Here is a 60,786-nt window from a genome sequence, read left to right on the forward strand (position 1 = left end):
GATTAAAAATAAAAAATAAAATAAAAATATAGGACAAAACACACATCACGACAAGAGAGACACCACAACACTACATAAAGAGAGACCTAAGAGAACAACATAGCATGGCAGCAACACATGGTAACTGAACTAAATGACTATTGCCCTGTAGCACTCACTTCTGTCATCATGAAGTGCTTTGAGAGGCTAGTTAAGGATCATATCACCTCTACCCTACCTGACACCCTAGACCCACTTCAATTTGCTTACCTCCCCAATAGATCCACAAACAATGGGTCTGAACCCCGCCCTGTTTAACTGGGTCCTGGACTTCCTGACAGGCTGCCCCCAGGTGGTGAAGGTAGGAAACAACACCTCCACTTCGCTGATCCTCAACACAGGGGCCCCACAAGGGTGCATGCTCAGCCCCCTCCTGTACTCTCTGTTCACCCATGATTGTGTGGCCACGCACGCCTCCTACTCAATCAACAAGTTTGCAGACGACACAACAGTAGTAGGCCTGATTACCAACAATGACGAGACAACTTACAGAGAGGAGGTGAGGGCCTGGGAGTGTGGTGCCAGGAAAATAACCTCTCACTCAATTTCAACAAAACAAAGGAGCTGATCGTGGACTTCAGGAAACAGCAGAGGGAGCATGCTCCTATCCGCATCGACGGGACAGCAGTGGAGCAGGTGAAAAGCTTCAGTAATGACCTGAAATGGTCCACCCACACAGATAGTGTGGGGAAGAAGGTGCAACAACGCCTCTTCATCCTTAGGAGGCTAAAGAAATTTGGCTTGGCACCTAAAACCCTCGCAAACTTTTACAGATACACAATTGAGAGCATCCTGTCGGGCTGTATCACCGCCTGGTACGGCAACTGCACCGCCCTAAACTGCAGGGCTCTCCAGATGGTGGTGTGGTCTGCCCAACGCATCACCGGGGGCAAACTACCTACCCTCCATGACAACTACAGCACCCAATGTCCCAGGAAGGCTAAAAAGATATCAAGGACAACAACCACCCAAACCACTGCCTGTTCACTCCACTATCATCCAGAAGGCGAGGTCAGTAACAGTGCATCAAAGCTTGGACCGAGAGACTGAAAAACAGCTTCTATCTCAAGGCCATCAGACTGTTAAATAGCCATCACTGTCACGCCCTGGCCATAGAGAGGTTTTTGTTCTCTATTTTGGTTAGGCCAGGGTGTGACTAGGGTGGGCATTCTATGTCCTTTTTTCTATGTTTTGTATTTCTTTTTTTTGGCTGGGTATGGTTCTCAATCAGGGACAGCTGTATATCGTTGTCTCTGATTGGGAGCCATACTTAGGCAGCCGGTTTTCCTTTGGGTTTTGTGGGTGGTTCATTTCTGTTTAGAGTTGATGTTCCTGACAGAACTGTTTGGCTGTCGTTCGTTTTCTTGTTTTGTTTAAAGTGTTCTATTAAAATTAAATGATGAGCACTCTTCACGCTGCGCCTTGGTCTACTCCCTTCGACGGCAGTTACAATCACTAGGCGGCTTCCACCCTATTACGTAACCCTGCACCTGAGAGGCTGCTGCCCCATATACATAGACTTGAAATCACTGGCCACTTTAATAATGGAACACTAGTCACTCTAATGTTTACATATTTTTGCTTTACTCTTCTATTCCACTGTATTTTAGTCTATGCCACTCCGACGTTGCTCATCCTAAGATTTATATATTCCTTAATAATTCCATTATTTTACTTTTAGGTATTGTGTGTATTGTTGTGAATTGTTAGATATTACTGCACTGTTTGAAACACAAGCATTTCGCTACACCCACAATAACATCTGCTAACATGTATATGTGACAAATACGATTTAATTTGATTTGAAATGTCAAATATGACGTTAATTTGACAACAGCTGAATCCCTTCTAGCCTTGATCAGGAAAAGGGGAGACGCAAATTGTACAATATGACCTCCATGTAGCCTGGAGGAGATTATTGTCCAGAAAAACTCCAGTGGTAATCATATATTCATATTCATATAACAACCCAATGATAATTTGAAACTGTATTCATAAGAGGGAAAATGTATGGACATTACAGCATAGGACAAAAGCCTCAATGGGATAGAGCAACCTGATGTGTTGACTATTGGTTGTTCCAGCCCAACAATGGAGTAATTATTTATATGACACTAAAACACCTGAATGAATTAAACACAACCAAACATTACAGAGCCATTATGGTACAGGTTACCTGAAGAAGTGATATTCTAACATCAGGTGTGCTTCTCATTGGTTTATGTACTGTAGGTTTACCAGCTGACCTATATTAATATCCCCATGTCAACTTGTCCACTAATCATCAGGCCCTCAATGAGATGAATCAGGTGAGTTTGTCTAGGGCTACAACCAAAATGTGTGCTGTTGGCGGTACTCAAGGACTGGAGTTGGGAACCACTGCTGTAGGTGTTTGGCTGCATTGGTGTGGCATGCCAAGAACAGCTGCAAAATGGGTCCACATGTCTGATATCCTGAAAAAAATTTGACAATCAAATACAACTCATTGGAGAGTTATTGAACAAAAAGGTCATGTTTATTTGAGAATACATGACAGAAACACAGACAAATTAGAGACAGATTCCCTTCCCCTCTTTATTGCAGGATTGGGATCTGTGATTAATCAACATTGACACTAGTTCATCTTGAATAATAGTCAAGTTAACAATTAAAAAAGTTTCAACACTTAACTTCAAAGAATCAACACTATTTCATATAATTTATATAATATAAAGTGTACAAGTAAGCTAACTCATATGTAAAGGTTAGACATTTTAGTAACACGTTGGCTATTTGTAGTAAACCATAATTTCAGGTGAACAAAAAAAAGTCAATACCAGATGTGGCCAACCTCAGTCCACTGATCCCTGATCTACTGAGTGAGCAGACAGACTTACGTTCCAGTCTAGCAATGGCACACTTTATTAACTCATTAGTTTTGATACATTGAATAAGGTGTGTTAGTACTGGGCTGGAACAGAAGCCTGCACACTCAGCAGGGTTGGCCTGCTCCAGTTGTAATACGTTTATACATATTCACAAATTTGCCAACATATGTACACATAGAATCAATGGTAGACAAGCATGTACCCTTATTCTCTAGGGACATTCATTGTGACCTCTTCATTTGCAGACTGGGTTTCATGGCTCTCTACGGTCCCTGGGGTTTGGGGAGAAGAGGCCCTTCTGTATGGGGCTAACCTGTCCTGGTGCAGTGCCACCTTTGTCCCCCTGGGAGAAAGCTGCACTTGGTAAACAACCACCCCTACCCTCTCCAGGATGCTGCAGGGCCCCACCCAGTGGCTGTCCAACTTGGGACATCTGCCTTTCTTTCTTAGGGGGCTGTAGACCCAGACCAGCTCCCTAGCCACAAAGTGCCTTCCCCGGGTGTGCACGTCATAGTTCATCTTCTGCCTCACACCTGCATTCACCAGCTGCTCTCTGGCGAAGGTGTGGGATGGCTCCAGGCGGAGACAGGCATACTCTCTGGGCATACTCCGGCCCCTAGGGGAACTGGAGGGCTATCCAGGGGCCGACCAAACGCCATCTCCGCAGGGGTGCGGATCTCTCTCCCCAGCAGGATTAGGGCAGGCGTGCAGGAGGTGGAGCCTTGGACAGCGGCACGGCATGCCATTAGGACCATAGGCAGGTGCTTGTCCCAGTCACGCTGGTGTTTTAAAGAGACGATGGCCAGCTGCTGTCCAAGCGTTTTGTTGAAGCGCTCCACAAGGCCATCACTTTGAGGATGGAGAGGAGTAGTGCGGGGCATACCCAGCCTCTCACACATGGTGGCGAACACACGGATTCAAAGTTTCTGCCTTGGTCGCTGTGGATGCACTCCGCAGCTCCAAACCTGCTGAACATCCCCGCTGTCAGGGCATCGACGATGGTCTCTGCCTCTTGGTCAGGCAGAACATAGGCCTCGAGCCATTTTGTGAAATAGTCCATGGCCGTGAGCATCCAGCGGTTTCCACTGTCTTTGGTGGGGAACAGCCCAAATACATCCACTCCCACCCTCTCCATGGGAGCCCCAACTGGGAACTATTGGAGCTGAGCATGAGAGCGGCCTGGAGGGCCCTTTCTCGCTGTGCAGTTGTCACAGCGGCTGCAAAATTCCTCCACATTTCTCTTGTGCTGCCCCCAGTAAAAGCCCTGACGGAGGCGGCAGAGTGTATTTGTCACCCCAAAGTGTCCAGTCCCCAACCCCCCATGAGTGCTCTGGAGCACAGCCTCCCGCAATGCTTTAAGGACAACCACCTGCCACCTATCCTCTCCTGTAGCTGACTCCTTCCATGCACGCAGTAATACACCATCAGCCAGCCGCAGTCTCTCAAACTTTGACCACAACCCTTTGGTCGCGAGTGAGAGCGCTGCCACCTCTTCCTACGATGCCCTCAGCTGCGCCTCTACCCACTGTAGCACCGGCTGTAGGTCTGTGTCCCATCCCTGCTGCTACGTCCATTCAGCCACGTCGACAGTCTGCAGCTCACAGCAGACAGGCCCGCTCGCCCAACACACTGTGGCACAGACCCCCTCCTCTGCACACAGCTCTCTCACACAGCTCTCTCTCACGGCCAGGATAAAGGGAAAGGTGAGGTCAGGGGGGTGAGCACAGGGGCCTCGATCAGTGCGCGTTTGAGGGTTGAAGGCCTCTTTGCACTCCACTGTCCAAGTGAAGGCCTTGTCCTTTGTCAGCAGGTGGTTCAGGAGAGCAGGGACGCTTGAGGAGCCCTGTACAAACCTCCTGTAGTACGAGGCCAGACCCAGGAAGCTCTTCAACTGATCCTGGTCGGTGGGGGTGGGCCAGTCTCGGACAGCCCCCACCTTGTCCTTCATGGTGCTGATACCCTCCTTCCCCACTCGGTGCCCAAAGAAGGACACCTCTCTCCTCATGAAGTGACACTTACTTCTCGGAGTGGAGCTTTAGGCCTGCAGCAACCACCCTCTCCAGCACATGCCGTAGCGTCCCCAGCGCTGACTGGAAAGAGCTGCCATGGGCCAGGACGTCGTTGAGGTAAACCAGACACTGCCATCCAGCACCCTGTCCATCAAACGCACAAAAGTAGCTGCAGCGATGCACAGGCCAAAGCACAGGACCTTGATCTGCCAGTGTCCTCTGTTAGTGGAGAATGCCGTTTTGGCTCTGGCCTCTGGGGAGAGGGGCACCTGCCAGTAGCCACTGTGGAGGTCTAGTGATGAGAACCAGGAGGACCCCCTAACCAGGTCCAGCAACTCATATATATGTGGTATGAGGTATGAGTCCTTCCTGGTTACCTCATTCAGCCACCTGTATTCCGCACAGAACCTCAGCTTGCCCCCCTTCTTAGGAACCATGACGACTGGCGCTGCCCAGGGGATGTCTGAAGGCTCGATGAAGTCTGCCTGATGCATCTCCAACACAGCCTTGTCTGCCGCCTCCTGGCGTGCCAGCAGGATACGGCGGGGACGCATCTTAATGCCGAGCATCATCTGTGTTGATCTCATGCTGCACCAGATGAGTCTGATCCACCTCTTCCTCACTCAGCTCAAAGCTGTCTTTGAATTCAAACAGCAACTACCACAACAACTGCTGCTCGGGGTCAAGACCAACACAGTTCCTCCCCCATATCTCCCTCACTGCAGACAGTGTCCTCTCCTCTCCTATCTGGGGTAGCTGGGCTGGGGGGAAGCGGCCCGGGCTCACGGAGGGATGTGTCGTGGAAGTATCTGGGGGAATGTAACACACAGCCGTAGGTGACAGAGGGGCTGGGGAAAAGTCACACACAGATGTGGGGGAGGGGGGGCAGCCATGAGTCTCTGCTGCTTTAACTGTTGGAGTAAAGGGATTGTTGGGCTGTGTGAATGTGACATTAGGGGGGGGGGGGGCATGGTGACTGTTGGCCCTCCCTGGGAGCTCAGTGTGCCCCCATTTAGGTCTAACTGGCAGCCTGTGCTCCCAAGAAAGTCCAACCCCAGGATACAAGGGTCCTGCACAGCCGCCACCCACACAGGATGATGCACAGTCCTGCCCCCTACTGTCAGAGTCATTATTCCCTTCCCTTTCATGGGTGCCAGCTCACCTGTGACTGTGCGGAGCTGCACAGTTATGGGCTCAAACTGGTCCAACCTGGCACAATATCCGGCCTCACCAGGGTTACTGTGGACCCAGTGTCCACCCCCTCCACAGGAACAGGGACATGACAAAAGTCCCCAACACAAGTCCGGCCCACCACAAGAACAGGCTCCATCCGCTGGCCCTCTTCTGTTTCTGGAGGACGTGGAGCCTTGCTCCCCCATCCATGTCAGTGGGCTCCTGAAGATGGTGGTGGTTGGGAAAGAAAGCCCGATCCGTTCCCTGAGCTCTGGGGAACATAGGGCAATAACGGTGCAGATGGCCTGGCTGGCCACACCCCTAGCAGACCCTGGGACCAGGATGTGTGTTTTGTGCCGCCTGTAGCGACACAGCACGAATGAGTTCTGTCATTTCAGCCACCCATGCATGCTTTTCCGGCTCTGGGCTGCTCTGCCCCCCAGCCTGCACAGTGGGTCTGTCTCCCTGCACCCCCACCAAAGCCCCAGCTGAAGCACCAGCCCACACAAACTCCTTCTCTAAAGCCATCTCCAAGGCTATCTGCAATGACTCAGGATGAGCCAGCTGGGTCTGTATCCGCAGCTCCGTAGGAGAGAGCGCCTGTATGAACTGGTCCCGTGCTAGCTCGCTCTGCACGGAGGGGTGCATGTGAGCATATGCCCGCCAAGAGAGGCTCTCAATGTCATTAGCTAGCACCCGTAATGGCTCTCCAGGCTTCCTGCGTCTATTACTCAGTTCGGAGTGCAGCAGCTTGGGCTGTACACACTGTCCAAAGCGCCTCCTCAGTGCTCCCACTAAAGCCCCATAATCACGTCTGTCCTCGGAGCTAATCAATATCAAACAGGACAGAGCATCATCCATGAGGCACATTCCTGGCATTCCCGTGATTGGCAGATAGCAGGTTGATTAACATGTCAGACCCCACGTACACTGGGTACTGGTAAATAAAACACAACCAACTAATAGCATTACACATAACACACAGCTGTCTGTGCGGGTCGCTACAGTAGCATAACATAACATGTACAATGACCTTATAACAGCTGTAGTTAACTCTTCAATTACAAAATAGGATTTACAGTAATACTTGTTAATAACTCGTGACTGCTTCATTACATGTTTTTAGTTGTCTTTACAAAGGTTATTTGTAAAGACAAATAGAAAATACAAAAGATCCATTGAAGTACAGCAGTCCAAATGATCATCCATCAACAAAATGGATTCCCTGTAGGAAACAAATAATTACTGTTGAATGAGCTTACAGCAAAGGCTTACATTATGTACATGTTATAAGCAATTCAATGGTATCTTAGTGACATGTGAAAGGTTTTCTGAGATGGTAGATGTTTGCTTTGTTTGTTTCTTTGTTTCCTCTCCACATCTTTAGTCTCTGTCCAATCCAATAGATCTATGGCACTGATACAATAAACGCACAACCAATGGCGTAACGCAACACTGACAGCACAAGAGGTCCCAACCACCCCCCTCTTTCAATTGAAACCAGGATTTGTAACCGCTTTATGTCAAGAACTGGACGTCTCCCCGTTTGTTGTGCAGATACAGTGGGTATCCTCTGTTAAGCCATTGTGTAATAACTAACTTCATAACTCATGCAGATAGAAACCTCCCGCGAAGCTGAATTAGCACGTTTTATGTGAAGTACATGGATCTCAGTGTGGTCGACTGTACCCCTGTCAAAAAAAACATGTTTTATGTCCATGTCGGTGCTGAAGTGTTTCCAGGATATTTGGCTGCCTATGAGCGTATCAGTGGAACAGATGGTTTACATATTGGAGACCAAAGATGGAAGTATGGAAGGTAACCCATCCTTTCAATATTACACTCATTAGGCTGAGTAGGATTTGGTTTTCTTTTATTAGATACAACATTTTCTGTACTGCAACACTAATATATTCACTTTCCGCAGTTCAGACAAACCAACAGCATTATTCACAGATCTATGCCGTCAATGGGCTCATTGATCGATGTGAATAATGTGTATGTTCCCCAAATCCAGGAATACATTTGATTAAATTCAACTGTTAATTGGCTTATCGTATGTGGTTATGACGACATGTCACAGTTACAAGCTCAAAGTATTTTCAGAAGTCATTAGCTAGATTCAATAAGTAAAGACTGAAGTGTCATGTGTGACTACAACAGTGGTCTGCTGTTTCACTGAACATCCTGATTACAACCTGATGCAATGAAAATCCTCATATACCAAAACATTTCAAGAGAAGTGTAAATGATGATGAAAGAAGCAAAAAACTAAAGGACTGTGAGATAATGAAGAGAACTGATACACTGTTCTGTACTCTGCAGAATTACTATAACCTCTGGGCCTTGACTTTTGCACATTGGAAAATGTTATTTTATGTTGAATCCAGAGAGTTGCTAAGACCCGGCCACCTGGCTCATACAGCCCTCTATCTGTCTCTGACAGTCTCTCTCCACATTGCGCTGCAGTTTCTATACAGGAAATGAACATGCACGTAGATTTGTTTAACTGACACATTGGTCATATAAACAGAAAAACGTCAGTGAACCCCAACTCTGGGTTTAGAAGTTATTGGAGAGCAACACATTAGACGATGCTGGAAACGCAGGTTCTCCTCTGGTGGGTAACTACACTACATGGCCAAAAGTCGAACATCTTATTCCAAAATCATAGGCATTAATATAGAGTTGGTCCCCCCTTTACTGCTATAATAGCCTCCACTCTTCTGGGAAGGCTTTCCACTAGATGTTGGAACATTGCTAGATTTCTAAATGTATTTTGCAACGCTCGCGCACACGACGCGAGCGTTGCAAAATACATTTAGAAATCTATGTTATTCAATTATTGCACCCACACTGCTCGCGCGCGTCAACGAGCGTCTGCGTTGCCAAGGGCTAAAATAGAACTCCTTTCTATTTCTGACACAGATCGCGCTGCAAGTCCTGCCTCTCCCATCTCCTCATTGGTTTATAGAAGCAGATACCCACGTGCCATCTCCTCATTGGTTATACCCACGTGGGCGATTGAATGAAGAACTGTGTTGCCGGTTGGTGTAGTAATACTATGAAAGTTAAGATGCCAATCACCATATAAGTTCAAAGATGAAAAAGCCTGGAAGGAGGAGAGATGACTAGAAACGATTCGGTTGACCGTTTTATGTGTGGATTAATTGTCGGAGTAGAGGACCTTGTGCATTTCAGGTAAAATAACAACTCAATGTTTATATCCCAGGACAAATTAGCTAGCAACAGCAAGCTAGCTAAATAGGACAAATTAGCTAGCAAGTGCAAACTAACTAGCTAAATTGCCATAAATGTTTAATGCTTTTCGACCCGTTCCCTAATTAATGTAATTGGTTCAGAGTTTGTTTTGATATTTTAACCAGCGTGTCGTGATCGTGTTTGGTGTAGGGGGACAAAATAAATGTATGCACGATGGCGCATGATGGCGCACGCACGCATCCGGTTTGGGTTCCGTGTTAGTCTTGTGTTTGGCTGCTCGGCCATGGAAACCCATTTCATGAAGTATCCAAAGAACAGATCTTGAGCTGACGTTGCTTCCAGAGGCAGTTTGAAACTCGGTAGTGAGTGTTGCAACTGAGGACAAACGATTTTTACGCGCTACGCCATTCAGCACCTGGCGGTCCCGTTCTGTGAGCTTGTGTGGCTGAGCCGTTGTTGCTCCTAGACGTTTCCACTTCACAATAACTGCACTTACCGTTGACCGGGTTAGCTCTATCAGGGCAGAAATATGATGAACTGCCTTGTTGGAAAGGTGGCATCCTATCATGGTGCTACCTTAGTCCTGGCCATTCTACTGCCAGTGTTTGGCTATGGAGATTGCATGGCTGTGTGCTCGATTTTATACACCTGTCAGCAACGAGTGTGGCTGAAATAGCTGAATCTACTCATGTGAGTGTATGTCCACATACTTTTGGCTATGTAGTGTATCTCCAAAACAGCACTAGTTATTAATGAAAAATACAGTCCCACTTTGACTCATCTAATAAGTCTGTCAGAGAACGAGCATCATTATGACATCACATCTTTTCTTTCCATTTAGATACAAAAACATTAATTATCTTTTCTATTTGTGATTATAAACTGGGTGGTTTGAGCCCTGAATACTGATTGGCTGACAGCTGTGGTATATCAGACCGTATACCATGGGTATGACAAAACATGTATTTTTACTGCTCTAATTACATTTGCAACCAGTTTATAAAAGCAATAAGGCACCTTGGGGGTTTGTGGTATATGGCCAATACACCACAGCTAATGGTTGAATCCAAGCACTCCGCATTGAGTCGTGCCGAAGAACAGTTCTTAGCCGTGGTAGTTGGCCATATATCACACCCCTCAAGCCTTATTGCTTAAATAGGCCCTAGGAAGACTGATCATTGAAAGGAAAGTGAAGACATAAGCACAAACAAAACACATTCAAGAAGTTCCTACACTGCCTTTTGCACCACCCATGAAGAAAGGATTGTTTGTATTAAAACCCTCTGAGAGTCCACAGGAAACCCACTCTGTCTCACACCCCTGACCTCTCTCTAAGTATCGGTCACATTGCTTTGAATGACCCTAAAATCCCCCCAAAAGAAGATCTAGTTATTTATTTATTTCATTTTGGTGATGACCTGTTTCTCCAACTACCACCGGAGAGGATGACCTCTCTCTGATGGACAAACAAACTCTCTGGTCAGGATTCAGATGTCAAATCGGTTGAGATCACAAGGTCATGCCACACGTGGATGTGTGTGTGTGTGGATGGTGTGTGTGTGTGTTTGTGTGTCATTCATGTGTGGTTGCCATGGACACTGGCTCCTGGACCCTCAGTGTCAGCTGTGCACCATGTAGTCTCCCAGTGAGAGGTGGAAGTCCAGAGGAGCCCCCCCCCTGGTCCAGTCTAGAGTGGTTTGATGACTCACCTATCTCCAATCATATACATTTTGACCCACAAAGGAGACCAAGCAAATTGCTGCATAGTTTAGCTCTAGATTATTCAGCTCTACACATGATGAATGAACGGCAGTGAGATGCAAAGGTAAAGGCTGAAAGCCTTGTCCCTAAATGTGTACATGGGATATTCTGGGATCGCATGTCACAGGTCAGACATGGAGGGATGCCAGTTCCCAGGCAGTTACAGACCAATTAAACCCTATCAACAAAGCTCAGGACACCCTGGGAAAATAGGTGGGGAATAAGGAATGTTTTCCTGTGTCTGAGAACAGTAAAGTCTTTGAGTTAGTGTAGTGCGATGCCTCCTTTACTTTGCCCATAAGAAACCAGGGAATTTCCACTGTGATAGCATGATTGATTGGGATGGTTGTGCTTGTATTGAAGAGTAATTCGCTGATATGGTTTGACCTTTGAGCCTCTTCAACACTAATTTGGTGGTTTAGTATCACGTTGTCACCCGCTGTTAATTCAACTAAATGTTGTTTGTCAACATGAAGCATCTGCATCTTTATTGCTTCATTGAAACCCACAAACCACCGTTAATTCCCCCATGCCCATGGGTGGGACTGGTATGTGACATGGTGACCAGAGAGTGGTTCAGGAGGAATTCCAGATTTAGGAGGAGATTCCCCACCAGCATCATTGACGGCTACATGGAGTCAAAATGTTCTGCCTGAAACAAGACCAAGTTAATGACAAGCCACAAGAGGAGGCTCTACTGACACAGCTTACATGTACTCCATCTGATGGGATATAGGTTTGTACTATGGGTGCAGATCTAGGACCAGCTTACCAGTACCCTTCCCAAATCTTACAACCTGCTCTGCCGACGAGTATTTTGCTCCACTTATACAGGAGTAATAAAGGCATAGTACACTAATTTGGTCAGGGAAAAAAATAATTATATATATATATATATATATATATATTTGTGTGTGTGTGATTTATCAGAAGCCTCAGCACCCTACTCCCCGCAGCTATGGTTCCTGATGTTTGAGGAGTGCTTTTCTCAGATTTGGCAGAGTATACTATTTGCAGGCTCACTGAAGTACAAAAGCTCCTCTGTTCCCTCCCAGCCGCTCAGACATGACTCAGAGTGAGACGTCTCTTACTGAAGGTGCTCCCTCTCGCCACGTCTCATACTGAAGGACATCTCTCCAAGACTCACTCTCAATGTGCTGGGTTCAGATTGTAACCGCCTACCTCTACTGCAACCGACTACTTTTGAACACTATTAGCAACTTTTCAGTTTTGACAGGTGAAGTGAAGAATGATGTCCCTTTTCTGTACAAATTGACTACCGGGGCAATGTTTCACATGAAATTGAAATAGGAAAATTCTTAATTTAAATGATTGTATTTGTACATATGGGGCATTGTAACATCGTATTTTGGTTGTATTGCCAGGTGTGCACTGTCTGTGTGGTCATCCCCATCTGCTGTCTGTGACCTCTGACCCCAGAGTACATTCCTGAGAGAGTGACGTAACACCTACCCCCAGAGAGAGGCATCACTACGTGGAACAATCATATTCTGTATACAGGATAAAATACATCAAACTAATTAATATATACTACCGTTCAAAAGTTTGGCGTCACTTACAAATGTCCTTGTTTTTTAAAGAAAAGCTATATTTTTGTCCATTTAAACAACATCAAATTGATCAGAAATACAGTGTAGACAATGTTAATGTTGTAAATGACTATTGTAACTGGAAACGGCAGATTTTTTAATGGGAAATCTACATAGGCATACAGAGGCCCATTATCAGCAACCATCACTCCTGTGTTCCAATGGCACGTTGTGTTAGCTAATCCAAGTTTATCATTTTAAAAGGCTAATTGATCATTAGAAAGCCCTTTTGCAATTATGTTAGCACAACTGAAAGTGTTGTGCTGATTAAAGAAGCAATAAAACTCCGGGATGCTGGCCTTCTAGGCAGAGTTCCTCTGTCCAGTGTCTGTGTTCTTTTCCAAATCTTAATATTTTCGCTTTTATTGGCCAGTCTGAGATACGGCCTTTTCTTTGCAACTCTGCCTAGAAGGCCAGCATCCCGAGTCGCCTCTTCACTGTTGACGTTGAGACTGGTGTTTTGCGGGTACTATTTTATGAAGCTGCCTGTTGAGGACTTGTGAGGCATCTGTTTCTCAAACTAGACACTCTAATGTACTTGTCCTCTTGCTCAGTTGTGCCCTGGGGCCTCCTACTCCTCTTTCCATTCTGGTTAGAGCCAGTTTGCGCTGTTCTGTGAAGGGAGTACTAGCGTTGTACGAGAACTTCAGTTTCTTGGCAATTTCTCGCATGGAACAGCTTTCATTTCTCAGAACAAGAATAGACTGATGAGTTTCAGAAGAAAGATCTTTGTTTCTGGCCATTTTGAGCCTGTAATCGAAGCCATAAATGCTGATGCTCCAGATACTCAACTAGTCTAAAGAAGGCCAGATTTATTGCTTATTTAATCAGCACAACACTTTCAGCTGTGCTAACATAATTGAAAAATGGGTTTCTAATGATCAATTAGCTTTTTAAAATTAATATATTCCCTTTCCGCAGTTCAGACAAACCAACAGCATTATTCACAGATCTATATATCAATGGGCTCATTGATCGATGTGAATTATGTGTATGTTCCCCAAATCCAACCATACATTTTATTTAATTCAACTGTTAATTGGCTTGTCGTATGTGGTTATGACGACATGTCACAGTTAGAAGCTCAAATTTTCAGAAGTCATTAGCTAGATTCAATAAGTAAAGACTGAAGTGTCATGTGTGACTACAACAGTGGTCTGCTGTTTCACTGAACATCCTGATTACAACCTGATGCAATGAAAATCCTCATATACCAAAACATTTCAAGAGAAGTGTAAATGATGATGAAAGAAGCAAAAAACTAAAGGACTGTGAGATAATGAAGAGACCTGATATACCGTTCTGTACTCTGCAGAATTACTATAACCTCTGGGCCTTGACTTTTGCACATTGGAAAATGTTATTTTATGTTGAATCCAGAGAGTTGCTAAGACCCGACCACCTGGCTCATACAGCCCTCTATCTGTCTCTGACAGTCTCTCTCTCCACATCACGCTGCAGTTTCTATACAGGAAATGAACAATGAACATGCACGTAGATTTGTTTAACTGCCACATTGGTCATATAAACAGAAAAACGTCAGTGAACCCCAACTCTGGGTTTATAAGTTAAACTTGGATTAGCTAACACAACGTGCCATTGGAACACAGGAGTGGTGGTTGCTGATAATGGGCCTCTGTACACCTATGTAGATATTCCATTAAAAATCAGCCGTTTCCAGCTACAATAGACATCTACAAGATTAACAATGTCTACACTGTATTTCTGATCAATTTGATGTTATTTTAATGGACAAAAAAATTAGCTTTCTTTCAAAAACAAGGAAATTTCGAAGTGACCCCAAACTTTTGAACGGTAGTGTATGTGCCGTAAACCGAAGATAACTTAATTTACTTCTCAAAATCTTTTTATGTTTCCTTTACGGACTATCGGTTTCAAACACTTTTGTTCTCTCCCCTGTGTTTTTTTTCATCATTATCAGGATTCTAGGAGGTCTTATGTGTCAAGTACTATAAACACACTCTTAAAATGGTCTTATTTCTATGTGCAGCAAGGTCCGGTAATGGATCTGTACACCAGAACGTGAAAGGCTAGATTCACTGTGGTAGCTTAAGTGTAAACTTCAACAAGAGTTAATGTAGGGCAAACCGTATGATGCAATTTTTCCATCAACCCAATGTCAGCAAGGAAATGATTGCACAGGACGACCAATGAACTGTCTATATCCCCATACTCTGCCTTAAGTCATTTGAGAAGTTTTGCACAACAGCTGACTTTTTGACCTGGTGCATATACAGATATAGGATCTTAGTTTGATCACCCTGTTTCAGGAAATGTTAAACTTGTAGTGTATTTGAGCTTTAAAAAAGCTTCAGAAGTTTGTAATTTCCACTTTGAAATTTCAGATTTGATTTTCACTTACAAACATTTTTATCAACCCATAGAAAAATAGCCATTAATTATTATCCACATAGTAATTCACATTTCCTGTTGCTGCAGGATTATTTTCCTGCTGTAGCAAACTGGCTCAAAATTAAGTTCCTACATCTGCATAGGATATGTATAATTTGATATCCATCAAGGCTTTAAAGAAAACAAACTTAGGTGACACACTTCTAAATCTCTCCTACAGCATAGCCCAGAATATAAAGCCTGTATTTTCCCACGAGGAAACCCTCACCTTTATTTATTTATATTGTATACTAGTCCCCATTTTACCTCCCTCATGGGAAGAAAAAAAGACATGCGAAAAGCAGGTTGTTTAGTCTTACAGAACAGATCAAAGAACTATCTACTAAATGACAAACAGCCTCTTCCCTCCCTTTACCCAGTGGAAGTGTTGTTTGACATGTGTCTGAAATAAATACAACATTGCACACCATCTTTTATAGGGGACTTTTACGCAATATGACCAGATGTTTAATTTAAGCTGTAAACCTCTCACTTTCTTTAAATAAGTCTGTCAGTAAAACTAGAGCGAAAAAAATCCTGTGCCTTTAAAGATCATTAAGGCAATATAGCTTGTTCTCCACACAAATATTTTCAGAGGGAAGGTTAACTTATGTTTCCTTTTATTTTATTTATTGAGGACATAATATGGACTGTTTAGCTTGACATTTACACATCAGTCCATTAGCTTACACCATTTGAGGTGAGTCATGCTCTGTCACGAGATCTAGTGATGATGTTAAATACAGATGGAGGTTTCAGGTTTGTAAATTACATCGTTGCTTTGTTACGCTCTAGTCATAAAGTGGAACATTTCTTTCAAGGTTTACCACACTACCACACTCCATCCCACCAAAATTAAACACATTTAGTCAGATTGTTTTCTTCAAATGATTAATGCTGATCTATAACTCATCGAGTTGTCACTGACCATGTTACCTGACCAGTAAAAGGATTTACCAAACTGAGTTTACTGGTCAGGTGATGTGGCCAGGAAAAGGTTTTACCAAACTGAGTTTACTGGTCAGGTGATGTGGCCAGGAAAAGGGTTTACCAGGCTGAGTTTACTGGTCAGGTGATGTGGTCAGGGAAAGGTTTTACCAAACTGAGTTTACTGGTCAGGTGATGTGGCCAGGAAAAGGTTTTACCAAACTGAGTTTACTGGTCAGGTGATGTGGCCAGGAAAAGGTTTTACCAAACTGAGTTTACTGGTCAGGTGATGTGGCCAGGAAAAGGTTTTACCAAACTGAGTTTACTGGTCAGGTGATGTGGTCAGGAAAAGGGTTTTACCAGGCTGAGTTTCCTGGTCAGGTGATGTGGTCAGGAAAAGGGTTTACCAGGCTGAGTTTCCTGGTCAGGTGATGTGGTCAGGAAAAGGGTTTACCAGGCTGAGTTTACTGCCTACTAGGCACAGATGTCAATTCAATGTCTATTCCACGTTGGTTCAACTTAATTTCATTGAAATCACGTGGAAACAGTGTTGATTCAACCAATGTGTGCCCCGTGGGTCCCCATTTACCAAGGTGACTTGGTAAAGAAAAATGGTTTACCAGACTGAGTTTACTGGTCAGGTGATCTGGTTAACAAGACTGGGTTTCCTGGTCAGGTGATGTGGTCAGGAAAAACTCATGGCCTTACTTATGGGCAATAGCAGTAGGACATTAAATGTTGCCATGATTCATGACATCCTCCATTCATGATTCCCAGGAAGGGACAAGTTAATGATCTGGGGCTTGTGGAGAGTTGAGTCTCTCTATCGTGTTGATTTGAGGGTGCTAATGTTGAGGTGGAGGCCTACTCTGTTGAGCTAGTGGTCTGATATGGATAATGGACCATGGCTCTTCATTGGCGGTGTCTTCCCATCCTCCCCCGTGTTGTGTGCGTCAAGCCCATGGGACAGTAACAAGGTCCATATGTAGCCTCTTCCTCCGGCCTCCCCCCAAACCTGAGGGGGGTAGTGTTAACAGGATGACAGCCTATTGATTTACTCACAGAAAGAGAAGGGGGAATGAAAGAGAGAGAGAGAGAGAGAGAGAGAGAGAGAGAGAGAGAGAGAGAGAGAGAAAGACAGAAAGAGAGAAAGAGAGAAAGAAAGAAAGAGTAATAGCTCAAATAATTTGAAGTAGAATCCCCAAAAATACGGTCAAGAATCAAGACTAGTTGCTGGGTTGGAAGGTGCCTGTAACTACCACCAGAAACTACTAGATGTGTGTTTAATGTGACTTAAACTGCTAGTAATTTTAGCTTGCTTATCTTTTTATGACTATGTTTTTATGACTAACACTTTTTATGACTAACATTTTCTTACCAGAAGCATTTGAAGAAGTCATCCTTTTCAGGAGGAGAAATCTACAATTAGACCGTGGGATAGTTTTGGAGGGGCGGTGGATCTGAACTTTTCTCCACAATCATGACCTAACTGCTCCATGCTATGTGGGTAGGGTGGGGTTTAATAAAGGCAAATCAACCAGAAAAAAATCTCCCCTGGCCTTACCCAGATACTTAACCTAATTTCTCACAGTAATAAAGTGATCCATCCATCATTAATTGACAGGACAGTATTGCTAATGCAGTACAGGACTTTGGGTTTGTCATGCTCTCTGACTCACTTCAAAGAACCGTCAGATACACACCCTTAGTCCCAGTCCCCCCAAACTCGATCTGGTCCAATCTGAAATTGGGAATTCCTTGTTCAGAGATTTGTCATAAAAGAGTCTAAAACGACAATCAGATAAGGTCACATTAAGTACTCCCATAAGTAATGTTGTGTCTCACCATAATCGTTCCCTTAAAAGGTGACCAAAACAGTCATTGATAAGGATACGTGGACGTTTCTTGCTGTTACAAAGCAGGCCTGTCCGTAAATGAGCAATTTGTGGGATTTCTTTTGTAAGTCATTCAACATAACATTTATAGACCTGTGATGTTTCACCTTGGCAAAACAAGGACAAAACAGGGACAAAACAAGGACAAAACAAGGACAAAACAAGAAAAAAACAAGGACAAAACACAGGCAAAATAAGGACAAAACAAGTAGCTTTCTCATAGACTGTATGTAGTATGGCTATTGTTTAATAACTACGGTTTTACTTTCTAGGGGAATGGAAGTGGCCCCTTTGAATGAGTCTTCAGTCTTCCCACAACTAACACGCTATCAAAGACAGGAGACACTGTTGTCTGAAACAATACCAGCCACAGATATGCATTAGAATAGTTGATCATTGGTGATGTGTTTTTGGGGTGTCCACATCAGAATCTTCAGGCATCTGGATTGTGTTCCTGCTGGGATCTTCCTGAATTTGAAAGAGCTGCAACTTTATCAAGAAAGGATAGAGTTAAGTATTAAAACAAAAAGATGTCAGCCACCCTTTACACACTGAGCCTCAGCTTGTTTACAACGGATGTCAAATTAACATGCTAACAAATAACATTGGCAAATAATAAATATTTTACACCTGTCAAAATGGCAAACACCAGAATGATGCGTTTGTTGTCTTTTCTCAGCTACAGCTCAATGGGACCAAATTACAGGCAACATGTAAACAATTTAAGAGATTTCATTACAACTAACAATCAAGATTTATTCATGTAATAAAACCAGAGGAATATTTAGGAGAGGAAATAAATGAAAGACATGTCACATCTTGGGTGTATCCATTGTACCAGACAATAGATATATTGTGTTTCAAATCTAAATCAACAAAGTTTCTCATGCCTACTTAAGAAAATATAAATGATTGGCACATGTTGGAGGATCTGTGACGAAATACCTCAAGATTCATTATTTATTTGTTAACTACCGTCTGTTATGGTAAAACTATTCCATTCATAATAAACAAAATCTTCTGTATGGATCAGACAAATAAAACAGCCATATCCTTGAACAATTCCCCTCTGTCTGGTACTGGGAAAGGCTTTGATATGGGGTTGGTTACATGGGAATATGTGGGGGAGTCTGGGACGTTTGTGTGTAACAACAAGCATGCTGATGAAGGCTACAGTATAAACTGAAATTACAATATACTGTATAATGTCCACTGTTCTCCAAGAGTGACTGGATATCTTTCACATATTTAGTTTGTTCCTTTAGTCAAGAACCATAGTTAGAATCCAAGGTAGCATCAGAATACCTTTTCCTCTGGTGTAACACTGTAGAGGACCTCAGCGGTAGATGAGACCAAACCACATGGAACAACTTCTGGAGGAGTGATCTTGTTTCAGTTTCATTTGGGACTGATTCACTGCAAAACAAAAAAAGCATTTCTCAAGTTCATGATCAGTGGGGGGTGTTAATACAGTTCCTTATAAGCCTCACTGGAGTTATTTTGTTTTATTGTCAAATGAACACAGGAAACTCACTCCTTCCTGTTCTTCACTCCTTGTTCTTCGATAACTTCTCTATAGATATCATCACCATTTTCTATTTGCAGGTATACTGTGGTGCATGATAAGCTGGCTGCATGGATAGCTGTGTAGAAGGATTTTGTTTGTCGGAATTTGGGGTTTATTTTGTTTTAGAAAAGTATTGAAAATATGTGTTACATACAATGTCACTTGATTCCACGTGAATCATTTAAGTGCCTATACATAGTTGTTGTTATCAGTCTCACGCAGAGAGAATGGATCATGGTGTATCAAACCTCATACTACACCTCGTAGCATATTGCATCTCTACAGTACATTAACATTTTAGTCATTTAGCAGGCGCTCTTATACAGAGACTTACAGTTAGTGCATTCATCTTAGAATAGCTATGTGTGACAACCACATATCACAGTCGTAGTAAGCGGCCAGTTTCATGCTTCATATAGATAATCCTCATCCACAAAGAAATCCATCACCACACTTACTAGTGGATAGTTTCTACATAGTTTCTATAGTGTTAAACACACACACACCCTCATCCTATGCAGACTACTACACACATGTTGCACGCACACACACACACACACACACACACACAGGTGTTCAATACAGTTAGTGTCACTTCAAGACAAGGTGGTGTTTGGTTGCTCCAGCTCCAAAAGACCACAACTTCCCTTCCCTTGTCCAGAAAGGAAGTGTAGAATAATGCAAAGATAATCTTTGCCCACTTTCCCCCTAGATCCTCTCTCTGTGTATTATTCCAGCCTCCTCTCTTTACCACATTGTCAGATACTCTGGTATCAGAGAAGAAGGCTCACCATTCTCCAACAGGGAGAATAAAAGTGGGAGGGTTGAGTCCAAGATGGCAAAGAGCCAGCTGAACTGGAGGCAAGGCACCACACCCTAATAAGGTAATATCACAATGAACCAGTTGAATGTAGACACAAATATAATACTTTTTTGTATTACAACTTTTCTGAAATATTGTATTAGAATATGCAAATTAGGCTATATCTAATTAAAGCTGGAATAATAATGGTGAAACAGCCACATCCATTTGCAATATTACAACAACTGCAAACAACGAACACTGTCTTGTCCACCAGCACCTCATTGCACGCACGATAGAAGAACAGAATATGTACTGCAAAAAATGTTTTACCATGCTGCACAACGCTCCCTTAGCTTGGCAACGAAAACAATAACAAAGTTGGTGGGGTGGCCAGTGGCGCTGTTCCCCCTACCATGGATTCCATTTTTAAATATGCACAATTTGCATATACAACAAATCAATTTTTTAGGACACTGGATGAAGCCAGACTAAATACTTTGGTTTCATTTTGTTTAGACACTCCAAGACTGGAATTGTATAGAGTAGATTGTGGATAAATTATTTTTTCCAAAGAAATGTTTCCGAAGAATACAAATTTGACCACACATCAACAATTCAAGTCTGGAAAATATTTCTATTAATAACCAGACAAACTTTTGTGACTGCAGATGCTTCTGAAACAAAAAAATGTTTGTTGGTGTGTGAGAAGAGTCTGACTTTTGGAAAATGACAGTAAAGACAAGTACAATGAATTTAGCCTACCAATCGCCAAATGCCTGTCTTAAACATCTCTACAAAGTAAGTTACTACATATAGTCCAGTTTGTAACATTCTCTATGAAGTGGGCTTTTAAAATATGTGAGCTATGAAATTATGGATTTATGTAAATGTTTTAATGAATTACATTCTGATGATGGTAGTATGATAACTAAAAGGAAATATACATTTACATCAAGTTCTAGACATTTTTATGTTAACTTTTTGAAAGTACTAATAGTCAAGGACAAAAATACCCCAAAATCTCAAAATTGATAAGTAGATGAAAAAAATATAATTTCAGCCTGTGGTGCCTCTCCTTAACATGGTCAATGGCATGTTAATGAACTGTAATCTTCCAGTGATTTCCTTTTCATTAGGCTATGTTTACTTATGGAGTCAAAGAGGAGTTTAGGACCGCCTACTGAGACTGGGTCCAGGAAGAGTCTACACTGAACACCAAAGGAAACTAGGAGCCTCTCTCTTTCATCTGCCCCAGACACGGTCTTTCCTTTATTTTACTTTGGTTTTATTCCATAGCACATTACTGTAATCTATAATGTACTGTATGCAACAATTTCAATGCATCGAATTCCATTACATTTTCTGAACAAAGGCAGACCCTAAATGTTTCAGTTCGGCTACCTCTGAAACAGCAACAGAAATGAATAATCACCACAGTACAAAATGGAGAGGCAGAATATCAGCGGGCTAATACGGATAGATTGCTCAGGGAATTAGGATTAGTCACTGGTTGGATGTGGCGATATCCAGAACCAGATACTGGGACAGTGGGCTGGGCCAGGCTGGGATCTTGGCCAAAGCCAGTCTGACCCAGTACATCAGCTCTGGTCCTAGCAGAATGACCATAATGACAAACACATGGCCTGGTCACAAACAGAGCTGAAGACCAAGATACACAATATTTTGTATGTGTGTGTGTGTGTGTGTGTGTGCACGTGCACATGCGTGAGCGTGTGTGTAACTGGAGGTGTTGTGTGTACTTCTGAAACATATCAGTAGTTCTAAAAAGTTATGTAGTTCTGGAAACTCATGCTGCAACTTTTATTTTTACATCTTCAGATTTCAGTCTAGAGGTTTGAGAGAAGGGTACTATTCATGCACACAGTAGACAGTCTGGACTGGTATGAAATCCACCACTGTCTACAAATGAAGATTCTTTAAATAGATCTTTACAGGACAGATTCTAACCCATATACTGTTATTCTCTGTCAATAATCCTACATTTCTTCACCAGCTATTGTGCAATGACATCATTTTGACCAAAGTTTTCTTAAGAAAGCCAATGCTTTAGCACCATCCAGTGGTTATATTGGGAAACTCAGTCTGTTCCCGTCTCCATATCAGTGCAGCTGTGGACACTGGTATATGTGAATGTATATCACATAATTTCTTCATCTCTCCATTTAGATGTATGTAGAGAATTCAGGTTATGGATGTGTGTGTGTGTGTGTTATTGAAGAGAGAATGTGTATCTATTTCACTTGCTTTGGCAATGTAAACATATGTTTCCCATGCCAATAAAGCCCTTTTAATTTAATTGAAGGTGCGTATGTTATAGAAGAGAGGGTGTTGCTGATCATAGCTAACAGAACTGCCCAAAGCCATAAAAAAGATTTTCCAATTCATAACTAAACAAAACAGTCTATTGTACTGTAATAGTTATGCATTAGGTTCACTGAAATTCCTCCTGGGGAAATTACGTCAGTTCTCTCAGACCACCACAAGGGGGTGGTATGGTCATTGTTTCCCAAAATGGAAAAGGCCACTAGGTGAAAGTCATTCAAGGTCACAATTGGCCCTCAGTTTCATCATCTGAGTACAAGGAACATTAGTGGAATGTAGCCAAAAGTCTCAAATGGGCTAAATTACAATGGGCTTTGCAGCAATGTATGATTAGCATGGATAAAACAAAGACGATATGGTGATGTAGGCATAAACTGATGGTATTGCTAATGACCATATATACAGCTATGAAAATGTATCCATGAAATAACAAATGGTGTTCTTTGACTTTTTGATTTTAGTAATAATAAAGACAAATGCTTATGTTTAACCTTTGTGAACTGGTTGGGACAGGCTTTTATTTACTGTCAATGGTCATATCATCTTATGTCATGTGTTATGTCATGTTTATGACAGTCCTATGATTCTGTTATGGCATACAATTCAAATGAAATGTTATGATTTTTGTTAGGACAAAAAACATGACATTTCAAAGGCACATTGCACTAACATTGGACAAATCCGGTTCATGCAACTGAGAAAATGTATCCAGACATTGCAAAGGGACTAAGAACATGTATGCATCAGGCCACCACTAAGGTACCAATCACACATTCTAACTGTTAATTCCAACAGAAAGATATTGATTATTATTGTCTTTACTCATAAAATGTGAGCTTGATGGAGTGCTCTGTTCCATTAGAGAAGAATAGTGAGAGGGCAATGCTCTGTATCGGCGGCTGTAGTGGTTGTGCTACTACCACACATGCCCTGCCCTGATCCTGTCTATGAGATTGTGTAAAAAATAAGTATTTGTTGTCCACACCACAGGCACACACACTACGCCAGGGGCGGAATGGGACCAAATATTGGCCCTGGCATTTCTAACACACCGGACCATTTTTTCCCTTTGAGGCCCCCATTATTAGCCAGATAATTATCATGTTGCACAAAAAAAACAAGTTAGACATGCCCACTAGGCTAAAAATGGACCAGCCCATCTGGCATTTGCCCAAAGTGCCAGATGGCCAGTCCATCCCTGCACTACACACACACACACACAGTGTCTCACCCCCTATTGGTCAGCGTCTCTCCACCCCACTGCTGGAGTCTCTGAGGGGTCTGCTGCAGCACTGTGCTCCAGGGGCCTGGAAACACTGGAGGGAGGCTTTTTTGCTTACTTCTATTTTTGGTCCGGATATCTCTAAGCACAGGACCACAGTCCCCCCCCCCCCCCATTTCCTACACACTGGTTACTAGTATAGTTCTACCCAAATAATCCTTTCTGGGCAGATAAGGAAACACATTCTACCAGTGTAGAGAGGACTAGGCAATATGGTACCACAGAAACAAAGACTACTAGAATGTGAGCAAGGGTAGGCTAAGAACCAGCCATAAATCCTGTTCTTCCTGCATGGCCCAGAGGCAGTGACCAAGTGTTCACTCAACCGTAGAGTCAGGCAGGCCATGGTTGTAGCTCCCTTCCCCCATCCTCCATAATAGGAGTTTGGCAGCAGCCTCCTCCCAAGTGTGCAAGGCATAGACCAGACCAGAGTGGTTTCATCTGAACCCAGAGACCTTAGTTAGACATCTTGTTAACCATGCTTCTCAGTACTACATTCACACTAGGACGTAAAAATACTTTAAAGTAAGATATCCTGAGGAAAGTCGACACCTTTAGCCTATTTGCATATTTCAGTTGTTGTATACTGCATTAAGTAGAGCGGCACACTAACTACAGTGGTAAAACACTACAGAAACTGAACAATCCACCAAGGCTGCATGGCATATAATATAACGTTAACCCAAAGTAATGTATTCACAGCCAATGCTGAAACCAGCGCATACCGGTAATACTGTACTTAGGTGTGGCCAGAGGAACATTCTTGTTCAATTGAATACTGGAAATAATTCATATTGTATGAGGATGGTGTGTTAAATGATGAATGATGGGTACCTGTCAGCTCAGGTACATGGAAGTAGGCTAAACCATACATCAGCTAATAGTTAAGAGTGCCAGGTAAAACATCACTTGACATTACACAAATACTGCCCTCTGAGTGAAGAATAGGGACTGCCCACATTCCTACAATATAAGAGGGATGGACTAAATTCCCAAAATAGCCTATGGGACTGCAGTTTCGTGTAGTAACCCGTTAGAGGAAACATGTTTATGAATGAATGAGCTCATCATTAGGCTGAGAGAACTATTCTAATAGTATATAACTGTATGAGGTATATCTAGTAGGCTACATAGAGGGGTATGTGGTGTAGAACCATATGCTGCTTCATCATCAGACATTTAGGGTACCTAAATAATATCATGGAGAACAATCCTTTTAGTGCGCATTACTGCGTGCGTAATAACAGCCTACAAATACGCAATGTTGTCACTCAGTGAGTGTTCTGTAAATTGATTGTTAATTCATGTAGGCTACAAATTCAACATTCTTCAGTCATTATACAATAAAAAAAACAGTTTATTTAGAAATAGGAACTCTGTATAGGCATAAACTATATCATGCACTCTTTTCCTTTCTCCGTGTCCCCGGAGGTGGGTATCCTGCTATTGATAGTGGCGAATGCCAGCGGGCATTACAACAGCAAGCGGCCATCTGCCAGCCTAGCGAACTAGCAACCCCACCAGCTGCAGTCGCAAAACGCCCTACAAAGCAGGACATGCATGCAGCTTCTGACGTCTGCGGCCACACTGCGCTACAAAGCGTAGAAAACCGAAGAGCGGAAACAATGAGATTCAAGCTTATAGAAACCACATGGTTTAAAGACCAGCAAGTTTTACGAAGACGTCTCTAAGTGCATTTTGGCTCATATTGAATTGAAGGTTAGATTTGAGGATTATTTCCCCACGAAAAAAATAAATACAAGACTCATGCAGGGACAGTTCTATACCCCGACATGGCGGCAAGAAAAAAGAGAGAGCTTTTTACTATTTTGGAAACTAACGCGGACACAGAAACTACCACGGTCTCCGACAGTGAAGATTCTCCGCTTAATCTTTCAGTCGATGTAAAGTGGTTTGAAATTCCTTTCAGAAAGCCAGACTCGGACGAGGAGGAAGACGAAGTACAGGAGGACGGCGAGGAGGGGGAGAATGGATTCAAAAGCACAGCAGCAACGGAGGAGACTGCAGACGCAGTCAGTTACATCGCGGAAGGAGGCTGCAATATTATTTTGGTCACTGGCAATGGAATCAAGCACGAGGAGGAGGAGTACGCGAAGGAGTGCTATTATTCTACCTCCAATAACTGCTCTGACACCACGTCAAACGACTCGGATATTGATTTCTCCGATTTGGAGGAGGAGGAGCACACGAGTTTTTTCAGCTTTGATGATGACTTGGATGAAGACTGCACTTCTCCCGACTTCTGGGGCGAACCTGATCAGGTAATTTCAATAGAGCCATTCTCCGCTGTCAGTGGCCCACAGCATTCGCTGGGGGACGATGCTGACACTCGTGACTATTTCCGGTTACTCTTTCCAGATTCTCTTTTTGAACACATGGTAGAACAAACAAACAGTTACGCCCTCTATCGGCAAAGGAGGAGTGGAAAGTCCGACCCCCACTGGCATCCCACTGACCTGAGAGAGATGAAAGCTTACATAGGACTGAACATTCTTATGGGCATCAACCAGCTTCCTGATGCTGACATGTACTGGGCCAGTGACATTTTCATAGGCAATGCAGGCTTTAAAAAGACTATGACAGCTAGGCGCTTTGAGAAACTCACCCAGAACCTACATCTATGCGACCGTGAGTCGGAGCCTGTGCGTGGTGAGCGAGGGTATGATGGCCTCTACAAAATACGTGCTCTGCTGGACGTCGTTGAGAACACCATGTGGGACTCGTACACGCCCAACCGCTGCCTGACCATCGACCAGGGTGCCGTGGCCGTGAAAGGTAGTTTCTCCCCGACCCAGTGCATGCCCTCCAAGCCCCTAAAGAAAGGACTCAAAGTGTGGATGCTGTGTGATTCCCGTTCAGGCTACTGCCACCGTGCCAGGATCTATGTGGGCAAGGCCAGCGAGGAGGCGGCGGTGGCTGCCCTGGGCTACAGAGTGGTGACGTCCCTGGTGAGGGGTCTGGAGGGGAAGCACCACCACCTCTTCATGGACAGCTTCTTCACCTCTGTGCCCCTCATGCAGAGGCTCCTCCGGAACGGCCTCTATGCCTGCGGCCCCACCCAGCCCAGTCGCCGTGGTTACCCTGAGGTCCTCCGCCCATGCAACGTCGGCAAGCTGTCGCCGGGCGAGTTTTACCAGTGCCAGCGCGGCAACATTGTCGCCACGGTAACCCGGGACACCAAGGTGGTCAGCTGTCTGTCTTCCAACTCGGCGCCGGGGATTGTGGGAATCAGCCCGGGCAGGCAGCAGCAGCGTGAGTGGGAGGTGGATAGTGATGGCGGAGGAAGAGTGTCTTTTGGGGTTCCACACCCCCTCCCCCTGCTACTGTACCAGGAGAACATGAGAGGGGTGGACCTGTGTGACCAGCTGAGGGAGTGTTACCAGGTGGGGCGCCCTTGCAAGAAGTGGTGGCGCTACTTCCTGTGGTTCTACGTCAACCTCTGCATCGTCAACGCCTACGTCATCCTACGAGAGAGCCGCGGGGGCGCCCCTCCAACTGGCTGCAACGGGAAACAGTTCACCCAGCGTCACTTCCGCGTTCGCCTGGCACAGCAGCTCATCGGGGACTACCAGGGGGCGAGGGGTATGGAGCGGGCAGCACGTAAACGCCACGCAGACTCACCCATTGAGTACGGGCACCGACTGGACCGCATGTCTGAGCGCTCCCGACGCTGCAGGAACTGCACAAACAAGGGTCTGCGACATGAGAGCGTGTTTGGCTGCAAGATATGTAACGTTCACCTGTGCAGGGGAGGGTGCTTCTCAGAGTTCCATAAATAAGTCTGGATAGTGGTTTGTGTCTTTGTGTCAACAAACTAACTTCTGTCAAAAAACTATGTTTTTTATATACTAAGATTTGTAAATCCAAAGGTTACCATGACAGGTGCACATTATAGTTACACTTTATTACATGTAGAAGTAGACTAGTCACAAACTTGTAGGATAGAATAAGTATTATCGCACGAATGGCTAGAGAAAATAAACTGTAATAGTTCATTTATATTAGTATAGAATGTCTTTGGCTCATTGCCTTTCGTAACACTGACAAAAAATGCCTTGTGTCACTTTTTATATCATGAAAATAATATGTTTTTATATGAAATTGAGACAAAAAAACAGTGAAGACATTTTCTGCACTTACATCAACAAAATGTTTACTGTGGGAAGTTTATCTCTGCTTTTCCAAAAGAAATTTGTCCTGAAGATGTTCCTTTTATTGTTGTACACGGTTCTTTCCTCGTGACTAAAACCTCTTGTTGGTAAATAAAAAGAAAGAAATGGACTTAAAGGCTTAAAGGACAATCAGCACAAAGCGTTTTCTCTGCCCTGTTTTGGAATGGGTGATGAAATAACAATTATACTTTTAACCATGTTTTGATGGTATATAGAGTTTGTTTACATTTACTTTGTTTTCAAACATTACTGTAAAATAAGCTTTTAGTTGAACTAACCTCATGAGGCATTTATATTCTTTATACATTTTTAAGTAAAAAAAAAAATGTAATTCAAATTAACAGTACAATATTAAGCCTCACATAATTACTGCAAGAATACATTTGACCATTTCCCGCTGGGGCTACCCATACGTAAAATGTATGCATGCATGACTGTAAGTTGCTTCGGATAAAAGCTTCTGCTTAATGGCATATTATAAATCTGCTCGCAGGTTAAAGGCATTACAGCTTTTAAAGACAATTTCCAATTGAGCTGACATGCAAGATGCAGTGAATGCGTGAACATTGCCTTTAAAAGATGCAATAACCCGCGATTTGGATTTAATATATTTTTTTAACTTAAATTAGTTAGGCCTACAGTATATACTCTGTATTTACATCAAATGGATTTTTACTTGTGATTCCCCCAACCCAACACACACACACACACACACACACACACACACACACACACACACACACACACACACACACACACACCCACAAACACATGAAAAGTGGTTTACAGACCTTCAAGGGGACACAGCTTGGAGCAATTATGGGGCAGAAAAAGCCTCTGTCTATTTCCCAGCCAGCGGACACACTGTTGCCATTTCACAGGCTCCCCCACCACACGACTACAGAACAACACAACCATCTGGGAACAGAGTAGCCTACCCTGGGTCCCGAGTCAGCCAAAACCTATGTGCCGTGCTTGTCAGTGAGACGGTTTTGAGTGGGGAGGAAGGGTAACATACAGACAGTATCTGTTGCAGAGGTTGGTTAAAGCACATGCAGAATCAGTCAAATATTAATTCTCAGATAATTACTGCAATAATTAGTTTGACCATTTTTAGGAAGTCGAGGTTATAATGTCAATGACTATTGTTTATTTATTTTTGCTAAAGCCATAAACCACGGTTCTCAAACATTTTGGGGCCGGGGACCCCAAATTCATCAGGGACCCCCTCATAATCAAAACACAACTCAAGTGAGATAAAAAAAAAAAAAAATAGCATACAAGCCAGACAAACCAAGTCTCGGGCCCTGGGAAGGAACATTTGAAAGGCCTGCCTCTTGAGAACCATGGAGAGAAAAAATATATATTTTCAAGCTAATTTCCTGCAATTCTACAGATTTTGTCATGTGGGAGAGAGATGTTTTGTTGTTGAAGCTTTAAAGCTAATATCATGCAATTCTATTACATCTATTACACCCTCTAAACTTATTCCACGGATCCCAAAATGCATTTTAATCTGTTTTTAGAAATATTCAATTTTTTTTATTATACTTTTTTTATTTGACCCCACTTTGAGAACCCCTGCCATAAACTACATATCTTTGGCTAAAGCTACAGGACAGTCGGTTGATGTCTGTGTGCAGGGCCGGATCTAGCCTTTTGGGAAACCCTAAACCAGATTTGGTTGGGTGGGCAAAACATTTTGTGGCCCCCCTCTTGACAGCGGAGATATTTATTTTTTTACTTTTAATGTTAATTTGCTGCAATTCTACTAATTTTGCCCTGGGACAGAGAGGAACATTTTCAGTTTTACTGTACATTTCCTGCAGTTCTACACATTTTGCCTTGGCTTGCGCCCCACATGAAAAAATACTATAGTGTATACCATGGTAGGAATACTATGATATTCACTGTAATGTTTTTGCAGACTTTACTTCAGTATTTACTGTAGTATACTTAAGCAATAAGGCCCGAAGGGGAGTGGTATGGACAATATACCGCAGTTAAGGGCTGTTCTTTTGCGTCGTGCCTGGATACAGCCCTATGCCGTGGTATATTGGCCATATACCACAACCCCCCCAAGGTGCCTTATTGCTATTATAAACTGGTTACCAACGTAATTAGAGCTGTAAAATAAATGTTTTGTCATACCTATGGTATACAGTCTGATATACCATGGCTGTCAGCCAATCAGCATTCAGGGCTCGAACCACCTAGTTTATAACGTAGTGTACTGTAATATACTGTAGTATTTACTGTAGTAAATATAAATACTGTAGTAAAAAAAAGAGTAGCATATACTATAGTAATTACTGTAGTGCTTTTGTGGACTGTAATATACTGTAGTATTTACTGTAATGTTTTGCTGACTGTAGTACGTTATACTGTAGTAAGTACTGTAGTGTTTTTATGGAATGGTGTATACTGTAGTATTTACAGATTGCACAAATTGGGATATGAGGGAGGGGATTAGGCAAGATATATGCAAATTAAATACTGTAGTATTGACTATAGTTAAGAAGGTAGTGTTTTTGCGGACTATAGTATTTACTACAATGTTTTTGTGTGTATAATACTGTAGTGTGTACTATAGTATTCTACAGTATACTACAAAATTCTATACTAAAGACTACAACATAATCGAGGAATACTACGATGTGTAGGATAGTATTCTACAGTATACTACAGTTTACTACAGAATTCTATAGTAAGTACTGTAGTGGGTAGAGATCAACTTTTGCAGTTTTAAAGCAAATTTCCTGAATTTGTACACATTTTGCCATGACTTATGCCATGTTAAAATTATATCTGAGTGAGAGTGGCTTACAAAATCAATGGTGGCCCCCTGGAAGTCAGGGTCCCTGGGCACGTACCCTTCATACCGGGTCAGTCATTTGGCCATGATTACTACAAGTTTAGATAGCTGGCTAGGCTAACTTACCAATCAGTTTTTTTGTGAATGACAATTAAGTGACTGTCATTGACTGACATAACAAAAGGAAAACTGCTTATGCACAATCACATTTTGTAACTGCACACTCAACAGTAGCCTAAATTGAGACCCCCCTTTTTGTGTTGAGGCCGGGGGACCTAAGCTACCGCTTATGTCACGTATGCCTGGAGCCAGCCCTTGCCCTTACAAAAAAAGATTGCAGTTTTGAAACTGCAGTAACTGCAGTCGACTGTGGAATTTGGAATGGAGTAATTACAGAATAACTGCAGTGTACTGCATAATTACTGCAGTAAAAAAAAACATTATTATTTTGGACTCAGTAACTGACTGCAGTTATAAGGGTGTCTGTGTGTAATCAGGGATGGAGCCTGTTTTCATAGTTCAGAACACCCTTGTGTGTCCTCCTGGGGTTTTGGTTTCTTGCTCTTCCTCCCCCTCCCTCTCTCCCTTTCCATCTCTCTCTCAGTTTCTCTCTCTCTGTCTCTCACTCTCTCTGGTGTACCGTCTCTTGCTCTCCAGGCACTGCTGGGCCGACACACACACTGCTTTGCTGTGCTGTGCAATCTTTCTCCCACTCTTTCACTCAGCTCTGCTGTTCTCTCTGTCTCTCTCAGCTCTGCCATGCTATCTCCCCCCCCCCCCCCCCCCCCCCCCCGCCCTCTCTGCTGCTCCCCAGCTGGAAGAGGGTTAGTCAACTGGACGCCCCTCCCGCTGATACATGGGAGCCCCGCGGGGAGTCGCCATGGCAACACCGACCAGCGAAGACAGGGAGTCGCCAGCAGGCCCTTACGGTTGTCATGGGTACTCTCTCTGGCTACGGGGGCGGCAGGCGCTGGAGGCCACACCTCCTCAACCCCTTTCCAAAACCAGGCAAGGCTGAGGCATACACTGTAGGTCTACACCCTGTAAATGGCTGACTGTCTGTTTCTGATGTAGCCAGCTCCTTCCAAAACCAGGCAAGGCACACTTTAGGCCTACTACACTCAGAAAATACATGTATAGCACAGCTGTCCGTCTTTTTCTGCTGTAACCTTTCGAGAGATGATAGTGAGAGGCAGGGTTGGGTAGATTACTTTCTAAATGTAACCTGTTAGCCTACTAGTTACCTGTCCAAAATTGTAATCGGTAACATAACTTTTGGTTTACCCAAACTCAGCAACGTAATCTGATTACTTTCAGTTAAGTTTGGATTTCTTACCCCTTAACCTTTTACTTCAGTGGGCTAAATCGGGATTTCTTGGTAGTCTTAAACATATCTACTTTGGAACAAAAGTATGCACCTCACACACTTGGTTATGGGCACCAACAAAAAAAGACACGTACCATGTCAGATGTATAACCTTTTGAGTTTACATTCCAATATTACACTTTATATAGACCCCTTTCTGTGCCGCATGAAGGCGATGCCCGCAAGTTGGTGTCAGAACAAGGGGGACTTCTCATAGAATGCGAGCAATAAAATCCTCTATTTGCATGTTGCTTATGAGTGCATTTCACACTACTTTTGAATTATAATTAGATTTTAAGGCTCGTATGAATGTCCTGCTTAATATAATGTTTGTATCATTTAAGTATAATCAACTGGATTACACTTAAAAAACACTTCAACCAGTAAAATGGCTCTTAGACTAGCTTTTGCTACAGACTATATCAATGAGCGTTAGCATTCTAGCTAACATTTTGCAAATATCACAACCAAATATAATGTTAACGACTGTTCAAGCAAGAATCAAAACATTGTAAGCGTATGAGAACAAAAAAAAGTACATCTAGGCTATGTTGAATGGCGCAGATGGGATGGGTTTCTTACTGCCGCCCAGAGTCACCAAACATTTTAGGTGGTGCTGCTTCATCTAAACAAATACACAAAATCATTTTGGGTAGAGTGTCCGTATATTTTCTTGGCTTTGTTTTTCCATTCATGTCATGAGGAACAGCACAAGCCCTCTTTCAGGATAACTTTCCCACCTGGACCATAATGTACCTTATAATACCTCACTTTCATACATCTAATTAGGTTGTGATATGGTGATCTATTGATCCCTGTCTCCCAAATTCTATCCTATTCTGCTATACGGGCCAGTCCTTTCTCCTTTATCCTATTCTGCTATACGGGTTAGTCCTTTCTCCTTTATCCTATTCTGCTATACGGGCCAGTCCTTTCTCCTTTATTCTATTCTGCTATACAGGCTAGTCCTTTCTCCTTTATCCTATTCTGCTATACGGGCTAGTCCTTTCTCCTTTATCCTATTCTGCTATACAGGCTAGTCCTTTCTCCTTTATCCTATTCTGCTATACGGGCTAGTCCTTTATCCTATTCTGCTATACGGGTTAGTCCTTTCTCCTTTCTCCTATTCTGCTATACGGGCTAGTCCTTTCTCCTTTATCCTATTCTGCTATACAGGCTAGTCCTTTCTCCTTTATCCTATTCTGCTATACGGGCTAGTCCTTTATCCTTTTTCCTATTCTGCTATACAGGCTAGTCCTTTCTCCTTTATCCTATTCTGCTATACGGGCTAGTCCTTTATCCTATTCTGCTATATGGGCTAGTCCTTTCTCCTTTATCCTATTCTGCTATACGGGCTAGTCCTTTCTCCTTTATCATATTCTGCTATATGGGCTAGTCCTTTCTCCTTTCTCCTATTTTGCTATACAGGCTAGTCCTTTCTCCTTTATCCTATTCTGCTATACAGGCTAGTCCTTTCTCCTTTATCCTATTCTGCTATATGGGCCAGTCCTTTCTCCTTTATCCTATTCTGCTATACAGGCTAGTCCTTTCTCCTTTATCCTATTCTGCTATACGGGCCAGTCCTTTCTCCTTTATCCTATTCTGCTATACAGGCTAGTCCTTTCTCCTTTATCATATTCTGCTATACGGGCTAGTCCTTTCTCCTTTATCCTATTCTGATATACAGGCTAGTCCTTTCTCCTTTATCCTATTCTGCTGTGCAGGCTAGTCCTTTCTCCTTTATCCTATTCTGATATACGGGCTAGTCCTTACTCCTTTATCGTATTCTGCTATACGGGTTAGTCCTTTCTCCTTTATTTCTCCTTTCTCCTATTTTGCTATACAGGTTAGTCCTTTCTCCTATTCTGATATACAGGCTAGTCCTTACTCCTTTATTCTATTCTGCTATATAGGCTAGTCCTTTCTCCTTTATCCTATTCTGCTATACAGGCTAGTCCTTTCTCCTTTATCCTATTCTGCTATACGGGCTAGTCCTTTATCCTATTCTGCTATACGGGCTAGTCCTTTCTCCTTTATCCTATTCTGCTATACGGGCTAGTCCTTTCTCCTTTATCCTATTCTGCTATACAGGCTAGTCCTTTCTCCTTTATCCTATTCTGCTATACGGGCTAGTCCTTTATCCTTTTTCCTATTCTGCTATACAGGCTAGTCCTTTCTCCTTTATCCTATTCTGCTATACGGGCTAGTCCTTTATCCTATTCTGCTATATGGGCTAGTCCTTTCTCCTTTATCCTATTCTGCTATACGGGTTAGTCCTTTCTCCTTTATCCTATTCTGCTATACGGGCTAGTCCTTTCTCCTTTATCCTATTCTGCTATACAGGCTAGTCCTTTCTCCTTTATCCTATTCTGCTATACAGGCTAGTCCTTTATCCTTTTTCCTATTCTGCTATACAGGCTAGTCCTTTCTCCTTTATCCTATTCTGCTATACGGGCTAGTCCTTTATCCTATTCTGCTATATGGGCTAGTCCTTTCTCCTTTATCCTATTCTGCTATACGGGCTAGTCCTTTTTCCTATTCTGCTATACAGGCTAGTCCTTTCTCCTTTATCGTATTCTGCTATATGGGCTAGTCCTTTCTCCTTTATCCTATTCTGCTATACAGGCTAGTCCTTTCTCATTTATCCTATTCTGCTATACGGGCTAGTCCTTTATCCTATTCTGCTATATGGGCTAGTCCTTTCTTCTTTATCCTATTCTGCTATACGGGCTAGTCCTTTTTCCTATTCTGCTATACGGGCTAGTCCTTTCTCCTTTATCCTATTCTGCTATACAGGCTAGTCCTTTCTCCTTTATCTTATTCTGCTATACGGGCTAGTCCTTTATCCTTTTTCCTATTCTGCTATACAGGCTAGTCCTTTCTCCTTTATCCTATTCTGCTATACGGGCTAGTCCTTTATCCTATTCTGCTATATGGGCTAGTCCTTTCTCCTTTATCCTATTCTGCTATACGGGTTAGTCCTTTCTCCTTTATCCTATTCTGCTATACGGGCTAGTCCTTTCTCCTTTATCCTATTCTGCTATACAGGCTAGTCCTTTCTCCTTTATCCTATTCTGCTATACGGGCTAGTCCTTTATCCTTTTTCCTATTCTGCTATACAGGCTAGTCCTTTCTCCTTTATCCTATTCTGCTATACGGGCTAGTCCTTTATCCTATTCTGCTATATGGGCTAGTCCTTTCTCCTTTATCCTATTCTGCTATACGGGCTAGTCCTTTCTCCTTTATCATATTCTGCTATATGGGCTAGTCCTTTCTCCTTTCTCCTATTTTGCTATACAGGCTAGTCCTTTCTCCTTTATCCTATTCTGCTATACAGGCTAGTCCTTTCTCCTTTCTCCTTTTCTGCTATATGGGCCAGTCCTTTCTCCTTTATCCTATTCTGCTATACAGGCTAGTCCTTTCTCCTTTATCCTATTCTGCTATACGGGCCAGTCCTTTCTCCTTTATCCTATTCTGCTATACAGGCTAGTCCTTTCTCCTTTATCATATTCTGCTATACGGGCTAGTCCTTTCTCCTTTATCCTATTCTGATATACAGGCTAGTCCTTTCTCCTTTATCCTATTCTGCTATGCAGTCTAGTCCTTTCTCCTTTATCCTATTCTGATATACGGGCTAGTCCTTACTCCTTTATCGTATTCTGCTATACGGGTTAGTCCTTTCTCCTTTATTTCTCCTTTCTCCTATTTTGCTATACAGGTTAGTCCTTCCTCCTATTCTGCTATACAGGCTAGTCCTTTCTCCTTTATCGTATTCTGCTATACAGGCTAGTCCTTACTCCTTTATCCTATTCTGCTATACGGGTTAGTCCTTTCTCCTTTATCCTATTCTGCTATACGGGTTAGTCCTTTCTCCTTTATTTCTCCTTTCTCCTATTTTGCTATACAGGCTAGTCCTTTCTCCTTTATCCTATTCTGCTATACGGGTTAGTCCTTTCTCCTTTATCATATTCTGCTATACGGGCTAGTCCTTTCTGCTTTATCCTATTCTGCTATACAGGCTAGTCCTTTCTCCTTTATCCTATTCTGCTATACGGGCTAGTCCTTTATCATTTTTCCTATTCTGCTATACAGGCTAGTCCTTTCTCCTTTCTCCTATTCTGCTATACGGGCTAGTCCTTTATCATATTCTGCTATATGGGCTAGTCCTTTCTCCTTTATCCTATTCTGATATACGGGCTAGTCCTTTCTCCTTTATCCTATTCTGATATACAGGCTAGTCCTTTCTCCTTTATCCTATTCTGCTATACGGGCCAGTCCTTTCTCATTTATCCTATTCTGCTATACGGGCTAGTCCTTTCTCCTTTATCCTATTCTGATATACGGGCTAGTCCTTTCTCCTTTATCCTATTCTGATATACAGGCTAGTCCTTTCTCCTTTATCCTATTCTGCTATACGGGCTAGTCCTTTCTCCTTTATCCTATTCTGATATACAGGCTAGTCCTTTCTCCTTTATCCTATTCTGCTATATGGGCCAGTCCTTTCTCCTTTATCCTATTCTGCTATACAGGCTAGTCCTTTCTCCTTTATCCTATTCTGCTATATGGGCTACTCCTTTCTCCTTTATCCTATTCTGCTATATGGGCCAGTCCTTTCTCCTTTATCCTATTCTGCTATACAGGCTAGTCCTTTCTCCTTTATCCTATTCTGCTATACAGGCTAGTCCTTTCTCCTTTATCCTATTCTGCTAAATGGGCTAGTCCTTTCTCCTTTATCCTATTCTGCTATACGGGCTAGTCCTTTCTGCTTTATCCTATTCTGATATACAGGCTAGTCCTTTCTCCTTTATCCTATTCTGATATACGGGTTAGTCCTTTCTCCTATTCTGATATACAGGCTAGTCCTTTCTCCTTTCTCCTATTCTGATATACGGGTTAGTCCTTTCTCCTATTCTGATATACAGGCTAGTCCTTTCTCCTTTATCCTATTCTGATATACGGGTTAGTCCTTTCTCCTATTCTGCTATACGGGCTAGTCCTTTCTGCTTTATCCTATTCTGATATAGGCTAGTCCTTTCTCCTTTCTCCTATTCTGATATACGGGTTAGTCCTTTCTCCTATTCTGCTATACAGGCTAGTCCTTTCTCCTTTATCCTATTCTGCTATACGGGCTAGCCCTTTCTCCTTTATTTCTCCTTTCTCCTATTTTGCTATACGGGCTAGTCCTTTCTCGTTTATCCTATTCTGTTATACGGGCTAGTCCTTTCTTCTTTATCCTATTCTGCTATATGGGCTAGTCCTTTCTCCTTTATCCTATTCTGCTATACGGGCTAGTCCTTTCTGCTTTATCCTATTCTGCTATACAGGCTAGTCCTTTCTCCTTTATCCTATTCTGCTATACGGGCTAGTCCTTTATCCTATTCTGCTATACGGGTTAGTCCTTTCTCGTTTATCCTATTCTGTTATACGGGCTAGTCCTTTCTCCTTTATCCTATTCTGCTATACAGGCTAGTCCTTTCTCCTTTATCCTATTCTGCTATACGGGCTAGTCCTTTCTCCTTTATCCTATTCTGCTATACAGGCTAGTCCTTTCTCCTTTATCCTATTCTGCTATACGGGCTAGTCCTTTCTCCTTTATCCTATTCTGCTATACGGGCTAGTCCTTTCTCCTTTATCCTATTCTGCCATACGGGCTAGTCCTTTCTCCTTTATCCTATTCTGCTATACGGGCCAGTCCTTTCTCCTTTATCCTATTCTGCTATATGGGCCAGTCCTTTCTCCTTTATCCTATTCCTCTATGCAGGCTAGTCCTTTCTCCTTTATCATATTCTGCTATACGGGATAGTCCTTTCTCCTATTCTGATACATGGGCTAGTCCTTTCTCCTTTATCGTATTCTGCTATGCAGGCTAGTCCTTTCTCCTTTTTCCTATTCTGCTATGCAGGCTAGTCCTTTCTCCTTTATCCTATTCTGCTATACGGGCTAGTCCTTTCTCCTTTATCCTATTCTGCTATACAGGCTAGTCCTTACTCCTTTATCCTATTCTGCTATACAGGCTAGTCCTTACTCCTTTATCCTATTCTGCTATACGGGCTAGTCCTTTCTCCTTTATCCTATTCTGCTATACGGGCTAGTCCTTTCTCCTTTATCCTATTCTGCTATACAGGCTAGTCCTTTCTCCTTTCTCCTATTCTGCTATACAGGCTAGTCCTTTCTCCTATTCTGCTATACGGGCTAGTCCTTTCTCCTTTATCCTATTCTGCTATACGGGCTAGTCCTTTCTCCTTTATCCTATTCTGCTATACAGGCTAGTCCTTTCTCCTTTATCCTATTCTGCTATACAGGCTAGTCCTTTCTCCTATTCTGTTATACGGGCCAGTCCTTTCTCGTTTATCCTATTCTGTTATACGGGCTAGTCCTTTCTCCTTTATCCTATTCTGCTATACAGGCTAGTCCTTTCTCTCGCCTTCTGTATTGTTATTGCTCCACATGTTATGTCATGTTATGTCATGTTATGTCATGTTCTGACTTAGAAGTGGATGACCAGACATAATAGTTTTCTCAGTGCTGTGTGATTTACTATGTTGTTTCTTCCCATGTGGTTCCCATCCAGTCCCTACTGGTTCCATGTATGTATGGTGCTTAATACAATACATGTGGAAATTAGGGTGGCAGGTAGCCTAGTGGATAGAGTGTTGGGCCAGTAACCGAAAGGTTGCTGGTTTGAATACCTGAGCAGACAAGGTGAAAAATCTGTTGATGTCCCCTTGAGCAAAGCACAACCCTAGTTTGCTCCCGGTGCACTGGACTACTATAACTGACCCTGTAAAATAACATATTTTGCTGCACATACTATATCTGGCAATGCATATATTTTTAGTTTTTAACCACTGATGTATTGTTAAGGTTTCAATATGAACTATGGCCTGTGTAATATTATACTGTAGGATGCTGTAGGCTCAAGTAGGACTGTAAACAGTAACTGGCAAATCACTCTATAATTGGAGCTTACTTGGAACAGACCAACTGATCTGTCTTGTTTTATCCCCTTGCACTCGTGTAAAATGAAAACACAAGTTTAGCATTAAAGATTAGACAATATAGTTGAAAACTTTAAAATGTCCTGGTTTGGTAGCACAAATGTTCACACACACACACACACACACACACACACACACACACACACACACACACACACACACACACACACACACACACACACACACACACACACACAGAGACAGAGACAGAGAGAGAGAGAGAGAGAGAGAGAGAGAAAGACAGATTTTTGTAATGTTTTCTGTAATGTTACATGGATGCATTTATCAACTAAGTAAAGTTCTCCACTGGCAGTTTTCTCCTCCCTCAGCTGAGTTAAACTTGAGACTGAGGCCCTGTGAATCTTTCTGCTGAGTCAGAACCCAGTGGAGCTCTGAAGCCTCTCACTGTGTGTGTGTGTGTGTGTGTGTGTGTGCGTGGTGGTGTCCCAATTGCCAGATCTGAAGGTTTCAACATGGATCTCTGCCATAACGTGCTCAGCTCTTTACACGCTCTCCTTCTGGGCAAGGAGAGATCCCTGAGTCTCTGTCAAGAATATGGGCATGGTTTCACTTAAGAGCTCTTTGATTGGGTAACACATGCACTGTGAATCATGAATCTGGTCCTTTGTTTTTCCTCTTTTTTTATCTGAAAGCATTGGTAGACAAGGAAGAGCATGGACATTTCACAGAAAGGAACTCTATGGTCCAATGGTTGTTTTAAGTCTCTTGCCTGTTTGATGGATGCATACTCCCAAACCTAAAATGAGTTTACTTCAGGGGACATGATTTTCAACCCTAAGAAAATGTATCAAATATCTGTCTGAACTCTAGTAACATTAGCCAAGATGTGACCCCCAGCTGTAACCTCAGCAGCTGAAAAATCATGATAATGCACTCTTTTGATACACTTAGAAACAATAGAAAAAAAGGGGTTCTGCCTGGAACTAAAAAGTGTTCAAAGAGTTCTCCTATGGAGACAGCCGAAGAACCTTTTTAAGGTTCTAGAAATAGCAACTTTTTTCCTATTGTTTCTTCAAAGAGTTCTCCTATGGGGACAGCCGAAGAACCCTTTTGGAACACTTTTTTCTAAGATTGTAGGGCAATGGTTCTCAACCTTTTTTGGTTATGCTAATCACATGTTGCTCTGCCCAGAGAACCCTTGATGTTGGAGGTACCCCCTGTGGATGGACCATCTCTGAGAGCAGGCTGGAGAGAGCGGCCCTGCTGTCCCCTGGTGATTGGCGCCTCACTCTCAAACCCACAGAACTATCTGGAAGCATTCATATCATCTGAAGAACCACAGACCATATCCACATGCCAATCAGGCCTTTCACTGTGTAGAAAAGAGATGCCTTATTGACATGATTGGATTTGTTCAATTCAATTGTATTACAGGGTTACAAAGTCATGTATGACAACTTTTCCAGAAATTAGTGAGTGAATGAGTGAGTGAGTGAGTGAGTGAGTGAGTGAAGAACACTCAACTTTAAAGACAGTGAAACATAAATAATCACAAGTATATCCTATTCTTTCAACAAAAAAACTGTAATACCAGTGATTGGATGAAAAAAATGAAGATTAAAATGAAACATTATTCTTCAAAAATCAAGTGGCACATTTCCTTAGTTGACAGGAACAATGAGCATCAGATAATAAAACAGATTACGCTAGTCCCTGCTCTGTCACTGCTCTTACACAACTTTACCTACATCCCCATCTAGTGGACACCAGGAGAAATGACTTCAACAATCTTATACTGTAACTGAAAGATTTACATTTACATTTTAGCCATTTAGCAGATGCTCTTATCCAGAGCGACTTACAGTAGTGAATGCATACATTTCATTTCATTTTATGCATATTTTTTTTGGTACAAAGATCTGAGACAAGCAGAAATTGTGTCATAAGGAAGAAATGAGGAAAAACAGATTAAGTTCAATTCAAGAGTTGGGAAATAACTGATACATGTGACAAAATAGCATAATTACCGACATTGTGACAGTGACAGACAGTGTTTCAAAACAACAGAGATTCTGGGAAACTGGGCCCGTATCCACAAAGCAGCTCATAGTAGGAGTGCTGATCTAGGATCAGGTACTTCCTGTCCATAATAATCCCTGTCCATCGTGATCTAAAAGGGAAAACAGGTCATAGGTCAGTACTCCTGTTCTGAGATGTTTTATGGATACAGGCACAGACCACTAGCTCGAGTGTTACATCCTATGGGCATCAACGACCAGGACCAGGACCAGGATCTTATAGGAGGACATTTGGTCAAGATGTATTCTTTCTGCCATTCTCAGCTGCTTTTCATTTGTCCAGGAGGATAACCAGGGGAAGTTTAACCTCTGGGTCTTTGAACATTGGGATGTCAACAGTGACCTTAATGGAGTAGAGAATAGAGAGATGAATGCACACTGAGTTGATATTTGAGACATTGATTTGCAGTCTATTTCCAGAGTCTTTGAGGTTATATTTTAGTTCAATTTCAACATCTCAAAGATCTCATAATGGTGTAATTTACACAGTGAATTTCTAAATACGTTTTTATGAGAATTGCATTGCATTCCCTTCACACTCAAGCACAAAACATGCTCTCTTTCTCTAACCTTATTCAAAGCGGTGGACTAAAAAGTTATTTGAAATAAACAAAACACAAGAGGTCGGTCTGCTGTCTGATCACTTTAAAATGTTTGGGTAGACTCAAGCATGGTGTACCCAACTCCCATCACTGTTATCTCACGTATATGGAGAAGTTCATGTGAAAGAATGCCACCTCACTTAAGCAGCATCAAATAATGTTCTATCCTCCTTTTCTCTTGAATTCAGAGCGTAAAACTCTCATCAAAATATACCTTCATTGTGTAACTTCAGGATCGATCAGTCTAGGAGGTTCTTAGATGGTATGAGACGGTTATAGACGGTTATGATAACATCTCTTGTAATGCCACTGCCAGTTGTGGGTGTACCTGGTACCTTATACACCTATGTATAAGAGAAACAGAAACGATAACACAAGTCCATTGATTAAAATAAACACCATACCCTCAGTCCTGGAATGATCATATTGGACTTGGACCTCATTGACCTTGTCAACTTTGCCTTCAAACTGTAGGTGGTTTTGCCAAATTTTGATGAAAAATGAAGGCATTTCTCTGAGAGGAAAAAAACATCATTATTACGGTAATGCTGATTTTTATTCTGTTAAAACACATTGTCTATGAAATGTTTCTAAATACCTACACATCATTTGATGGATGGAACACTTATTCAGTTGGAATCTGGAAGGTAAAGGGTACACATATCAGAGCCTGGAAAACAGTGAATACATTAAATGTATTGACATGTTGTATTACCATCTTAACATGACACATCCTGATCAAATCTATTGTCAAATTGATGTCATTAAATCTCAAGGAAAATCTCACCATATCTCCCATAGTAGGCACAAAATACCATCATAAATCTGCTTGTTAATTTCTGATAATTTACTATTTATGAAAGTAATCAAAATCAGAGGTTGACTGCAATTATACACTACATCCATTTTTCCTTCCTGCAACAATATTTGCTCAAGACTGAAGTATTCCGTCTTGCTACTGAACTCTTTAGTAAATTTATTTTGATGTTCATTCCATTCCACCTTGGCATTACCTATTGCCTTGACAACAAGAGACTTGACTGTGGTCTCCTTGGATACTTCCAAGGAGTATCCCCAGTATTCAGTTACTGTGTTGTAGTCAACTGAGAAACTTTTGATTGTCATTGTGTTGTTGCCAGTGAGTGTTTGCAAGTATGTTAGAACACTATGAGATAAAAACCTAAGGCAAGAGTATGGTTGTTCAGGTTCAGAGCAGACTCTTCAAATGATGTCCAGTGGGATTCAAAGTCACTAAGGAGACTCTCCTATATGTAAGGGATAATCACCAAGGGGTTATGCGTTCTATGGAAAATATGAACTACGTGGAAAGCAGTGGAGACTCCTCAGAGGAGGAATGGGAGGACCGTCCTCCTCAGTGAATTTTCTTAAAAATATAGTACTGTGCAAAAGTTTGTCAGGTGTGAAAAAATGCTGTAAAGTAAGAATGCTTTCAAAAATAGACATGTTAATAGTTTATATTTATCAATTAACAAAATGCAGTGAGGGAACAGAAGAAAAATCTTCATCAAATCAATATTTGATGTGACCACCCTTTGCCTTCAAAACAGCATCAATTCTTGTAGGTACACTTGTACACAGTATTTGAAGGAACTCGGCAGGTAGGTTGGCCCAAACATCTTGGAGAACTAACCACAGTTCTTCTGTGGACTTAGGCAGCCTCAGGTGCTTCTCTCTCTTCATGTAATCCCAGACAGACTCGATGATGTTGAGATCAAGGCTCTGTGGGGGCCATACCATCACTTCCAGGACTCCTTGTTCTTCTTTGCGCTGGAGAAAGTTCTTAAGGACATTCGCTGTATGTTTGGGGTCGTTGTCATGCTGCAGAATCCATTTGGGGCCAATCAGATGCTTCCCTGATGGTATTGCATGATGGATAAGTATCTGCCTGTACTTCTCAGCATTGAGGGACCATTAATTCTGACCAAATCCCCAACTCCAATTGCAGAAATGCAGCCCCAAACATGCAAGGAACCTCCACCATGCTTCACTGTTGCCTGCAGACACTCATTTGTGTACTGCTCTCCAGCCCTTCAGTGAACAAACTGCCTTCTGCTACAGACAAATATTTTGACTCATCAGTCCAGAGCACCTGCTGTCATTTTTCTGTAACCCAGTTCCTGTGTGTTTTCGTGCATAGTTGAGTCGCTTGGCCTTGTTTCCACGTCGGAGGTATGGCTTTTTGGCCGCAAGTCTTCCATGAAGGCCACTTCTGACCAGACCTCTCCGGACAGTAGATGGGTGTACCAGGGTCCCACTGTTTTCTGCCAATTCTGAGCTGATGGCACTGCTGGACATCTTCCGATTGCAAAGGGAAGTAAGCATGATGTGTCTTTCATCTGCTGCAGTAAGTTTCCTTGGCCGACCACTGCGTCTACGGTCCTCAACGTTGCCCGTTTCTTTGTGCTTCTTCAAAAGAGCTTGGACAGCACATCTGGAAACCCCTGTCTGCCTTGATATTTCTGCCTGGGAAAGACATTGCTGATGCAGTTTATCTACCTTGTGTCTTGTTGCTGTGCTCAGTCTTGCCATGGTATGACTTTTGACAGTAAACTGTCTTCAGCAACCTCACCTTGTTAGCTGAGTTTGGCTGTTCCTCCCCCAGGTGTATTCCTCCTACACAGCTGTTTCTGTTTCAGTTAATGATTGTGTTTCAACCTACATATTGAATTGATGATCATTAGCACCTGTTTGGTATACTTGTTTAATCATACACCTGACTATATGCCTACAAAATCCCTGACTTTGTACAAGTGTACCTACAAGAATTGATGCTGTTTTGAAGGCAAAGGGTGGTCACACCAAATATGGATTTGATTTAGATTTTTCTTCTGTTCACTCACATTGCATTTAGTTAATTGATAAATATAATCTATTAACGTCTATTTTTGAAAGCATTCTTACTTTACAGCATTTTTTTTACACCTGCCTAAAACTTTTGCACAGTACTGTATTTTTCTAAACATTTAAAAATATATAATTTTTTAGATAAAACTATACTAAATATGATCACGTCACCAAATAATTGATTAAAACACAGTATTTTGCAAAGAAGGTCTACAGCAGCCTCCGCTGCCCTCTGTAGGGTAGCACTATGGTGTAGCCGGAGGACAGCTAGCTTCCATCCTCCTCTGGGTACATAGACTTCAATACAAAACCTTGGAGGCTCATGGTCCTCACCCCCTTCCATAGACTTACACAGTAATTATGACAACTTCAGGAGGACATTCTCCAACCTATCAGAGCTCTTGCAGCATGAACTAACATGTTGTCCACCCAATCAAAGGATCAGAGACTGAGTCTAGTACTGAAAACATAAGCTACAGCTAGCTCGCACTGCAGTGCATAAAATGTGGTGAATAGTTGACTCAAAGAGAGAGAAAGAATATTGTTTAACAGTTTTGAACAAATTAATTTCTTCCTAAATGAAGGAGAAGCAAGAGAGAAATAGAGAGAGAGAGATTTTGTATTTTTTTTCAGTTTCACTTACTTAGCTAGCAATTGCAGCTTGCTAGTTTAACCTACCGAAAAACCCTCCTCAAACAGAGGGATGCTATGTTAGCTTGCTGGCTATGACTATCCAACACAACACTGGATCTCTTCCAAGTCAAGGTAAGCTTTTGGTTTTACAAAGTTATTGCCACTGGGGCCCGCCAGTGTAACTGCTTACTGACTGTAATGTTACTGCATGATTGCAGCGGGTTTACAAACGTGTTAGTTCCATTAGTTATACTGACTATGACGTTACTTTGGCTTATATGGTGACAACGATGGAGGCTGTGTGTAGCGTTTTGGCTTGGAAAGTTTTTTACGCCTGGTCACATACAGCTGATGTGTTGTGCATTGAAGTCCACAGGCGAAGGGAAGAGGTAAAAGGAAGAGAGCGCATAACGTAGATGTGAGAAGGAATACAACGTGGCTGCTATGAAACTGTGAACTGTGTTCACGTGTGATCGAGGTGTATTCATTCTGCCGATTCTGTTGAAAAATATTTCTTGAACAAAAGTTAACGGAACAAAACGGGGATAAACATACCTGAATTTGTCCAATAGAAACTCTCGTTTGCAACTGTTGGACTAATGATTACACCCACTATCAGCTAGATGCAGGAAAGAGTGTGCCAGGCGGTATTGAATGTCACTGTCTGTCCATTTGTCACTGCCAAATTTGTCTCTCGACCTGTGTGCACCTACGTTGTAAACATTCATTCATAAACTAGGTTGTAGCAACCTCCTGATGGGTATATGGAACATTTGAATATCATGTAGTAGCCTCAACCTATCACTGTTACATTTAACTCGGTGAATGGAATTTGAATGACAGAAATAAGGACATGCTCATGAAAAAAAATTGGTCCTCCCTCATCTGAAACGGTACTGACCACCACTGGTGGAAGGCACTGGCACGGTGTTTATAACCCTTTCATACCATGGCTATAATTGAACACATTTGCCACTAGAAATGTGTTCATTTGCCAGTAGTAATGTGTTCAACATCCACTGAAGTAGCTAGCAAGTTTACTAGATAGCTACAGTAGTTACCGTGGTAACCACACAAACAGACTTGCTAATTTAGCTAACCAAGCCATCAGTCATAGCCTATTATGAAAATCAAATTCAACAACACCATACTGTTTTCCATTTGACTTTTGCTTTCAAAAGCAGCTGAAACAAAACATGTAAACATTAACTGTAGCCATTGAAGTCTATTGTGCAAATATACTGTGCGTTATAGGGAAATAATGCACGCTCTAGAATGCCCTTCAATCCAATCAGAAAGGAGTATTCAACAATGCCATGGTATAATTAAGTGATAATGCCTGAGAAGCCTGTGTTTGGAGGATATATTGGCACTGGTGTTGTTAGGCCTGAGACGAAGTCGAGACGAAGTCGAGGGCTGGCAAACCATGCCAATATATCCTCCAAACACCGGCTTTGAGGGCATAATCACTTTTATACAACAGGTTAACACCATATTCAAATAATGATTGAAAATAATCATTCAAATCATATTTTGATTAATTTATTCATACTATTTCATCCTTCCACAAGGTATAGTCCCGACACAAATCTAGGGTTGCTGCCCAAGCAAACTGGTCATTGGTTCTATCAGTTCGGTTGCCAGAGATGCGACCCAGTCGTTCAGTCATTTTGTTCTGTATCTATGGACGTGACCCAGTCATTCCTTGTAAATGTTCCATTGCCATACTGGCTGGAAACGTTCTTATCTCTTTGCTTGCTAGCTAGCCAACTATGGCTAACTTACAGTCACGTCAACAGTGCAGCCAGAATAACAACAGTAGCTGTATTTGCATTTGTTTAAGCTGTTTTCTAGTGACATTTATTTGGATACATCCATAACAATGAGCTAACGATGTGCAATTTCACCTGACATAGAATATGGACTCTCTTGTCAGGATACTGTTGTTCAGAGGAGCCAACAACACAGCTAACACAATCACTTCAAACTGAAGCTGGAGAGACTGCAAACTGCAAGCTGCACATAGTTTCATTTGACCTTTTTTCATATTTACATTTCTTTGTATATATCCATAAAAATGATGCCAGCTGATTCATGATTTTGACTGGCTGAGAAACACTGCCTGCCTGTCTGTCTCGTCCCGACACGTTCATTACTATGGGACAGCTGGAGATCCAATTTGAATGTCACAGAGACAAACAGCAAGGTTTATACAAATCTCCACTGTTGGAAACTAAATGTTAGTCTAGAAGAAATGTGAGATAATGTCTAGATGCTTTTTATAGTGGAGATGAAGTTTATATCTTCCCTGTCTGGGCTGATGAGACAGTGGATTGTGCAGGCAGATGGAACAGAGTAAATAGGCATTTTAACGTCATAGATTTAGCCAGTGGTAACTTGTGGAATAAACACTGACTGGAATGCAGTTTTAACCAATCAGTGTTTTGCACCCACTACCCTATCTGCATGATGTTCCTCCTCTTTGGAAGTAGTCCATGGAAACCAACTGGTTTCATTATCACGTGCCTGTCTGCCACCTGTTGTGTTATGATTGTTACTGTTAGTTTGTCAACTGGTCTGGTATGTTTTAAGAGAAACATGCAGTGAGTAAAATCACTGTTGTTCATAACCAATGAGACGTTAGTAAAGTAATGTGATGTTTTATTTATTTGAGAGATATACAGTATACAGCACATGCTGTTAGTCAAAGTGAGGTACAGTAGCTTGAATATTTCCTTGTATGTTCCCAGAATCTAAACAACTTTATCACCATTCACAAATGTTTATAGGAATTTGTCCTTTTGTCTCAGCTCTGGTCCTTGGAATCAACAGGGCATGCAGGCTTTTGTTCCTGGCCAGCACTAACACACCTGATTCAATTATGTATCAAGGGTGTGAAGTCATGTTAATGTTTTCTCACACAGTATCTTAAAGAGATTCTCTGGTACTTTTATATACTTTTTAGCCAGTATTTCTGAATGTAGCGCTCACGAGCCAAAAGTGGTCCCAGAAAATGGTATACTACGTCTCATATGAGCAGATATGTGCATCACGTCATTGCTCTCTTTCTCTCTCTCTCTGCTGTGTGTGCCTCTTGCTAGCTGTCACTAGAATGACAAGCGGCTGAAGCTCATTGGCTAGAACTCGAATTGCTTGGGGCCTGGCCCATGTGGGAAATTGTTTGGGGAAAATGGCTACTTGAGAAAACAGAACTTCTACAAAAACTAGGGATTTTGTGGCTACTTGAGGTAAGACAATAATTTGGCTCATAGACAGGATTGAGTAGGTTACTTTCTAAATGTAATCTGTTACAGTTACTAGTTACCTGTCCAGAATTGTAATCTGTAATGTAATTTTTGGATTACCGAAATTTACTAACATAATCTGATTACTTTCAGTTACATTTAAATGACTTTCCCCTTAATTGGCATTAGAAAAAGACGGACAGATTTCCAGTCATTACAATTCATTTAAGAGGCAGGAGGTAGGCTTATGGTAAAGAACTTTGGGCTAGTAGCCAAAAGGTCGCTAATTCAAATCCCCGAGCAGACTAGGTGAAAAATTTGTCGATGTGCCCTTGAGCAGGGCACTTAACTCTAGTTGCTCTAGACAACAGCATCTGATAAAAATGTTTAAAAAAAATAACCCTTGATCTTCAGGAATAGGACTTGGAAATATAGAATAGCCAAATTGTTTTACCTGAGCATAACCCAAAAACAAACGATTTAGCCTACTCTGTTGTTTATGATGTTGTTATCATGGAGGACAGATTGGGCTCGATGAAAAATAAATGCTGCTCTCATGGATTGGCATGCTTTGAGCACTGGAAATGAATGCCATATGCTGCATCTCCTATAGGCCTATTATTTATGTTTTTGTTGGTGACACTTTGATATCTTGATAATTAGCAGCTGTTTAATTTACTGCAGTGGGCTAAATAACGGTCGCACAGAGTGTTTCTTGGTAGTCAAACAAATTTACACCTCACCCACATGGTTATGGGCTTAAAGAAAGAAGACACTTGAGCAATAAAAGCCTCACTCGTGGTCTTCTTAAATGAACTTGTTTTTGACTGCACGTGGAGCACAATAGCACGGAGGAGTTTAGAAGGGAGGAACTCCCTCAAACTTTTCTTCCATGGGCTGGGATCCGCACTTTGCAGCTCCTGCAAGATAAAATGTTTCATTGTCTGTCCACTGGTCGCTAAAACAATGATTGATAGGCAGCTTAAACTTCTTCAATTAAACCATTATTCGGTTAAATTACACATATACACTGAGTGTACAAAACATTAGGAACTCCTTGCTAATATTGAGCTGCACCCCTTTTTCCCTCAGAACAGCCTCATATCGTTGGGGCATGGACTCTACAAGGTGTTGAAAGCGTTCCACAGGGATGCTGGCCCATGTTGACTCCAATGCTTCCCACAGTTGTGTCAAGTTGGCTGGTAGTGGATCTCTACTCTGAATAGCTCATTCCATATCATCCCACAGATGCTCAACTGGATTGAGATCTGGTGATTGGGCATTAAGCTGAATTCACTGTCATATTTGTGTAACCATTCCTGGACAATCCTAGCCTTGTGGCATGGGGCATTATCCTGCTGAGAAGATCTATTTGCAGATGGATACACTGCTGCCATGAAGGGATGCACCTGATTGGTAATGATGTTCCGATATCCTGCGGCATTCAAACGCTGCTCCACTTTTATCAAGGGGCCCAATGTGTGCAATGAAAACACAACCCACACCATCACACCACCACCAGCCAGTAATGTTGTAATGTTGACACGCGACAGGATGGATGCATGTACTCATGTGGATTTCTCAATACCCTAGTCCATCAGCGTGACACAGTAGTAACCGCGTTTCATCAGACCAGGCAATGCTTTTTCAGTTCTCCAGTGTCCAGTGTTTTCGTTTCTTAGCCCACTGCAGCTGCAGTTTCTTGTTTTTTGCTGAAAGAAGTGGAACTCTGTAAGGTCGTCGGCTGCCATACATCATTCGTGTCAAGGTACGATGAGTTGTGCATTCTTTTATGTAGCTCGTCTGTTGCTCTGCACAATTTGTGTCAGCCTCCTTTGTCCTCTTTCATCAGTGACCTGTTTTCGACCACTGGCTGGATGTCCTTTGGGTGGTGGACCATTCTTCATATACACGGGAAACTGTTGAGTGTAAAAAACACAGCACCGTTTCAGTTCTTGACACACTCAAATCGGTGCGCCTGGCACCTATTACCATACCCCGTTTAAAGGAACTTAAATATTTTTTTCTTGCCCATTCACCCTCTGAATGGCAGACATACACAGTCTCAATTGTCTCAAAGCTTAAAAATCCTTCTTTAACCTGATTCACTCTTTCATCTACACTGATTGAAGTGGATTTAACATCAATAAGGGATCATAGTTTTCACCTGAATTTACATGGTCAGTCTGTGTCACGGAAAGATCAGGTGTTCCTAATGTTTTGTGCACTCAGTGTACATTTGTAAACAGCCATCCATAACAACCACAATCCATAAGGAGCAAATGACTAAATGAGAGAGCAGCAGTGTGATTCACATCATTATGCTATGTAGATATCAATAATAACTTACAGTGCCTTGAGAAAGTATTCGGCCCCCTTAAACTTTTCGACCTTTTGCCACATTTCAGGCTTCAAACATAAAGATATAAAACTGTAATTTTTTGTGAAGAATCAAGAACAAGTGGGACACAATCATGAAGTGGAACGAAATTTATTGGATATTTCAAACTTTTTTAACAAATAAAAAACGGAAAAATTGGGCGTGCAAAATTATTCAGCCCCCTTAAGTTAATACTTTGTAGCGCCACCTTTTGCTGCGATTACAGCTGTAAGTCGCTTGGGGTATGTCTCTATCAGTTTTGCACATCGAGAGACTGACATTTTTGCCCATTCCTCCTTGCAAAACAGCTCGAGCTCAGTGAGGTTGGATGGAGAGCGTTTGTGAACAGCAGTTTTCAGTTCTTTCCACAGATTCTCGATTGGATTCAGGTCTGGACTTTGACTTGGCCATTCTAACAGCTGGATATGTTTATTTGTGAACCATTCCATTGTAGATTTTGCTTTATGTTTTGGATCATTGTCTTGTTGGAAGACAAATCTCCATCCCAGTCTCAGGTCTTTTGCAGACTCCATCAGGTTTTCTTCCAGAATGGTCCTGTATTTGGCTCCATCCATCTTCCCATCAATTTTAACCATCTTCCCTGCCCCTGCTGAAGAAAAACAGGCCCAAACCATGATGCTGCCACCACCATGTTTGACAGTTGGAATGGTGTGTTCAGGGTGATGAGCTATGTTGCTTTTACGCCAAACATAACGTTTTGCATTGTTGCCAAAAAGTTCTATTTTGGTTTAATCTGACCAGAGCACCTTCTTCCACATGTTTGGTGTGTCTCCCAGGTGGCTAGTGGCAAACTTTAAACAACACTTTTTATGGATATCTTTAAGAAATGGCTTTCTTCTTGCCACTCTTCCATAAAGGCCAGATTTGTGAAGTATACGACTGATTGTTGTCCTATGGACAGAGTCTCCCACCTCAGCTGTAGATCTCTTCAGTTCATCCAGAGTGATCATGGGCCTCTTGGCTGCATCTCTGATGAGTCTTCTCCTTGTATGAGCTGAAAGTTTAGAGGGACGGCCGGGTCTTCGTAGATTTGCAGTGGTCTGATACTCCTTCCATTTCAATATTATTGCTTGCACAGTGCTCCTTGGGATGTTTAAAGCTTGGGAAATCTTTTTGTATCCAAATCCGGCTTTAAACTTCTCCACAACAGTATCTCGGACCTGCCTGGTGTGTTCCTTGTTCTTCATGATGCTCTCTGCGCTTTAAACGGACCTCTGAGACTATCACAGAGCAGGTGCATTTATACGGAGACTTGATTACACACAGGTGGATTCTATTTATCATCATTAGTCATTTAGGTCAACATTGGATCATTCAGAGATCCTCACTGAACTTCTGGAGAGAGTTTGCTGCACTGAAAGTAAAGGGGCAGAATAATTTTGCACAGACAATTTTTCAGTTTTTTATTTGTTCAAAAAGTTTGAAATATCCAATAAATTTCGTTCCACTTCATAATTGTGTCCCACTTGTTGTTGATTCTTCACAAAAAATTACAGTTTTATATCTTTATGTTTGAAGCCTGAAATGTGGCAAAAGGTCGAAAAGTTCAAGGGGGCCGAATACTTTCGCAAGGCACTGTATATCTGTATCGCCTGTTGGCTACACCACTGCTGTCGTCCTTACCTCCAAACGTTTATTCAAATTGTAACCTTTGCATGCAGACAGCAGTCGCGCCATTTTAGTATTTTTGTGTTTTATTAGGATCCCAATTAGCTACAGCCAAAGTTGCAGCTGCTGTTCCTGGGTGCCATTGGAAGACATAGCTTGGAATGTAGCCTACAAAAACCTATTCCTGCTCTTTTGTAAACTTTTCGCAAATATCATTTCTGAATTTAAAATTCATCCTAGAAGTAATCATCTACTTTTTTGTTGTTGTTCTGTATTTTTAATCTGATTACAATATTTTAGCTGGTAATGGATTACAGTTATATTTTTCTGTAATCAGTTACATGTAACAGATTACATGTAATCCGTTACTCCCCACCCCTGCTCATAGATTATGCATGTATGAACCACACATTGACACATCCAGCCCAAAATCTGAGGTTTAAAAATGACTTAATAGCCGCCAAAGTTCTAGAGCATGAGAACTCATTTAGACCAGCTGTATTCCTGCTGCCGTTCCTCAGCTGCTATTGATTTATCCAGGAGGATAACCAGGGGTAGTTTAACCTCTGGGTCTTTGGCCATTGGGACGTCAAGAGCAACCTACAAATACAGAAAATATATGAATGTACACTTAGTTGCCCAAATGTTTAATTACAGTATAATTTTCACATACGAAGTGACTGCATTACACATATTTTATTTGTGTGTTTTTTTATGAGTTGAAAACTCTCTTTCCTCTCCTAATCTACATCCCTGTATTCATAATTTAGCTGGTCTTGTGCGTTCATTATATGTGTGTACTTCATCATAATATACCTTCAGTCTGTACTCTAACTTCAGTATGGAGCAGTCTAGGAGGGAGACAGGGAGTTGTGGAGGGATAGTCAGCACTTTGGTCACAGTCTGTCTTGTAGAAGCCGTAACAGGATCTCCTCTCTCTTTAATGATGTCATTGGTGTAGACTTTCCTTTTATGCTTGGCGAAGAAGCTCTGCTCTTCATATAGGTAGAAGTTGGGGGTTACTGTGCGTGTAGAGTTGTTGTGTATCTCAACAAGGATTTTTATTGCTTCACCTTACAGGGGACACAAGGAAAGGAACTTGATTCAGTTATTGGGTTTACAGAATATACATTTCGAGACATTATTCTCCTCAGGAGAAGTGTATGAAGGGTATCACATCGTAGTCTAATTCATTAGCAAATGAGATAGTTCACTCTCATACACTTTCCCCCATTCATTTATTGCATTTCATATTTCATGTTAATATGTTGAATTTGTATATTCATTTACTGATCTCTGTTTTATTTAATACAACCCCCTTGTACCTTATTGAATGGATATAGAGTTAATATTAAAATGACCATCATCCCTAATCACTGTTAGGCAAGCTGAAGTGGCTTTGGTTGCAGACTGACCTGATAGATACCCCATTGTCTCAATATGAATGTCCAAAGAGATATTTCCAGAGGCAAAGAATAGAATCTTGGAACAATACTGGGGCTCCTACAAAACAAGAGATAAAAAGTAAACTGTTGATATGCATTCTGTTGCCATGGTAATTTGGCTGTAAATAGTAAAAAAGCAGATGTATTTCAAGAAGCAGGATGGATAATAAGAACACTTTACCCTCAGTCCAGCAATTATCATATTAGTCTTTGACAGATACGTGAACTCTGTCTTGGCTCTGTCTATCAACCAAAGCGTCCTGATCAACTTGGCCTTCAAATAGTAGGTGATTTTGCCCCATTTCCCCATGTAAGATGAAGGCATTTCTCTGAGAGGAAATATGAAAAAAAGAAAAGTCATTATCATCTATCTGTGGAAACCACTAGAAGGCCTTTTTACATAACAAAATCTGTGATTATTGTTTCCTCCAATGAAAAAAATAAACCCACAAATATGTGATGGATGGACCACTTACTTGGCTGGAATCTGGAAGGTGAAAGGGTACACATGTCTCCCAGGAGAAATGATTTCAGAGCCTGAAAAAGGGGAGGTGAGACCCAACACAAATCATTTTCAAATGGGCAAGTTTGGACACACCTACTCATTCAAGGGTTTTTCTTTCTTTTTTTACTATTTTCTACTTTGTAGAATAATAGTGAAGACATCAACACTATGAAATAACACATATGGAATCATGTAGTAACCAAAAATGTGTTAAACAAATCACCCTTTGCCTTGATGACAGCTTTGCACACCCTTGGCATTCTCTCAACCAGCTTCACCTGGAATGCTTTTCCAAAAGTCTTGAAGGAGTTCCCACATATGCTGAGCACTTGTTGGCTGCTTTTCCTTCACTCTTCACTCGTCCAAATCATCCCAAACCATCTCAATTGGGTTGAGGTTGGGTGATTGTGAAGGCCAGGTCATCTGATACAGTACTCCATCACTCTCCTTCTTGATCAAATAGCCCTTACACAGCCTGGAGGTGGGTTGGGTCAGTTTTAAAACAAATGACAGTCCCACTCAGCACAAATCAGATGGGATGGCGTATCGCTGCAGAATGCTGAGGAGCCATGTTGGTTAAGTGTGCCTTGACTTCTAAATCACAGACAGTGTCACCAGCAAAGCACCCCCACACCATCCCACCTCCTCCTCCATGTTTCACAGTGGAAACCACACATGCAGAGATCATCCATTCACCTACTCTGCATCTCACAAAGACACGTCGGTTGGAACCAAAAATCTCAAATTTGGACTCATCAGACCAAAGGACAGATTTCCACCGGTCTAATGTCAATTGCTCATGCTTCTTGGCAAGTCTCTTCTTCTTATTGGTGTCCTTTAGTAGTGGTTTCTTTGCAGCAATTCGACCATGAAGGCCTGATTCTCCTCTGAACAGTTGATGTTGAGATGTATCTGTTACTCAAACTCTGTGAAGCATTTATTTGTGCTGCAATTTCTGAGGCTGGTAACTCAAATGAGCGTATCCTCCGCAGCAGAGGTATCTCTGGGTCTTCCTTTCCTGTGGCGGTCCTGATGAGAGCCAGTTCCATCATTGCGCTTGATGGTTTTTGCGACTGCACTTGAAGAAACTTTAAAAGTTCTTGAAATCTTCCGGATTGACTGACCTTCATGTCTTAAAGTAATGATGGGCTGTTGTTTCTCTTTGCTTATTTGAGCTGTTCTTGCCATAATATGGACTTTGTCTTTTACCAAACAGGGCTATATTCGGTATACCACCCCTACCTATTCACAACGCAACTGAGAAGGAAAGAAATTCCACAAATTAACTTTTAACAAGGCGCACCTGTTAATTGAAATGCATTCCAGGTGACTACCTCATGAAGCTGGTTGAGAGAATGCAAAGAGAGTGCAAAGCTGTCATCAAGGCAAAGGGTGGCTACTTTGAAAAATCTCAAATATAAAATATATTTTGATTTGTTTAACACTTTTTTGGTTACTGTATGATTCCATATGTGTTATTTCATAGTTTTGATGTCTTCACTGTTATTCTACAATGTAGACAATTTTAAAAATAAAGAAAACCCCTTGAATGAAAAGAGGTGTCTAAACTTTTGACTGATACTGTATGTAACCTAACCTTACAGTATTCTCAACAATGGTTCTGGAATACCATTGCGTCACCAATAATTATCATTGTGAGTTAGGCTATTAAATGTATGAAGCATTAATCCTAACCATTCTTAATTGTTGCAGAACGTAAACACAGAAAGCTGAAGTGTTACATACCATCCCCCTTCCCTTCCTGCAACAATATTTGAAGACTGAAGTATTTCTTCTTGCCACTATAGACCGCAGGGTTTTGACCCTCATTTTCAGTCCATTTCACCTCAGCTTTCCCTTTTGCCTTGATAAAAAGAGACTGGAGAGAGGTCTCCTTGGACGCTTCCAAAGTGACCCGCCCAGTGATAGTATCCCCAGCTGAAAAAGTGCCATGTTCATTAATCGTGTTGTAGTCGACCGAGAAGTGTTTAACTGCCATTGTGACTGAGTTGGTGAACTAAGCAGTCACAAGGGGCATGCACGACTCTAATGTATGATTCATGAAGCTAGACAGGGTCAGTATTCCACACAGTGTAACAGGAGATGTTACCTAGAAGCATGGAGGATGAGGACCAGAGCAGACCTTTTGAGTTCACTGTGTTATTACCCCGGGGCTAAAAGTCAAGTGTGCTCTTTACTATGAACAAGGATACCAACCAGTTTGGCACCTCATTATCTAGCGGTCATGTCCCTCCATTATGGAAGTAGGCTACTTTATCTGTTTCGTGGGCCACGGCTCTTCAGCCTACAAGTGGCTATGTCACCGTCACATGGGTAACTGCTGTCACCTATGTTACAAATAATACATAATATATCTTGAGCCATATAATATAAATGTGTACAGGCTACATGCTTTTTGTACTCCCTTAATCAGGAGAAACCTTCATTACCATGTAAAACAGTGATGTTATGTATTTGGCTTGGGGTTGTATTTTAATGTTTAGACACTAATAACATAATCACTCAATAAATACTGGACCTAGCTTTTTTAGGGTGCAGGAACGATATGATTTTCTCCTTCACTTAGGTTTTATTGAATATTAGTTCATGGTAAATATTAACTGCGTTTGCCAAATATTTTACATATAGTGATAATAATGCAAATATAAAGAAATAATGATTTTTATATGAGAAACTGTGAACATTACATGCACACAATAAATAATATACAAAAAAACAACACATTTAGCAATCTCAGATTTCAAAAGGACCAAAATTACGGTTAAATCATACACATAAATACACTGTATACAGTACATTGATAGATTAATATGCATCAGAAGAGAGTAGTATTTCATTTGATCCCGCTTACCTATAGCTGCTTGGAGGCTGACCCATCAATGTTAGGGAGTAAGGTGTAAGGTGGGGGTTCCTGCCCAAGACCTTGAGTTGCAGGGAGAACAATGATGGGTAGCTTGATCTCAGGGTTTTTAGTCAGGGCAACATCAAGGGCAACCTGAAAGAACAGAAAAATAATATGCATTAAAAACCATGAAATGGTTGTAGGGCAGGCTACTCTTTATAATTATCTCTGTTTTACCCTTCCAATATTAGGCGTGTTTTCTTGTCCTGTTTTGAAGTATTTTCAAGCAATTTCTACCATTGTCAATTACCTTCAGTCTGTACTTTAACTTGAGTATTTGGCAGTTGAGGATGGTTGGAGTGAGTTCTGCAGAGATGGTGAAGAGCTTGGTCACAATCTGTCTGGTGGAAGAAGCAATAGATTCGCCTTTTTCTTTCACAAGGTTTTGGGTGTCGACTCTTCTTTCCCCTCGGGCAAAGAAAGTCTTCTTTTCATACAGGTAGAAAATGGGCTTGATTGTGCGTGCTGAGCTGTTGGTGATATGTGCTGTGACTTCCAATGTCTCACCTGTAAAATATTTACAGATGCAGAAACACAGAAGAAAAATCCATATTATCAATTTGAATAGCCATTGACATCATACATTTCTATGACATAGAACAATGTGATTTTTAGATTATATCCAGCCAAGGATTAAATTACACATTATTCACTCATGGAGCTGGACCTATTTTAACACTTATGTGGCACCAAAACATGAATCCTTGTCCATGTTTTACTACAGTATAGGCCTCTGGCCCCAGGGTAGTGGAATTGATCATGTAGTGCTGATGCTACTCATTTCTACTAGTTGTTGCTGAATCATTACCTTGCTGGTATCCCATCCTCTCAGTGTGAATATTCATAGAGATGTTTTCAGACGCAAAGAACACAATATCCTTATCCTTGGTCCCATGCTGAGGTTCCTGAAAAGGCGCAACAGGGATGCAACCGTTTTGACACAACATACCGGTAGAATGTGATAATGATCTCTTGTGCAATGACAGTAGTGCTAGGTGTATCGTAGCCCTTTCATGCAGTCAATGACCAAAAACCCCTCTTTGGCCTCATGGGTGGAATGTTATTAATATTTTTCATAATTTCATCATTAATAACAGGGTTTTTTTTACGACGGAAATCCGGTGTTTCTATGTCCAATAGTTCTGCTATATTTCAGTCTTCTGTGATGTATATAAAGCATAATATAGGAATGTAAACTCAAACTTTAAATTATATACCTGACATGGTACAGGTGTCTTCTTTTTTTTAAGCCCATAACCATGTGTGGGATGTGTATACTTTTGTTTCAAAGTCGATTTGTTTAAGACAATCAAGAATAACTCTGTGTGATTCTGATTTAGCCCAGTGCAGTAAAAGGTTAAAGGCCCAGTGCAGTCAAAAGCCTGATCTTATTGTGTTTTCTACATAATTCCACACTATGAAGTTGGAATAGTACTGTGGAATTGTGAAAATTATGATAATGCCCTTTTAGTGTAAGAGCTGTTTGAAAAGACCACCTGACATTTCAGCCTGTTTTGGTGGGATGGAGTTTTGGCCTACCTGGTGACATCATCAGGCTGTAAATTTGTTTATAAACTAATAACAAAAATAGCTCCAAACCTCTCTGCCAATAGCAGCTAGTTTTCAGTTTTTCCCTCCCCACTCAGACCACCCTCAGACAGTCCTAGCAACATTTTTGCTTGAGAAAAGGCTCTTTGCTAAGAAGCCATTTTTGTTTCTTTTTGACTATTATTTTAGTAAGGTACTTAATTGTTACCCTGAAATAATTTGATATTGAGATTTAAAAAAATGACTTCATTGGACCTTTAGGAAACCCTCTTTGCTACAGTATATGAAGATCAGTGCAGTTTGACCATATGACAGTATACAGCAGTTCCACAGGTTCATACCATTAATTTAGGAAGAGATATGTCTGCTTTGGAGATGAAGGTGAACTTAGTCTTAGTCCTGATCAACACAATGAAAACTCCCACTCAGGTAACACTTGACAAAGAGACTCCAACAGCCTGAATGGTTGACACAAGGCAAAGCAAGGTATTAAACTCTATGTGTGCAGGAAACTGGTTTTGCAACATGCCAAAACTGTATACAGGATAATGCTCAACTTGAATTATAGTATGTGGCATGGATCTTAAGCCTTGTTCACACTGCGGGCCTTAAAACCTGTTACGGCTAGCGGAACGTTTTGACAACATCCGGTGAAATTGCAGAGAGCGAAATTCTAATTAAATTATTAGAAATATTTAACTTTCAAAAAATCACAAGTGCAATACACCAAAATAAAGCTTAACTTCTTGTTAATCCAGCCACCATGTCAGATTTCAAAAAGGCTTTACGGCGAAAGCAAACCATGCGATTATCTGAGGACAGCACCCCACCATACAAACACATGAAAATCATATTTGAACCAAGCAGGTGCGACAAGAAAGTCAGAAATAACGATATAATTCATGCCTTACCTTTGAAGATCTTCTTTTGTTGGCACTCCAATATGTCCCAGAAACATCACAAATGGTCCTTTGTTCGATAAACTCCTTTTTTATATCCCCAAAATGTCCATTTATTTGGCTCGTTTGATTCAGAAAAACACCGGTTCCAACTCGCCCAACATGACTACAAATTATCTAATAAGTTACCTGTAAACTTGGTCCAAACATTTCAAACAACTTTCCTAATCCATCCTTAGGTATCCTAAAACGTAAATAATCGCTAAAAGTTAAGACGGAATATACTGTGTTCAATAGCGGATAAAATCAAAGTGGAGCGAGCTCCAGGTCGCGCGCCCCAAACAAAAGAGTCCACTTGGCTTGACACTCATTCTGAATAGCCGTACTTCTTCATTTCTCAAAGGAAAAACATCAACCAATTTCTAAAGACTGCCTGCTGCTCAGGTCCTGAGTAGCAGACATCTAGTGGAAGCCATAGGAACTGCAACCAGGTGCCTCATAAATCTAGTTTCTCATAGCAAATACAGTGAACTCAACAACAAAATTAACAGTTTTAGAAAACTTAGAGTGTTTTCTATCCAAATATACCTATGCATATCCTAGCTTCTGGACCTGAGTAGCAGGCAGTTTACTTTGGGCATGCTTTTCATCCGGATGTGAAAATACTGCCCCCTAACCCAAAGAGGTAAAGCTGCCCTGCGTGAATGTGCAGGTGAGAGGGATGCTGTGTTTGTGTTAAAACTGCCCTGGGTGAAGGTGCAGATGAGAGGGATGCTGTGTTTGTGTTAA

General features: G+C 41.9%; 2 protein-coding genes and 1 long non-coding RNA gene across 3 annotated transcripts; all 3 read right to left on the bottom strand.

Moving 5' to 3' along the window:
* Positions 1–18,128: 18,128 nt before the first annotated feature.
* Positions 18,129–23,997, bottom strand: LOC115164912 (uncharacterized). Its single transcript, XR_003870026.1, has 3 exons — positions 23,862–23,997; positions 19,221–19,331; positions 18,129–18,404 (listed from the first exon to the last, which is right to left on the bottom strand). It is a non-coding gene; the product is annotated as an uncharacterized LOC115164912 (long non-coding RNA).
* Positions 23,998–52,664: 28,667 nt separating this feature from the next.
* Positions 52,665–54,307, bottom strand: LOC115165193 (arrestin domain-containing protein 3-like). The gene is made up of 3 exons (XM_029718210.1): positions 54,093–54,307; positions 53,494–53,750; positions 52,665–53,277 (listed from the first exon to the last, which is right to left on the bottom strand). Exons 1-3 carry the CDS (start codon positions 54,106–54,108, stop codon positions 53,161–53,163), a joined length of 390 nt encoding a protein of 129 aa, XP_029574070.1. The 5' UTR covers positions 54,109–54,307; the 3' UTR covers positions 52,665–53,160.
* A 1,940-nt stretch (positions 54,308–56,247) lies between these two features.
* LOC115165192 (arrestin domain-containing protein 3-like) lies at positions 56,248–58,586 on the bottom strand. The gene is made up of 4 exons (XM_029718209.1): positions 58,359–58,586; positions 57,801–58,057; positions 57,500–57,643; positions 56,248–56,565 (listed from the first exon to the last, which is right to left on the bottom strand). The coding sequence occupies exons 1-3, from the start codon at positions 58,495–58,497 to the stop codon at positions 57,500–57,502; spliced, it is 540 nt and encodes a 179-aa protein (XP_029574069.1). The 5' UTR covers positions 58,498–58,586; the 3' UTR covers positions 56,248–56,565.
* Positions 58,587–60,786: the final 2,200 nt, after the last annotated feature.

This window comes from Salmo trutta, chromosome 27, assembly GCF_901001165.1.
Source record: "Salmo trutta chromosome 27, fSalTru1.1, whole genome shotgun sequence".
In the NCBI taxonomy this organism is placed as follows: domain Eukaryota; kingdom Metazoa; phylum Chordata; class Actinopteri; order Salmoniformes; family Salmonidae; genus Salmo; species Salmo trutta.

Coding starts and splice junctions, on each gene's coding strand:
- LOC115165193 (XM_029718210.1), bottom strand. Junction 53,278..53,493: donor AGTTAGAGTACAGACTGAAG/GTATATTATGAT, acceptor CTGTATTTGTAG/GTTGCTCTTGACGTCCCAAT.
- LOC115165192 (XM_029718209.1), bottom strand. CDS start 58,497: ATGTTGTGTCAAAACGGTTGCATCCCTGTTGCGCCTTTTCAGGAACCT. Junction 58,058..58,358: donor GAGGATGGGATACCAGCAAG/GTAATGATTCAG, acceptor AATATTTTACAG/GTGAGACATTGGAAGTCACA. Junction 57,644..57,800: donor AGTTAAAGTACAGACTGAAG/GTAATTGACAAT, acceptor CTGTTCTTTCAG/GTTGCCCTTGATGTTGCCCT.